At 41.7% G+C, this 72,089-nt stretch overlaps 1 protein-coding gene across 1 annotated transcript; it reads left to right on the forward strand.

Annotated features, from left to right (window-relative positions):
* Positions 1-15,250: 15,250 nt before the first annotated feature.
* KCNK1 (potassium two pore domain channel subfamily K member 1) lies at positions 15,251-46,489 on the forward strand. The gene is made up of 3 exons (XM_032184780.1): positions 15,251-15,605; positions 42,266-42,661; positions 45,133-46,489. The coding sequence occupies exons 1-3, from the start codon at positions 15,251-15,253 to the stop codon at positions 45,390-45,392; spliced, it is 1,011 nt and encodes a 336-aa protein (XP_032040671.1). The 3' UTR covers positions 45,393-46,489.
* Positions 46,490-72,089: the final 25,600 nt, after the last annotated feature.

The following is a 72,089-nucleotide window of genomic DNA, read 5'->3' on the forward strand; positions in this document are numbered from 1 at the left end:
GTGTATGACAGACAGCAGGACATCAGGCAGAGACAACGTGGCCAGGAGACACAAGAGCAAAAAACCTGTAAGGGATGACATTATTGTGCTGTTAAAGGTAATGAAAACAAGCAAAAACCAACCAAACAAAAAAAACACAACCAAACCCAACAGAAGGTCAATTAGCATCTTTTCTGCAAAAGCTCAGTTGTGCTTTTCTTAACTATCTTAAATATCTTTTGATTTCAACAACCTTTATCCTTTATTTATATAATAAGACTGCAGAACAAAAGAAAATAGGATAGCTGCTGAAATTGCACTACTGTTTAAGTGGAGTAAATATCATTTTATATAACCAAGCATCACTTGAAAAATATAAAATTTAGATATTTATAGTAAAATTCTCCGCTACCCTTAGCTACAGAAGAATTGTTATTCTCCCAAACTTTTAGCACTTAAAAATATATAGAGAAAAGCAAATGATAACAAATTATGCTACTGGAATGAGAGGAAACTAGTCAACAAACACATCAACTATTACATTGCCTTTTTTTTAGATAAATATGCAGACATACTCTCATGAAAGCATGCCATGGGGTTTTAATTTTAATAAGAGGAAGGCTATACTGTGAAACTATATATTTCATAAGGACAATCATCTGGGGAAATGCTAAAATGTTCTGAAAAGAATGACATTTTAATCTAATTATAAACAGATTTTCATACTCATCAGACAATGTAATTTCCTCTGTAGTTTGGTGATGCTATATTTAAAATAGTAGTTTTCTTGGGTATTCTAGTTTCATAGTCAAAACTATTTCAATATAAAATGATGAGGTGAAAATTCAGTTTTCTGCTTTAACATCACGCAGAAGAAATACGTCTTGGGGACTTCATTTGGGGGGAGATCTTTTTCTGCTGCAAAACATTGAATCATTTGTCAACAACTTAAGATAAAAAAAGGAGTATCTTGGGAGTGAAGTCAACAATATATTGCGCAATTGTATGTAAAATGCTATGATATATATTTTTCATAAGTATTTAATGCCTTAGGATAGTTACATTCAGCTTTTCTTTCAGTCTGATCTTCCCAGAAGACAGTCAGGATTTATACGATCCTGTGGTAATAGCACATATTGTTCTCCCAAAATAATGTCTCTCTATCAATCACACAATATGAATGGGAATGTCTAAGCAGACAGAAGCCTGTGGCTAAAAATTTCAGAGTACCTACCTTCTAGCTCCTGAATTTGTTTAGGAGACCAACCACAAGCCACCTGGCTTCCCTGAGGTGCTGTGCTCTTGCAAGTCCTTATGTGTAATGCTCCTCTGGGTCTGTTGTCCCCTTCACCTGTGGAACTAGTCACACAGGGCTAGTGCCATTGGCTATTCATTGCCATACAGGAGAAGGCAGCATGCCAGCAGCTCAGGTAGCCCAAGCACATTTCCTCCACAGCATGGGCACTGGGGTAAGTCACTAAGGCCAGATCTCCCACTGGCCTCAACAAAGTGCTAAATGATAAAGAGTGTGGCCTAGAAAAGGAGCAAGGTAAGAACCTACTGAGGGACAAAACCTGCTGGCAAATGCCAGCTTGGAAATTGAGCATCTTTTCCACAAGCTGTAGAAAATTCACTTTGCATGTGCTTTGCTTTTTGACTCATCTGCTGGCAGCAAACAGCTGATTCCATCATTGCTTTCTCCTCTAAGCAGGACTAGCATGACAGGGCCCTAAATACCAGCTGGGGATTAGAGGTTGAGGATGCAGTCAAGTGCTTCATGAGATTGCGAAAGAGTACTGCCATGAACTGTAAATGTCAACTTCCTAATGATTTCAGTAGGGCTTTGCTGGCATTCTTGACTATGCTATTAAATGCCTGTCCATATCCCTTGGTGGCTGGGGTTCAATGTAATTGTCTGTTTCTATTTTTCTGAAAACTCCATTTTCCAGATATAAAATGAGGAAAACAGAACTTCAGTCAAAGGCTGTTGGGAAATTAAAAACACTGAAACTTTCTCTCTTTTCAGTGTTCAAAATCATTAAACTGCTCAGTAATCATGGCATGATAATATCGAATAATAACTTAGATCAATTTGGTGGGTAAATAGACTTGGTAATAGTCTGAGCATATAATTATGCAATAACATACTGAGCAGAAAGTTCTTTGGAACCACAGACCTGATTGCTATGGTTTTATGTAGAAGAAATAAGCAACATCATTTTAATCATCAACATTATCATTTTACTTTTTAATTATTTTTATTGTCAATATTTTTATGACTGGAATACCTCTCTCATGAGGGAAGGCTGAGAGGGCTGGGCTTGCTCAGCCTGGAGAACAGCAGGCTCAGGGAGGTTGCGACAATGTGTATGAACACCCAAAGGGAGGCTGCAAGGATGACGGAGCCAGGCTCCTTTCAGTGCCACCCAGTGCCAGGACAAGAGGCAGTGGGCACAAACTGGAGCACGGGGAGGCCCTCTGAACACCAGGTCTCACTTCTGTGCTGTGGGGTAACAGAGCCCTGGCACAGGCTGCCCAGAGAGGCTGTGGGGTCTCCTCCTGGGAGATCTCCAAAAGCCTCCTGGATGTGGGGCTGGGCAGCCTGCCCTGGATGTCCCTGCTGGAGCAGGAGTTGGACCAGGTGGGCTCCAGAGGGCCCTGCCAACCTCAGCCACTTCATGATCCTGTGATTTCTATTATTATTTTTAACTGACATGAGTTACTTCTGAGTGCCTTAAAAAGTTAAGGCAACATCACAAGATTTTTTTTCACTGGTTTTGCCTGGTACAGACTTGTCTTCACTAGTATTGAGATGAGAGAAAATTCAACAACTAGCTGCTGGATGAATATTCATCTTGTCTTCTCAGCTTGTTTCCTGTGTATGACTGGATTGAGAAGTCTTTGAGGACTGAGGGGTCTGTTCATCACTATTTTTCAATTGTACAGTGGCATTACTAACATATCCCTGCTTTTTAGAGTCTTTGTGCTAAACTAAAATATACTTACTCTATTTTTAGCCATGCTAGATTCCATGGTCACATCTTAATACATGATAATTTGGTAATTCATGAATATTATATTCTTTAATGGGTCCTGTGACTCTATGAGCTTACATAAGAATTAGCATTTGTGATTTCCCTTGCTAATTTGAAAAGTACATTGTCCACTATCAACTTAAAATCTAATGCCAACTTAAAAACTGGTCTTAGGAAACAGTGCGTCCTGTGGGAACTATCCTTTACTTGTTACTCTTGCAGGATTACGCTGCAAAAGAAGAGGGCTATGTTGCTGTTTAATTACTCTTTGGTATTGACTGTTTTAAATTTGCCCAATTTTACTGCTTTTGTTCTCTGAAAGGACTGAAGCTCGTAGCAGCTAACCAATGGGGCAAAGCTGTTTAAACTTCCATGTCAGAAATTACACAAGAAGCCAGATGAAAATGCTCTGGAAGTTTCATTCACTTCTTATGCAAGTATCTCACCATGCCTCGTCTTAAGTGCATGGATTTTCTCACTGCCTCGTGTAGAACCAGATCCTGGTAACAGTGAGGCATGCATTCGTGGACAGATCACATAATTGTACAAACTATACAGAGCGGAACTACAGTGTCTTCTCAGCTGGTGACTGCTCACCCTACCATTAAGCTCTGTGGAAAATGAGATCTCAGGAGAAGGTCACCGAGAAACTTGAAAAAGGCAGAAACCAATCAGGAGAGAGAAGAGCAGCAAGATTATCGCATTATCAGTCTTTGCAACATTGATTTTGACTACTTTTTTTTTCAGAGAATTAGAAATTTAGTTAGATCTGGGGATTTTCCATCCACCAGGAAAAAAGTCAAGAACTCATCAGTGTTAATGCCAGCCTTACAGCATGAGGGTGCAGGTATCAGCAGTTGGATTTTGTGTCAGCTCCTATATTCCTGTCTCCAATACCAATCTCTTTTATTCCTTTCAAATGTCCTTGGGCATAACTCTTGTTGGTGCAAACCAGAATTGGTCCTCAGGAGGCAGAGATACCTAACAGCTGATTCCTGTTGATTATCTTCTTACCGTGATCACCTGACTGTCTCAGTTTCCATTGCAGTAACTCAGCAAGCAAATTTGGAGCCTTGTAGAACTGGTAGTGTAGAACTGTTCTACAATATGACAGCCTTGTTGTGGATTTGTTGTACACCATTTGGTGTACACCACCAGCTGATAGGAATCAACTGCTTCTTTTGAGATTGTTTCAGGGAAGAAGGATTTTACCAGCAAAAACAGCTAGAGGCATCCCTGTCTTCTCATTCTGGCATCTTGTTCATACCCACACATTAGAGCATGCCTTGGTGATATTAATATAACTGTTCCTGGGCTTGTATATGCTCAGATGTCCTGTTGACACCTCTGAGAGGTGATGGAGTAAAAAGGAGCAGGTTGGAAGCTTGAGGGTTGGAGGTCACTGAGGTCCTCGTCTGTGTTGTCCCCTGTAATGTGGAACCAGCGTCGCTGATGCACCTGCGGTGGCACTGAGCATGCTGCATGGTGAAAGCAAGGAAAGATCTTGCTTCTAGTGCAGACTTGTCAACATCTAATAGCTACAATAATCATCATCAATAAAGTGGAAAGTTTGAAAAATACGTAGTGTTAGGAGGTTCGTGATGTGAGACTCAAGGATGCAGACTGTAATCCCTTTAGTGTGCTATGATGGCAATACACATTAATAATTCAGAGGTTAGATATGCTTGGTGTTGATTAAAATAATTAATCCAGCTCGCTCAATGAGGGCAATGTGCTGGCTAGCAGGCAATGGTAAACAAAAACCCAGAGCAGTGTAATTACCTCTAAGGGTCAGTGCAGGTGACACATTCAGAATGGTACCAACCAGATGCCAGGCAGGCAGCCAACATTGCCTGTCTCCGGCCTGCTTGGACAGTTCAGGGGAGGAGGATCCACAACAACCCCTGGAAGGGCAAAGAAAATCAAAGGGCTGGGGATGCCTGGGTGGAGGAAGAGACATTTTAATAGCAAAAGAAAAGAAACATTTGAAAAGTGTGGAAAGTGTTGGTGAGAGAACCTTCAGCAGGTGGGAGGGAAGGAAGAGTTGAGATAAACGGAAAGCTACAGGGTTAAAATAAAGCAAGAGAAAAACAAACCATGAAGACCTACCACTGGGAGAAAGGTCATTTGATAGACCACAGTATAGAAAAGCTTAATATCAGTGAAGCCTAACCTTTAATATATTTCATCATATATCTTACTTACTAAAAAACTTACTGAGACTTTCTTGTACTCCATTTTGGCTCCTCAGAACATACTGTACCTTACATTTTATTTGTTCTAATCAAACACCGATTAATGAAGTATATTTAGTCCATGAGATATTGCTTCTACAAACAACGCACTCCCTTTCAATTCATTAATGGATTTTGGATGTACCAAGTTGCAACAGCAGATTAGCTTTTGCCCACCAACATTGACTTGCATTGTTGCAGGTAAATTGTATGCTACTGATAGAGCTTTTTCAAAAAGAAACCTTTCATGGGGTGTGATAGCTGTACAGCCTATGAAAGCCTTTGGATTTTATTGTCAAAGTAGGCTTGGAAAGAAAGTAACAGCAGTGAAATAAAAGACATCAGAACAATGTAAAAACAATCCCTTTATCCCTATTGACTGTTAATATTAAAAGCTGTTTTAATGCTCAGTAATACTACGGTTTTCTTCTTCCTCCTTCCTTCTCCATGCACTGCACAGAAAAATACTTCCCTTTGCAGAGTAAACACAAAAACAGTACTTGTCATTGTGGCAATATATCTGATTATTGTCAATTAAAACTTTAATATTATCATTATATGTTTTTATTTTATGTTGGTGAGAGATCTGATGTTGACTTGAGAAAACAGAAGTCCATCTAAAGCTTATAGCCTGTCAGAAACAACACAATGTTTTATACAAGCTGTTCTGGAATTAGTTTAACATCAAATCTGTTTCATTCAAGAAACCATGCTAATGGTCAGTTCTGCAGCCTGGTGTAAGGTTTTGTCATTAGTTATTTGTACTGAGGTGATGCATAGGACTTCAGTCATAGTTAAGATCTTTTTGTAGTAGGCATGTACAGAAAGTATAAGGAGTTTCATCAAAATGTCACATGAGAAAGAGACAGCACACAAATACAGGTCACAGGTTGAGCATAAGAGATATTCCTAAATGTGTGTGCACTGTCTGCTACTTCTTTGTTCAGTGCTGCACAGCACCCACAACACTCCTCTAAACCTGGGAGAGTTAATTAATGAAAGGACAGCTTGAAATATACACATAGCATTACATTGATTTAATTTCCCTCTTTATAAAAATGTAGTTATAAAATTGATTTGGTGGAGTGTGTAGGAGAAGAGGGCTTTAGCCAGGAGCAAGAATGGGCACTTGTATTATTAGTTTAAACAAAGAAGTGGGGGAGGTAGAGAAAATTATAAGGCAGCATAAAATCAGAATACATAGTTGGCAATGATCAAAAAGGATTGCAAATACTAGTCCCCAATCTCATCTTGAGAAAGTATTTTGTAGATCTGTCTTCAAATCGAGTGTGAGAGATCAAAAGAGGAAAGTTGGCTCTGTAAAAAATATATTTTTCCTCTGAAAACGGGGTTTTCCAGTCTTTTATTCTTGATTCCTGGCAAGGTTGAGAACTTGTTTGAAGGACAGCAGGCTGCATTCTGTGAAAGATTTCAGGAGGGAGGAGGGAATGATTATCTGCTAGCATATGTTGCAATTGTTTCCTATATATGTCTTATGAGCTAGACAGAATAGGATCAGGTCTGTGATGTTTGTTTTGACATAACAGGGAAAAAAAAATAAATCTTTATTTTCTTTCTTTTCCTCTCTCTCTCTCTCTCCCCTCTCTTTTTTAATTGCTTCATGCATTTCTGAAAATACAGGGGAAAACAGTAAGGTATTTAACAAAGGTTACTCTGTGTAAACTTAAACTTTAAACCATTTGTTTAACAACTGTACACCAGAGAGGTTTCATAATTCTTGCACACATGCCCTCATGAACATTTGGTAAATGTTACAAGAATGCACGGTTCTTTCTGACAGAAATGGATTAAGTGATGATAGTATTAGATTAAAAATCAGTCAGCCCAATAGCATAAAATCCCCTCATACTAAAGCTATCTTACTACACAAAACTTTTTCTTTTCTCCCATGATGTTCTTTCTATCCAAGTGTATCTTTTCAGAGGAAAGTGTAATATTTGGCTTTTGCCAAGTAGCGATTTTCTCAAATCTTAAAATGCCTCACATGATTCAAGATTTGTCCTTTTGTACTTCTGAAAGGTTTGCTGGGTTGATTGAGAGTCAGTGGGTGAAAATAGGACTCAAAATCAGTTTTGATTGATGAGTCAGATGACACAGTTGAGAAAAAGTAGGGCACTGCAGCTTGTGTTCCCTCCAAGTGGATAAAAATAAAGGACTAAATTTTCAAAAGATTCAGGTCACTGAAGTAGGGTTTGGTATTCATTATAGCAGGTGCATGTGGCAATAGTACCCATGGGCTGTTCCAGGCGTTGGTTCAGCGAGACAATGAATTGCAGTTCTTGAAATTTAACCCTGCTGAGGCAGAGTTGCCTGGGAAATTGATCTGTCTGAATATCATGGCTAGGTGGAAGTATCACAGATTAGACAGTATTGCTTCTGTTTGCTCATTGTAACTTCTAAGATCATAGTGTTGTATTTCCTCAGAGTAACCCCTGCTTACTTTGCTGTGATAATATGGGACTTGGGCGGTGAGGAATGAACACCAAGGCTCGGGAGTGGTGTTCTGTGATGCACTCCCAGCGCAGAGCTGTCAGGACTGACCAAAGGGAATGGTGCCTGCTTCACCACTACCTTCCAGTATGCTGGCTGTAAAGGCAAAAGGGTTGCCTGTGTTCTCCATCCAACTAGGATGGTTATACGAAAATGTTTTGTGTGTGCTAGCCTACAGACAGCCATTATAGTCCTTCAAGTTGTAGGATCCATCCAACACAGGGAAGATCTAAGATCAGACATAAGTGTTGTGTTGGTTTTCAGGGATAGCTGAGGACCCAGGCTAGAGAGTGTTTTATGTACTAGAGACTGCCAACCAGTTGTAAAATGGTTTAAATTTAAATTCTGTATGAGTTAAGTCAAGAGCCTGGCCCCAAGAGGCCAAGTGGCCATACTTCTTAGCTTTCAGCTATGGGAAAGCAAGTCTTTCTCAGAGCTGCATCCCTCCACCTTCCAGGGCCCCTTACTTCTTGGGCTGTGTGGAGGAAGCATCTGAACATCATCTTAAGAACCTGCATCATGGCCAGCGTGTGGTGCTCACACAGGCAGCCGCATGCACCACCAGACTCCCTGCTGCAGCAAAGTCACTTGGCCTGGAGATGACGTGTGGTTACCGCAAGGCCTCACGTTGGCCAGGATGGTCACAGACATCCAGAAGTTCACTGTTACAAATGACAGCAGTTTCAAGAGCTGCCCAGTTCAGAATTGAAGAGCAATCAGCATCTGAACTAGGCTTCGGCACGCTGTCTCTAGCACATGAGGAAGTCCAAATGCACACGCTGCTCAGTCTGAGCTAATTACCAAGGTCAGGGAGGCCTTGGAGAGCTGTGCTGTGCTGAGCACACAACCAGAGGCCAGGGAAACAAGTGGAGTCAAAGGCAGCTGAAGCTGACAGCTTTGGCAAGTTACCGCGACCTTTCCGTGAATGGGAGCAAGGGTGCGTTACTTGTCAGGGCAACGTCACCACACTGTGTGCAGGCTCACTGCTGCATGTCCCGCCACAGCACTCGTCCAGCTTAGCCGGCTACATAAACTTGTCTGTATGAGGACACACTCTGAGGCAATGCAGAATGAATTACAACAGGCAAAGGACCTACCAATACTCCCCAGTTATAGTAATAAACTGGGAGACTGGGATTGGGCCTCAACTAACCACACATGGAAAACAAGGAATAAGGTGTAACTGCTGAAGAAAAGTTATTACAGACAGACTGATCAGTGCATAACCCTTTCTGGGGCTTTGTGTTTTGAAAATTTCCCTGAGAAAGCTGGCAGGCTTTCTGTTAGCGTCATTTCCTGTGTGCACAAGGACCAGGGCAGCACCTTCGAGACAAAACCAAGTTCAGTCCAGCTGGTGATAAGATCTTAGCGTCTGACAGCTGTGAGTCCACCTCAGCTACTGCATTCTTCAGTTTTCTTCCATAACCATATTTAACGCCAGGCTGCCAAGACGGGGGAGGAAGTACTAAAAATTCTACAGTGTAGAAGGAAGAGAAATAAAGCATTTTATGACCCCTTGTTTTCACTACAACGTATTAAGTATTTTGACTGGTTTTCCTCTTTCCAGCATCTTGAACAAGAGGTTAAAAAGATTGATTCTGCTGGCTGACTGCCACAGGACTTAGGAGGACAAGGTCACTTTATTTAAAACACTGAATTTTATTTAATGTAGTACTCTAATAAGGTCATGTTGACATCCTGAATTCTCTGGGTCATTACATTCCTTCAGCATTAATACAATCCTACAAATCACGGATAATTACCTTTCTTCCAAGATGTGACACAACTTGGAACATAAATAACAATGAAACATTTGAGGAAGCACACTCTGAATGTATGTATTTATGTACAAGGCCCTCATCACCACTAGGCCCACACCTCTTAGAGTGACCAAGCTCCTTTTTGGATAATATCCTAGGATAAACCTGACTGCAAATCTATACATGAGATTATTTTTGCCATGACATTAAATGGTTATCTCATTAAAACTAGTAGCTATCAGCTGTATCACTCGGACACTGAGATCACCGGTTAAATATGAATCCTTTTTACAATTCTAAAGGAAATTACATTTACTGTGAACAAGGCATGACTCACTTGAGAAAGAATTTGTGCCTGACCATGCATATAAACTTTCTTGATTCTAAATACTGCTACTCCGTGACGTAAACCTTCCCCTAAGCATAGCCCCCCCAAAACACGTACATTCATTCTTTTGCTGTAACAGATCAGTGGTTTTATCCTTTGTGGACAGTGTTGCACCATTAAGTTAACAGCATAAAATGATTTTTGAGGAAGCCACTAAATCTCCAGCCTCCCTCTCAAGTAGAATGCAACCAGGCAGGATATTGGAAATGGTATGGACACAGACTTTGCTGACTCTTTTTTCTTCCATGGCAATATTTCTCCTGTCACTAGTATGCTTGGTGATAAATTGTAAAGACCTGAATGTGTCTGTACTCTCCTATCACATCTCCATCCTCCTGCCGCATTAAGATGGGAATGAATCCTCTCTTCTAAGACTACTCTTTTCTATAAAGTCAGGCTGAGTTGTTTCAATTTTTATAACACTCATATTGTTTGACCCAAATCTAAATGATTTCTTTTAGCCAGAATAGAAAGAACATCTTATCCATCTGATACACAACACATGGCAACCCATCTGACTGCTTCTCAACTACATTTGTGTTGGTGTCTGCGACGACATGATTCTTAAAAATCCTCATCCTGCTGCCCACGAGGGCATGACATTCAGTCAGGGCCACTAGATCACCTTGTTAACTTGCAAAAACCCACAAATTGAGTATTCAGAAACAATTGTTTGGATATATTTTCTTCTACAAGAAGAGGAAATACATTATGTTCCAACCTCCATTTAACAGACATGGCAGATTATGAAGGATTTTACTCCTCAGAACAATTAAATGTGGCAGAATCCTTAATGCAAGAGCATTCAGAGAATCTTACCTTTATGTCTTCCTTCCTTCATGTACGTGTAATTTAGGACCTACCAGAGATATTTTAGACTTGATATTAACTTTGAAAAACAACAACAACAAACACAACTGAAGGACAAATCAATTCTCTGTTGCTGTTCAGTATTCAGCTGTCAGGGTGACAGTTTTGATATTATTTCATGTTCTCTGCAAGTAACCATTTACTGGCTCCCACACTGTTCTGGTTCATCCCAATCTCCCCCCACTCTATTCAATGTACTTTGAGTTCATGCTATAGGCATGCCAGAGCAGAGCGTATTTGATTGATGATTATTGTCTAGTAGATTATTTGAGTTACCTGAAGTTCTTCAGCACAATTAATAAACTTTTTTTTTTTTTTTTTGAGAGAGAGGAAGGTTATTTTCTCATAAGACATGTCAAAAAGGAGGAGTTTGTGATTTTGCTTTGAGACTAGCTCTAAAAAATAAAAAAAAAATAAATAAAAAAATCACCTTTCATTCAACTTGAAAGTCTCTGTGCATTTGAATAACTTTTGATTACTTCTTTTAGGTAATGAAAATAACGTTGATGATGATAATGGTAACAAATGTGGTTGCTTCCCGTTCCCCACATTCTCCCTCCTCATGGTCTAGAGCTCAGCAAGCAGAGCTGAGGAGCTCCAGCTTCAAATCTCCTTTTTGCAAATTGCCATTCAGCACAGACCAGTCATTGGACACTGGAAGTTTATCAAGAGCTATTCTTGCTTTCAAGCAAAGCTAGCATTTGTCTCAGGTCATCTTACATTTACTGGGACGAAGACTAGCCTACAGCAGCCCCCTTCTCTGGTCACTTGCTGACTCCCACCAGGCAGTCATCTCCTTCCAGCCTACCACCACCTCCTTGTCTTTTGGTGTTTGGAGCACTTCAGATTTTCATTGGAAATGTGTCAGGATAAAATATTTCTTTAGTTAGCATAAAAGCTCAGAGAAATATAGGCTGTGATTAACACAGAACCTCTTTATTTCAGTTTCACATCTCCTAACAGAAAGCATCAGTGATTCATGCTGTTCTGAGAGTGCCTTACATTTCATATGTATGAGAGAGGATTTCCTCAGCAAAGGTTAGCAGCCTGTGGAATAGACTAGAGAGGTTCCTAGCCCAGTGATGTGGCAGGGGAGTCATTACATCTCCCTGAGTAGCAGAGTTAGAGCAGGCTACTTACTTTCTGTATAGTTTTTTAGCACCCAAGGGCACAAACACAATTTCTATCTCAGCTGTATGGGTGAATTAGAGCACATCTTCTCTTCTGCCCTCTCCATTGGGTTCCCTCATGGGACAGGCAGCCTGTACCTGCATTTGCTGTGCCTCAGAACTGAGTTTGTTGTGATAATGAGCACCAGTATCTACCAGTAGAAGTTTTTTCTCACTCTGCTAGCAGCTGGATTTCTCCAGCAGTAAGGAGCCCAGACATCACTAAGCTTAGCTAGTGTATGAGTGATATGATGTTATGGTTTGCTTTATTAACTGGATTAATGGTTTATGAAGAGGGATGATCGCAGTAGAATGAAACTTCTGCTGGAAAACAACAACAACAACAAATAAATAAAAACTGACCTGTAATAGCATGCTCAAAAAATTAATTCATTTCTTGCTGAGGCAAGTGGCAGCTTTCCGTTATACAGCACATAATACTGAAGTCAGTACACTGAATGCTTGGCTAGCTTGATCCTTAACTAGTAAAATGATTTGAAAATGGACTTAATTTACTCTGGAAAGAAAATGAAATTATATACTTGCATTTGTGTATAGTATTATTATGCTAAATTACTAGCAGTAAATATGATCACTTAAACTCCGAAAACTAAACATTATGACACTTTTCTTTCTGCAAATCTATCCCAAAGAAATCCGTAATGTAATCATCAGATATGTTAAGGGCTTGAATTTAAAGCACAAACTTAAACAACAGTGGCTAAAACTCTGATTGTCCAGACATTCCCTTTGGAAGTAAGAATGTGAATGCTTTGGTGACACAGCTGAGCTGCTCTGCTTTCGTGCCTCCTCTCCCCAGCCCATGCCTTTGAAAACCTTTTTTGGGGAAAAATGACTCAGTTACAAGGGCAGGGCAGGTTCTGCTTGGCAGAGAGTCCTTCATTTCTTCCTAGCCCAGCAAGCCTGCAAGTGTGAGAGGTTTCTAAAAATGGAGAATGACTGATTCATAAAAACGGAAAACTGAAGGAGGCCAGTGAAAAAAATTCTTCAACTACCCAGCCACAATTTCCTGTCACCGCTGAAGAGAGGTGTGTTCTTAGGCAAACATTTTCTAACCTTTAAACAAATATTTGGCTTGAAGGTTGGGAAAATACTGTTTTATATCAAAGACATGCCCATTCTCCATCACAACTGCAACTGTACCTACCAGATGTTGCCATAAATTTGATCATATTATGAAGCCTATTGTATCTGGTGAACTGAGTGCACGTGGTCCAAATGGAGCCCAGTATGTCAGACATATTGTTCTAAATGGCTTTTCTATTATAGATTGAGACACTCAGTCATCTGGACATCGAGGGGACAAGTGATTAAGTAATTGGGTAGAGTTGGCCAAGCATTCCAAATTGGTCCATGGGTTCCTTGACCTCTTGTTCTGCAGCAGTGCTTAAATGCATGTTGTCTTAGTGCAATGCAATAAAGCATTTGTTTGGAATACTCCCTCCAAAAGCTTGTCTGCATTACATTATTTCAGACAGTATTCATTTTTAATTGTCATTTATATTGATTTAGATAGCCTTTCACCTATATACCACCATTTTACAGGAAAATATATATGTATATATGTATGTATATTTTAAAGATACACTGATGACAGTGAAAGGTGCTGAAGTGACGATGCAGGGACATGACTTCTCTGCCTTTATCTGTGCTTCTGTCAATTAATTTCTGGACGTGTAGCACAGATTTTCATCAGTTGTTCACTTCAGACCCCTCACCCTAATTTAATTGCACCGCATCCCTATTTGGTGCTACAATTTACATCTATGAAGGAGGCAGCTTGAAACTGTTTCAACAGTTGGAGCCTTTTAACAGTTTAGGAGTTCAGCCATAGGGGAAAAGTGCATCTTTCTACCAAAACACCCAAGTGTCTGTAATGCCCCCTCCCCAGTTGTAAAATTGGATTCAGAAGGTGCAAGTGCAGGCACATCACACATACATTTGTAGGCTGAAGCATGCCTGGGCTCCTGGCACATGATCTAGTCTGCTTGTTTGGCCTGCCACATACATACCTCCTACAGCACCCAAAGGCACTACCTGGCCAGGCATTCGGCCTCTTTGCCTTCAGAATTATGTCCTGACTATGTGACAAGAGACAGGGGTACGAGCCCCTGGAACAACTCAGCTGTAGGTGGCAGTGGGGAACGGGCCAGAAACTGGATGAAATGTCCTGCCAGGCCAGAGTCTGCCCGTAGCCTCGTTCAGCTGTTGTATGAAAGGAAATGCGAGTGAATCATTCACAGTTTCTGGCATGCAAAACTGTTTTGTGACTTTCATTTTTGTATTCTCCTCCCATTTTAGTCCTTACAGCTTACAGACGTACCTCACAGATAAATATATGTTGCTGCACTTGATTTACTCTGTCCAAACTCCCCAGATTAACCTCATTAACTTCCAAATTTACAAACTGCTGCTTTCTTTCTATGGCAGTGGCTGAGATGTGGGGCAAAAGCAGCCGGCTCCTGCTGGGTGCGGTGCTGAGATCCCATCTTGTTTACCAGAAGCTGTGCTGGCGAAGCCACACTTCTCTCCTTCTCATTTCATGTGGCAGGGAACCTTCTTTGTGGGTTAACTGTGTGGTTGCTGGCCAGACCTCGAGATGGGCACAGGAGGAGTATTTCGAGTGAGGCTTGAGAAGATTGCTGTGTTGGGCCATCACAGAGGGCTGACTGGATGGTGCGTTACATGTAGCGTTATCACTGTGGGCACTGATATGAGAACCAGCCGGGCGTTTCTCATGATCAATTCTAAGTATTTTCAGGAGTGCAGCACTGCATACGAGGAACTGAGCTTGGATGGGGCTTCAGGAGGCCACCAGCTTCCAACCCCAGCCCCAAGCAGGCCCCGTTGTGAAGCCAAGGCTCGGAGGAAGCTCCCGCTGACGGGATCTCAGAGCCCACCGCCCCGGAGGCACAAACCCAGCCTCCCGCCACCGCTCCCCCCCCCCCCGCTGCCAGCGGGGCGCCCCCGAGGCGCTCAGCCGCGGTGCCCGGGCTCCCCTCACGCGTGAGGGGGGCGGAGGGGCGGGGACCTGCGGGCACCTCCGCGCACAAAGGGGCCGGAGCGGGCGCCCGAGCGGGCGGATCCACCGCCGTTACGGCCGTTGAGCGGCGGTTGGCGGCGGCGGGGCGGCCCCCGGCCGCGCTACCTGCGCCGCGCCGCCACGTGAGCGCCACATCAGCGCCGCTCCGCGCTCCCCAAGCCGGCAGCGGCAGCCGCAGCCACGGCAGGCGGCGGCTCCGGCCCCGGCCCCGGCCCCGGCCGCGCTCCCCGTCCCGGGAAGATGCTGCAGTCGCTGGCGGGCAGCTCCTGCGTGCGGCTGGTGGAGCAGCACCGCTCCGCCTGGTGCTTCGCCCTGCTGGTGCTGGGCTACCTGCTCTACCTGGTGTTCGGCGCCGTGGTCTTCTCCTCGGTGGAGCTGCCCTACGAGGACCTGCTGCGGCAGGAGCTGGGCAAGCTGAAGCAGCGCTTCCTGGAGGAGCACGCCTGCCTCTCGGAGCAGCAGCTGGAGCAGTTCCTGCTGCGGGTGCTGGAGGCCAGCAACTACGGCGTCTCGGTGCTCAGCAACGCCTCGGGCAACTGGAACTGGGACTTCACCTCCTCCCTCTTCTTCGCCAGCACCGTGCTCTCCACCACGGGTAAGGCCGCCGAGGCCCGGGCTGGGCCCCCCGGGGGTGCGGGGCCTGGCCCCGGGTGCGGAGCGGGGCTGAGGCGAGGCCCCGGCCCCAGGCGGCCGGTGAGCGGCTGGGAAGTTTGCCTCGGAGCCGGGAAGCCGCTCGTTCACCGGCTCGCGGGTTCACCTAGTTAGGGGGCATCCCGCGGTTGAGGGGAGAAGAGGCGCTTTACATAGCCAGCGTTGTGTCGCAGAGGCTCTGAGTAACCTTGTCTGCAGGCACCGAGCTCTCGTCCCACCTGCCCTTGGCTTCAGGAGGGCGGTGGGATATCTCGTGGTGGTGATAACAAGGAGGCATCCCAGAAATGAGCTGGGCAGAGTGGAAGCGGGAGGCATCCGAGCCGCTGGGTGACTTCCCAGGACTGTCACAGTTTGCTTGTGTAAGCTATCTTTTATGTAAGGTGCACAACCCAGGACAGCAGTGGTGCGACCTCCCACAAACACGTACATTGATGCCCTTGCTACATGTTAAATTATTAAAAGTGAAACTGTATTTTAAGTCCGCCCTACTTAGCACTAAGAGCAAAAATATTGACTTTAGTTAATTCTTAAAGAGGCAGTCACTGTGCTGATTGCCAAGCCCCCACCTCTCATCCCCCTGTCCTCTCCTGAACTTTTGGTGCCTTTGAAAACACAGCAAGGTGGGTGCCCATCTTCTGTGAACTCTGCAATGCTTTTAGAAATCTCTTCTTAGGGTCTCCATCTCCTTTGAATTTGGGGTGGGGGTGGGGAGACGACACCTTGCTGTCAAGCTGTTAAAAAAAAAAAATCTTCCAGATTTGGTTTAATATCTGTGGGTGAAAGTGCATGAGCGACTGAATTACTTACTGAAATAAATAGCTAAGGCTTCTTGAATAAGAGAAACTTTAAAAATTCACCCTAAAACTAGTCCAAACAAAGGGCCTTGCCTTGCCCTCTAACTGATCTGAGTCTTGGCAGTACATTGGTACTACTATAAATGATGATTTTTTTTTTTCTCTGCCCTGAAGTGATCATTTTTACTGTTAATGGAAATTTAATGAGCTGATATCAATAATGACATTTAATATTTTGCAGTATACTTACTTGATCATGTTTTGGCACTTCCTGAATGATTAGGACAAGCATTGACTTTTTTTTTTTTTTTTTTTTTAACAAACAAACAAAAAAACAGTCATTGAATCTATAGATCAGGTTGTCAGCTCATTATAAAGAGTTGGATTTTTTTAATTTCTTTTTATATTTTATTTTTTAAAATAGGGTTATGGATTCTACTCCACCCCTTTGGTCCTACTAACTAGACAAGGAGTTTATATGAAGAGAAAGTGATATGCTTGTGACATATGCAATTAAATGTTTCCACTGAATACATTTTTAAGCTTTAATCAATACACAGTAGCAATAGTAGTGAGACAAGCACGGAACTGTGATAGTACTTCAGTGCTTAACTCTTATTTTTCAACAGTAAGGACAAACATGGAAAAGGGAACCAGTGCTGGTGGTACCAACTGATGGTTGCTTCTGGGCTAGGAGAAGCAATGCGAAATTGCAGGAAGTGCTTGAATGTCCCATATGCTCAGCTGACTGAGTTTGCCATTCATCATGTAAATAAATGCACACCTACCTCTTGTTCAGAGGACAAAGCTTATCTCACAGCCTTCTAGTTTTCTATATAAAGCATATGGGGAAAGCATTTAATTTTAGCATGCTCAGCTCCACTTCTTTTTTTCCTCCCATCCTTATTATGTTCTTTGGCTTCTTACTAGCTAGAGAAAATCCTTGAAGGAAATGATAAAGCTACTTACGAAGTCTGAATTATTCTTCAATGGAGGACATTTGCAGATTAGATACAATAAGGCAAATTTTTACTTGGAAGAAATTCACAGAGCACATTCAGACTGTCACAGGACAGTCACAGGCTGCCTGAAGGGTGGGTGAACAGAGGGCAGCAAAATGGGCTGGGGGTGAGGCTTCAGCAGATGACAGCAGTGACTGGCAGCAGGTTTAACGACTTCTAACATATTTATTCCTCCCTGTACAGATTAAGCAGTCATACAGAATGACATATGAGCAGTCTGCAAGATGAAGCAATTTGGTCATTAAGCACTGACAACATAAACACTAAGAATGTACAGTTGTGTGCATTTAAATAGCATCTGTCCTGCAAACTCGTTACAATTATGTCCTTACGCACACGTATGGTCAGTGCTAGATGTCATGAATAATTTTGCTGAAGCAGTTGTTTCTGGTTGGCTTTGTTGTGGGGCCATTATTAGAGACAAAACACATTTGTATAATAAAAATGAAATAATGTTTTGCACTTGCTCTCCCAGGTAGTGGGCTTTCACTGTTAAGCTCTAAGATTTTACTGCATATCAGTGCAATATGGGAATGCTGCACCATGGGGAATACTGTAGGCAGAACGGAATAAAAAAGGAAGATGATATCACTTGTGCTGGAAGGTTTGAAGAGTAAAGTGGCTTTTATTTTTGAAGGAACACAGATAGGAGAGGAAGGGAGATGCCAATTTAGGAACGTAAGGCCTGCATTTTGACACACCTTTTTGGAAAGGGTCTTTTTAGCGTAGGGATATACCACAGCATTTCATGAGAAAGGAGGATAAGTCTTATTCTGGCTGTCTGGCTTTGAGTATTTTTCCTCCATCACAAATATGTCTAAGGGTTTTACTTAACATCTGTTCAGCAGAGGGGATGGTGAGAAAGAGCTTCTTCGGATCCTTCTGTTTTGTGGCAGAGTTAGCAAGATGCACTTTGCCCTGACCTCAGGAAAGGTGAGGAGAAGTTGTCTTCCATAACAGCAATGCACATTTCTCATTTTTGTTTAAGAACAGACTACATCCTTGTCTAAACCACAAGAGTTTAGATTAGTAAGAAGAGGGAGGAGAGAGCTGTTAGTATTCAGATGCTTCTGAAGCCCATAATGTGGCTGTCTGTGAGGTGGTTAGTGGGTATCAACATCTGCAGAAATTAGCCTGTACCAGTTTAAGTGTTGTCAATGGGGACTGGGTTATGTTATGCCACACCATGAGGAGTGATGCCCAAGGTCCATGATGCACTGGCTTCAGTTTTCTGCTTGCTGTATTCTGAGAAGAGTAAAGAGATCTGTGTAATAACTGTAGCTAGATGCTGACAGCATCTAGTACCTTGGAAGTGCTCAGCTGAGGAAGTAGTAAAGAAACAGTGTGTCTTTCAGGGAAAGTTTTAGTGTTCAAGTTACATAGTTTATATGAGCTCTACCAGCAAGCAGTATGAGGAATTAACGAATGTATCATTTGCTTCCTAAGGGCTTTCTCTGTTAGGTCTGATTTCTTGTAAGCAGTGTTACTGATGACTTGCAAGAGAAACTAAGCTCTGCCTTTCTTATGAAAGACAGCAGACTGGGAGGTGGTGCTGGAGTCAGTGGCTGTGCTGCAAAAGAAGGTAGGCTTGATATGAAGTGATTAGGGAGGGAAAACCCTGTCAGTCTGCATCATTTTCTCCATATTCTTCTGTCAAGAAACGGTCTCTTATATTTCCGCCTCCTGGGGGAACAGACCCCATATCCAATGCAGACTTAGCGTGCATTATGAATCTTGACAAATCCATGGACAATTAAGGAATGATGTGAAAGCATCATGATGTCTTTGCAATAAGCCACTGTAAGATTCATACATGCTTACAACAGAGCCCTCAGGTTGAAGAGACCACATGGGAATTTCATAACATATGGAAGAAGGTGAATTTAACTTCATTAGAAAAAAGATATTTTAGAGGCTTTAGGCAAAGAAGGCTTTTATTTGTTCTAAACTTTATTTTAGTGTAAAACTTTTTTTTTAATACAGATATTGTAGGCATCAGAATACGTGGTCTCTATCCCTGAGGATGACTGTATTGCCTCATTAACACACACTGAATAAGTGCATTGCATAAGTAATATCAAATACATGTCTAGAAACCTGGCATAGGATTTCCTGTAGCTTGTATGAATATAAACAAACTTGGTGATAGTTTAAACTTGGTTACCTCTGACTCCAGCAGAAAACTGAAGCTTCATTATACTGCTGCTCTGCCTGTACCACTCATGGATCGCTTAAATACCTTTGAATTGCAGCTACTGACCAGGTCTGGGATGCCAAACTTTGGGAAGGAGCTTTTAAAGAGTTGTTAGTTACTTAGAAAGCAACAGGAAAATGGAGCTTGCTGGAGATTATCTAGGAGATGAAACTAGCTGTGCTGTGCTGTGCTCTGCAATAGAAGGATGTTTGTGCAGGAGTACTGGTAAGGAAAGCAAAGGAAAAGAAGAGGCAAGTTGAGAAAGATGCCAGAGCAGGATTACATTCAACATGCCAACTGTTTAGATGTTGACTTAGAATGTGAGAAATCACATTCTTTTTCCCTCCTTGGATCTGAACACATACCCCAGGACAATGGTCTGATGTTACAGACTGCTCTGGCATCAGATAGTCATAGCTGCTCCCTCAGGCTGTTCCCTTCCAGACAGATCAGGAACGACTGTTTCCTGATCTATTGGGATGATAGATCAGGAACCAGATATCCCACTTCTTGCTTTGGTAGTATAAACACAAAGGGAAAGTCCTTCTGTCTGCCTGTGTGTCTGCTTTCCTCTTGGGGAAAATCCCAATTTTTAAAGACCACAGAACAGCTCCAGACTTGCTGCTGCCATATTTCAGTTTGGGCCTAGGGTTAAGGTGCTGTCTCCTGGGACACAGGAAACTTGAATTCTGCTGAATGCTGTTCTCAGAAGAAGGATTTGAACTATGGTTTTCTAGTCTTGAGGAAGAAAAAACAAACAAAAAACTACCATTCCGTATGTTAGGAAGCTATAGGAGAAAACAAGAGGAATACATATAGAATAAGACAGGGAAGGTAGACTAGATGCTTCTGGTTTCTCCATCTTAGAATGTAAAAACATGGAAACATCCGAGACAAGTAAAACAACCTCAAATTTAAAATTACCCAAGAAGGAACTTAAGTTTAAAAAAACAGCCCCACCAACAAACCCCTCAACTTTTCTGAGTTTGGATGGGGAAAAAATCAAATTGATACGAGTTTTATAAATTATTGGTATTAGTCAAAGTTAGTAAACTTTTGGGGAAGGCTATTAGGCTTCATGCTGCAGGATGCAAGCTGTTCTTTAGCTAGCAGAGATGACAGCTGCAGCCAGTAGCCTGGTCATATTACCTCTTGTGTGTCTGGGACAAAGTTCTTGTCTTCTCTACTAAAGCAGACAGCAGCAGAGAGGAAATCCGTGCGTGTCCTGTCTCATGTTCCGGGCCAGCTGGTGGTTCCTGGTTTCTCATGTGAGCACAGCCATCGGCTGTGCCAAACTCCTGCTCGTGCATGCCAAAATAAAGGGCAGCAACAGTAGCTCTAATCCAATGTTTATGCTTTCCAGGTCAAGGAGTAGTAAAGACTATCTCCTGGCAGAAACCAGAGAAGCCAAGGAGTAGTGTTACTGTGTTATTGCTCAGAGCAGTGCTGGCTGGTGCTGGATGAAGTGCCTCTCTTACCTGCTTTGTCCTTGCTTCTGCATCGCGCTGTGCCGCCTGCCTTGCTAAGTTCCCGGGGATGAGGAGCTAACCCAGCAGCTTTCCACACTGGAAGGACTAATACTACTGCCTTTCTTGTCCTTCCATTTCAGGTCTGAGGTCACTTTTCCTCTAATGAAGGAGAAAATAATAAAAAAGAAATTAATAAAACAGTCCATTGAACATAGAGTATAACTGACCTCAGGACTAGGTTGATGGTATTCTGCCCTGGGCTTATGAATCAATTCTTTTCATAAATGGTAACTTTGCTATTTCTCTATTTTTTCCTAATTCTGTTGTTTTAAAACTACATGTCATAGACAGATTGTATGGCCTCTAGTTACTCTGTTATTATTTCTAATTATTACTCTGCTTGCCTTTATTTTGTTCTGTGATATTTACGTCCTTATTGAAAGGAAGAGTAATATCTCCAAAAACTTGCCTTTTATTAAAAAGTTTGTAATCCTTTCGCAAAGTTGGAATTTTTACTACTGCTCTGCTGACATCTCTAGATTGATTCCTAAGCCAGAAGTTATGTACACCTTCAGAACAGGACTTCTAAAATGCATGCATTTAATAACCAAATTCTGCAGTTCCTAGCCATTGTTGAATAGGATTTTCACTTGTATGTGTATGCAACTTAAAATACCTTTTTTGAAATACCTGGTTTTTCTTGGTTTCATTTATCTATTGGCTGTTTTTTGTTCTTTGTTTCATTTTGACCTGTAGCACCATTGTTTTAACCTATGCTTTATTTTGATAGAAGAACGTGATGATCCAGGGAGAAATTTCTGGTTTAGCCACTGCTCCAAGTTAAATATGAATTAGGCCACAAGCTGCTAAGCCATATGAAGACCAAAATGTCCCTTGGCATGTGCAGAAGTAGAATTTTAGCAATCTGAGGAAAAATTGGGATACCTTTGTGAGTTTCAATGAATTCAGGATTAGAGAGTAGCAATAAAATGTTTTTTAAGAGTTAGCTACTTAAATTCCTACTGCGTCTCTGGATCTGACCTCAGCTGCTTGTAGGTTGATATTTGTACGAAATTTAACTGTAGCCCTAGAGTGGTTACTAATGATGACCCAGGAGACCCTATGAGAAGTGTCACTACGTTTTTCTCTAAAGAACCTAGCTAAAGTCTTTTATAAGATTGTCCTGACAAGAAATGCAAAGTGATCTGTTTAAGAAACAGGACAGAAAGAAATGAATAAAACAAAGCTTTTCAAGTGGCTGTGCTTCAGAAAAATGTCAGAGTGGCTTTTTCAAGAACAGGGATTTTCTCTCCCTTGGAAAGAAAAAGGTACGCGTTCATCTCTGAAAGCAGCGGATGAAAACTTGGAGGAAAACCTCATATGAATCAAAGCTGTCACCAGACCACAGACACAAAACCACTGAGTGTTACCACAGTCCGTGTTCTCAAACGATTTTTGTGCCAGTAATTTAAGCAGCTGCAGAAGGCATCACAGCGTCTTTGAGGCGTTGAGGCAATGCAGACACAGAAGCAGGGAGATGACCAGGGAATACAGCCTGATCTCACCTGGGAGACAGGTTTTGTCAGCAGAACAAGCCAACCCAGCAGTCTCGGTACCACTCTGCTTGGGTGTGAGAAAGCGGAGCTGCTCCGTCTGACCAAGCTGCATACTATTTACCAGTAGGAACTTCAATAACAGCTTTCCATCTTTCTCCTAAAAATCATGAGTCTAGGCTGATGTTAAGCTGACACGGAGTAGAGACTTTCTGCATTCTTTTTTGTCATCTACTACAAAACAAACTTCTGGAGTAGCCAGAACTTCTATGCAGAATGTTTTCAAGCAAAACTCAATAAACAGAAACTTAATCCTAATGATACGTGAATGTAAGTTCTAAATTTTGGCTTTTACAGATGTAAATTCACTTCAAGCAGCACTTAGATTGTGGGACTGGTTCTTTGTTGTACTGGCTCTACAGTTCTATTATGGTGGTTCTATTATGCTGAAATGAGTATAAGAGGAATACTTTTCCCAAATCAATATGAAAATATTTTATTTAGTCACTAAATATGATCCATCCAGTGTTTACAGTAATGGAACTGTATTTAGCTGATATTGATATGACTGTATGCTATTAAAATAACAACTAGGGTACATATTTGTTTCAGTTTAAATACTTGCTGCAGTGTTGGTAAAAGCTATGTGCCAGGCTTTTCGTACAGAGACATGCAGTGAGACTAAAAAGGATGAGCCCAAGGCTTGTCTCTCATGCTGTTGGGGAAGGAAACGTAGTCTGATCTACAGAAAAGGACACAACTACTAAGCCTGTGAGAATCCTGCCACAAGTGCATGTCTGCTTTTGCGTCTTCCTTTCAGCTGTGATGTGCTTAAGGGTAACACACGAGTATCCCGAAGCTAAGCAGAATACAGAATTGTGGGGCAAAGGTCTCCTGCATCAAGGAAAAGGAGGCAGCTGGCTTGACAATGATTATAAAATTTACTGCTGTTCCCCAGATTCTTCTCCCTTTGGGTTATATGCAAAGATTAGATACATACTCTAACTAGTTATTTTAAAATGCAAGAAGAATTCTTGGCAAGAAGATGCAAAAGTGATAGATGACCTCAAATTATGACAGCACTGGCTTGCATAGGGCTCATGCTTGCTCTTATCTTAAAGCCTGCACTGACCTTTCTCTTGTGTGATAGTTGGGCTTTTACTTTATTTGTTGTTTAAAGTGTACAAGGAAGATTCTGACCACATATTTTGCTAGGCTGAGCTTTTGAAATGTGATTGGCAGGCTCAGACATTGTAACGTGCAATAGTAGCACCAAAGTCTAGAGGCAAGCTAGAGTGGGTGCCCTCCTTTGTGTTTTATATAGTTTGAAAAGGGTTTTGCTCCTTCAGAGTAACCAAATGCAAAGGCAAGACACATTCTGGTTTTGTCTCTCCCCTAGTAGGCTGGAATCATAGTAGGATTCATGGTGTTAAAGAAAGCTGTAGTGGGAAACAGCAACAGTGTGCTCTGAAAGTAGCAATGTGTTCAGAGATAGGTTTGAAAAAAATAGCAGTAGCTCAAACGTTTAACTTTGGGACACTTCATTTTACAATCCTTTACATCTAACTTCATGAAAGGGGGAAAGAAGTCCTAAAAATATCTTCTTGTGTTCATGATTAACAGGAGAAGGCCATGAAATCTCTACTCTGTGTATTATTTAAGTAGCTATTTACCCAACTGCGTATTGTATGAGACAGACATAGGCCTACAGGAAATAAGAAAACCCTAAAGGAAACCATAGAACTTCCATTTCTTCTACAGCTTTGGAAGCTTTAGTGTATATGATTTACTAATGGGTAATTAAATTTTCATTTCACAGCATGTCTTGTTACTTACTTTCACAGTTACATATTAACTTGGAATACTGACGCAGTAGTACAGCTAAAAGGACTAAGACTCAGATGTGTCATTGTGTTACCATTTGGAAGTCCTAGCTACAGAAAACTGTAAGAGTGATGCACAGGAAGGAATGCAAAATGCTGTTAATCATCTGAATGGTTAGTATTGGGCAATGAAGCTCTTCTGTGTAAGAGCCTGTTTAATTCACCTGTGTGTGTAAGCTTGTCTGTTGAGAAATCAAGGTTCACAACCTGTCTGCTGGTCCTGTACTGCAGCTCCTGTTGGGCAAACAAACAGCTCTGAACATTGCCTGATGTTGCGTTCTGTGAATCAGCAGTGCACATTGATAAGACGAGAAAATCTAGGGATAGGGCAAGCTCCTGCCTTACTTCATTACTGGAGTTATTACACGTTTATGCCTATAAATAGTATGCCTATATGTTCTGCCTATATGTAGTGCAAAAATAAATCTTTATCTCTCAGATCTTTCCGTGCAGCCATTTGTACTACTTGAAGCCTGTTGAATGTTCAGGTCATGCTTTCTGGAGTAACTGCTATCTGACAACTTTGTGTGCTGCGTAGAGGAAAATGTCACTTATCCTAGAAGTTGTTGGTAATAACAAATCTCAGCCTCAACTAAAAGATAGGAATTCTTTCAACACCATAAACGGCTGTTCCAGATATTAGCCTTGCATTATACCATGTCCTTAGATGTCACAAGGGAGATGGTGATAATCTCTCAAATCTCTGAACCACCTTCTAGAAGTAGATGCTGAAGCACATGTATAACAGGAACTGCTTTACTGGCTAAAGCACTTTCTGTCCCACAAGTAAAAGAACAGAAGTGTTATTTCTGTATGCACTTTGCAAAAGGATAAACTGAGTCAAAGAGAAAAAAGCAGTTGTGAAAGTTCATGTAAGCCATTAGTATGGCTGAGAATAGGAGCCTGTGAATTTTGTCTTGCAGCTCTCTGTTCCTCCTGCTAGGTGCTAGGTCATGTTTCCCTACAGTAAGCTGACTTTTTCCATCCCATAGATGTGCTTTAGCACGCTTTCATTTTCTTGCATTGGATGGTTGGGTTGGTGGTGTTTGTTTGTGTTTTTTTTGTTGTTGTTGTTTTGTTTGTTTGTTTTTCATTTTGTTTTGGTTTTTGGTTTATTTTCATATTGTTTTAGTAAGAGTTTCTCTGCTCAGTAATAATAGTGAAAATTGCAGCTTCTTGAATAAGGACTTAGAGAAGCCATATTGAAATCTGTAATATGCATTTCTGTGTCTTCCATGGAGACTCCAGAAGCACTGCCACTCCCACCTAGGAAATAGTTCAGTTGTGTACTCTGTGCAGAAGACAAGATGGTTATCAGTTAATGCAGCCCACACAACTTATCAAAAGTGTGAATAGCCTCTGTGGGAAGAAGGCAGAGTTTGTTCTGCTTTAGCATGCTGGTTACCTCTCCTTATATCTAGTAGAAAGTTTGCCCAGGGTGAGGTAAAACAAAATGTGCTGAGCCTACCAAACAACCCTGCCACTGGAAGGAAAATATCTTGGACTGTTGACTCCCAATGTGTGGTGCAGCCTTCTTCCCTGTGCTAGCTCTGTTGCTTCCTGGACCACAGCAGTAAGCCAGCTCAGTTTATCGGCCTAGAAGAAAAGCAGGTGCTTTCTGCAGGATTAGTTTGCTCCAAGTTACTGCAGTCAGATAAGCTACAACCAATGCAAGAGGGGTAGAGCCACAAAGGGAAAAGGATCTTCTTTCTCAGCTGCAACTCTTACATCAGATACCTAACAAATTGGTGAAAGCATGGGAAGGATCAGAAATGCATGGCCAGATCAACAACAGGTGTAAAAGGAGCTGGCAACCTAAGAATGTGTTCCTGTAATGATGATGTATCTGGCAATTGCTCATTGCCCCTCGTGAAGGAGCAATATTTCAAGCAAGATTAAACTGACAGCTAGCAAAGCTGAAAGAAGCTCCTCTTTGTTGATAGATATGCTGCCTCTGACATATTTCTACACCTTGCTAGGACTCTATCCACTACCCCAGGTACACACATCTTAGGGGGGAGCTTTATTTTTACCCTGCTAGGTAACTAGCATTATTTGATAATTTGTCATTTTTGAATCTAATACAGAACTAATGCAGTCCTACCTTTGTGTTTAGTTACCGTAACTAGTTCATAAGTCCTGATCCTTGAAAATTATGAGAAACTTGATGTTTGCATAGGGCCAGGCTCTTGCAAAGAAATACCTCACTTGAAAAGATGTGCTAACTATCAATTTGCACATTGCTGACCCTGGCTCTTCACTGCCTGTCTTTATTTTGGAACCACCAGCCAGTTTATCACCTTCTTCCCCTGCCAGTACATTGGCATCTGAGAGCTGCCATCTACAGCATCCCACGTAGAGCCTTTTTCTTGATGGCCTTGGTTTGCACATGCAAGCACTGATAGGAAAGTGCTGAATGTGAACCCCCCACACAATTCAGTCTTTCAGGCTGGGCAGATGCTCAGCAGGTTGATGTATATGCTGCCTTAAGGTACTGGAGCCTGAGGAAACGGGACCCAGAATCATTGATCGGTGTTGATGGTCTTGGTCTGATGCAGTAGGTCCAGAATTATGATAGAGCACTGCATTTTTGATGAATTGCCCTATGGATTTAATGTTGCCTGCTTTCACTGTGTGCAGGGCTATCTTATTCTGTCCCCGAGAGGCTAGGATGATATATCTGCACTAGGTCAGTCATACTATAGTTGCAAGAATTTCTGAAGATATCATATACCCTACCAGGAGGCATTTTGCTAGCAAGCTGGAAAAACATTCACCATCTTAAAACAAATTGCCATTAATCTAAACAGACAATAATGGTGTTTGAAACCCCACAGCATTTAAATTGTTCTATCTTAATGTTGTTGGCTAAATGTCTTGTGTCTGTAGTTTGCCTCTCTAAGCACTACATTGTGATTTATTTCTAAAGAATTTCTAGTTAAAGCTGTCTACGGTTCCTCTTATGAACAGAAATAGTATGTGCAATTACAGTGCTGTTCTTTTCTTCCATTGTCCCTGTATTTGTTGGTAGGGCATACAGTCGTGATTATGCTGGCTATCCTGATTCCAGTGTGATTAATTTAGTTCATGGTTCCTGCAGTTGGTGTTTGCTGTATGGGCTGTCCTAAATGTGTGAATGATTCAATACTCAATATCTGTAAAATCTGTTTACAGTTCAGTAAGCCAGCTCGCAACAGTTAAAGTATTTCCCCATTGGGTCTTGTAAATTAATGTTCTGTTTTGAATGTGAAAGTGTGAGTCTGTTCAGCTAGGCTATATTTGGATGGCAGAGTACCATCAAACATCGTGTTATGGACTGTGATTTGGAATAAACTATCTAATCTGAAAGATATTTCACTTTGGCCATTGATTAAACTTTGTCTTTTAATTTCAGAAGTGATAAGGATTACTTTTTAAGTTAGGAATGAATATTCCAGGTGGAACATACCTTCCATAAAACTGGAGATTGATGCGCTCTAACTGTGTATTTTAGTTAGTTGGTTCACTGATTTCTGCTATTTGTGTTGATTTGCATCTGTTTTGCTCCACATACTGTTGAATCCTTCATATTTCTCAGGAACAGCTATTAAAACAAAAGGTAGGGATACGACTTATTTGTATGCAAACGCATTATTATGTCTGATGTAAGCATGAAATACTGAATTATCTTACAGAGATATGTAAGGACTATGTGTCTTCCTCTGTCAACAAGGGAGCTGATGCTAGTAATTTCCCCAAGTTCCACATGTTAAATCTACAAGATTAGAAGTATACGTTCCTATTCCCCTGCTGTATTTTGTAGATAATACTTTCTTCTACGTGAGGTTGTGTTTTAATGCAAAGATGCTGCTTACAGGTTTGATTTTAACTTTCCTGCATGAAATTGCTTAATTTTTAATGTTGTGTGATAATTCTTTACTGCCCATAATACCAGTTTCATTCACTGTTTTCATGTCCTGTTCTTCCTGATGGTCCAATAAAGCAATTTTTGTTTCAGAAGTGAAGGTGGGAAGCATACTAATTTGCAGCTGGTTGTTTCTTTTTATTCCCAGCTGGTTGGAAGAACAACTGTGGCTCGTTTCAGTGCAAGAAATGATAACATAGCAAGACCAGATAGGTATTCTTCACTAATTAGATGTGATGAAAGCACTGCAGTAAGTGCCACTGCAACACATTTAAAGCTTGTGACACCTCCCAAGATGGATTTGGAATGGCACCAGGTGCCTGTTACCAATTTTAGAAACCTCTTCCCACTACACAGTACCAGACTTGTTCTCTTCAAGCTGAGTACCATACTGCACAGGTGCTGGGCTCATCAGTGGCAGCTGGCACATCCCTGTAGTATGTGCATAAACAAGGTCTTTCAAGTGGTGGAGGCTGAAGTAATTGATAGAACTTTAAAACCTGTTACAGAACGATTAGCAGAGGTAGGGAAAGAGAAAATTACAGCATGAAATGAAATCATGGTTCCAGACCTTTCCCAAGAAAGAAAAAGCTCTATCTTCTGCCAGTCTCTTCAGAACGTGTTTATCTTCTCACATTCATTGAAATGAAATGCTAAATGCATTTCTAAGCTGCTAAAATGAATTTTTCTGTAGGGGATATTGTTGCAGACTGCCATATCTATAGACAAAATCTAGAAGTATTACTGTTGTGTTAAACATATCACCTTTATGCTGTAGACAAGGTGAAAGTCTCATCGAGCTTTTTATTAAATGAACACATGAAATGAAAAGATCACGTGCAAACTAATGACTAAATCTAGTCAAAAATGTCGCTTTCTTTCCTGGTCTCTCTGCCAAAACATTTTCCACGTTAAGGTTTTTCTTTCCAACATTGGATATTCAAGGATGCGAATCCTAGGAAGAACTGCAGAAGAGTTTGTACCTCTTCTCAATACCTTGAAATTGGTGTTGAAGATCTTAAGAAGGTTTTTAATGAATCCATTTCTTTACATATTGATCTTGGTGATCTGTGGCTTCAAAAATCCATTATTGTGGGAAGGTTGCTGCGCATGTGTTGCTAAACAGAATACAAAAACCCTTAACAAAAGAGAAGCGCAAAACCTTGCCTTGTTTTCTAACATTTCAGAGGACCGCAAGTAGACCTTCCCTAGTAAAGCCTGTTCACATTTCTTTTTTTTAATCAAATTTTAGTTTCCCAGGCAGAGTTTGTTCTGTCAGGAAATATTCATAATAAAGTAATCTGATGGGGGGCCCCACTTTGATACAGATTTTTGACCATCTGTTGCCTAGCGGGCAGGTAAACCAATAAAAGAATAATTGGAATTTTCCTTGCTGAAGTCTCAGAGGAGCCCTCAGGAAGTCTAACCTTGCTTTTGACCTGTTGGGGTTGGCTTTTATTCAGCAGACTTTTGTCATTTTCATCTTTTTTTTCCCCCCATTGAAAAATGAATCCTAGGTTTCATGGAAAATAGCTGTTGATACAAGAGACGTGTTTCATTACTTATGCTAACTGCTTGCTAGAGGCAGATCTAAAAATATGATGCTCTGGTTTTGGATAGGTATTTCTAGAAATATGCTGTTATTGAGAGGTTGGGGGAGGAAGGGGATGCAAAATCCCAACCCGAGATGGATCCTAGTTTGATTGCAGTTTAACCCTATAGGGTCTTAAATCCGGGATAACTCTTGAGAGGACCCGAATTCTAGTATACAGACTTCAGATTTAGGAAAAAAAAAAAAAAAAAAGTAAAATAAAATTGTTTTTAAGGTAAAACCAAGCAAACCTAGCAATGCACACATATCTTTTGACCACCATCTGTGACAGAACTGAAGCCTGAATGCTTCCTCAGAGGTTTAGCAGACTTCTGTCTGCTGAATGTGCTCGCATATTTAGTCTTTGTTCCTGCACTGAGCACTGTTTGAAGCCATGCACACAGAGCATGAAGTCTTTAATGACACTGCTCCAAAAAGCATTATTGAAGCTACCAGGACTCTGAGAGAACACAGGTCCAGCCCACACAAATCTCATACCAGGCTGAAGGTTTAGCTTGTCATAACAAAAAAGGTCCACAATGAACAGTTTTGTAGGTACTATGTAGCTTACTGTGGGGCAGTAGGGTTTAAAAAATCTGGCTTACTGTTCACAAAGGGTAAGTGGGAAAGCTCTGCCAGCCGAATGCCTGGGGAGCCCAAGCTTGTCCTACAGACTACGTGTCCTTTCTAAAGGTGTGTTTAATAGCCCAGGAAATGGGTTATATGCCTCACCTGGAGTCCTGCCACCTTTGTCTCACACACAGCAGGTCCCTTTCTGGTGGTAAGCAACGTGTGCTTTCACGTAGGCTGTGCCAGAAAGGTCTAACAGTTCCCTTGGGCTGATAATGTACGCTGCACTCCCATGTAATGTATCCAGGCGGGGTTAAGGAGATGCAGTGTCTGTCTGTGGCATGAAACAATGCTATTGTTTTTCACTTAATTATTACCTTTTGAGCTGTATTTCTCTCTGACTCTGCTTGAGAAGAGATGCTATTGTGAGGACCCCTCACTAATAACCATCTGATGTGTGGGAGGGACTGAGTTCTGTACTTACTCTTTGGGCTGAATTTGGTTCCCATGCAGTGGATCTGCTGTTTGTGTGGCTCTAGTACAGTGCAGCCTTTTGCCAAGTAGCATCAGTACCAATCAATTCCTTAGAGCTACTGGTGTGCGAATGGGTTCAGCATTATCATCGCTGCTGTGCAGTTGGAAGGTGTTTTTGCTACTTTAAATAGAAACTATAGGTAATAACTGACTAAAACAGCAGTCACTGTAAATTATCAAATGTTACCGCTTGCTAGCCTTTCAGTTTGCCCATCCAGCTCTAATCTTTGCATCAAGTTACATGCTGTGATGAATGAGGCATAGAGTGAACCTTGTGGTGGAAAGAAGTGTAGGATATTGTATTAGAATTAAAAAAGTATAAGCACTCCCTTGGGTTGGTGCTGAGTTTCGTCTAATTTCTCCCCAGTTTATGGAATGTCCTTGTATGTTCTTGAGAGCTGTGGTTCAGGTAGCCTCACAGTGTGAATGCTGTCATCACTCATCTTGCATCGCTGTGTTTGAGTCATGATGGCAATTCGGAAACGTTACTTTAGAGAAGTGAAGGGCTTTCATACAAAAACCTGGAGCCCATCAGAAGAGGAAATGCTTTCTGTCTAGGGAGCTATACTCTTAAGATGCTCTGTCAAGGCCCTGCAGAATATGAATGCAGGAGGTGATGCTAGAGGAGCATCAATTAAATTTAAACTCTGAAAGAAGCTGAGGTCTGCCTGATTTCTTGGTCCCAAGTCAGTGCATCTGCAGTAGTGTTTTGGTTCAGGTCAGGCATGCAGTGCCACAAGTCCCTGGATCGTTTCTGCTCGTGATTCACGCTGTGGGCCAGTCTTGGAGCATTCAAAGTGGACTCCTCTTCGATTGAACAAAGCTGAAGGAGGTAGTCTTGGAGAGCAGCAAAGTGCACCTCACCTGTTAATGTACATCCAGTCTTCATGAACAAAGTAGAGCAAACCTGAAGGTAAACCCTCACTTACAATGATGACCTTAGGTCCATGCAACTGATTGTTCCACTGTAGCACAGTAAGTGTGGGCATATAATGTAAACAAAGTGGCCCTAGAATTCTTGCCCCCTCCCCCATTTCTTTCTTCCATTGCTATACTTTATATTCCAATAGTGAAAATAATTGGTTCTGGACAGAAATTGGTAGATACTTGATCCCTTAAGTAATATGATCAAATGTAGCTTTTTTCATGAAATTGAGATGAAATTTTTAAATAAGACCTCAGCTCCCATTTCACTCAAATTATTTTCCTATTTTAAAGGGCTTGGTTTTCTGACAAATCAAACACAAAAACATTTTCTTCATCATGGCACCTTGTTTCTCTGACTACCTCTTTAGAGAGTAGAGAGTTAGCAAAATTATCACATTTTAATAGAAAATTACCATCTGTAAATAAAAATTTTAAATCTCCCTGCCTGCATTGGCTTCAGCTTTTCTCTCAGACATTGAAATGATAACAGGGTACTTGTACTGCTTTGTTTTGTCACTTGAATTTAATTGAAAAATGCCTTTAACACGCGTTCTTATGTCAGTGTTTGTGGATTATGAGAGTAGCTAACTCACAGGTGGTGCATGGTGACAGTATTTTCATCAGTTTCCAAGAATGTACATTTTTTTCCTAGTTTGAAAATATATTTATAAATTTCCAGCTCCAAGTGAGAAAAAAAGATTAATAATAATTCATATGAAAGTATGCCAGAATGCAGAGACAGAAAAATTAAAGGTTATTTGTGCTTTATTGTCAGTTGTTCTTAATGTTCAAAGTGGCAATAGTTCCTCTTGTACATAATTGATACAGGAGGAAAAAAAAAAAAAAAAGGAATTGCAAAGACATCCCCAGGACACAACGTTCACTTTTACCATCTTCTTCCTATATATAGAGGTGTACAGCAACCTTGATATCATACAGGGTACAGAAATTTCTCCTAGAACAGACTTAGCCTGCTTTGGCAGTTAGGGAGGAACCAAGACAACAACCATCTTAACACATTTCCTAGCTCAAAAGAAGAAGAATATTCCTTAGACATGCCTTGGACAAGAAATGGATTACTGATTAGCATGAATAATGTGAGGATTTCACTGACAGAATTTTGGAATTCCAAAATGTGCTTTGGAATTTGGGGGTTTCCAGGGCTGTGAGGCCGCAGAAGCTGAGAGCGTATCCCTCTAGAAACTTGTAAGTGGACTTATAATAGTGTGCACACATAAAAAGACACAAGTTATCATTATCAGCAGATGGCACTGCGTTTTTTCTAGAGTTAAAAATAAATAAGTAGATGCACAATGTATGTATCAATTTGCTGTCCGTTGGTATATTCAAGTGGAAAGCCCTAATGCACTCTCAACTTTCCTTGCATAATTAATGGCCACAGACGAGCCAGCAGGGTGCCCTCGGAGCAAAGAAGGCTGACGGTGCCTTGGGCCAAGGGAAGTGATCCTTCCCTTCTGCTCAGCACTGGGGAGTGCTGGCTCCACGTCTGGGCTCCCCAGTGCAAGAGGGACATGGGGCTGCAAAGATGATGGAGGAACAGGAGCACCCCTCCCACAAGGGAAGTCTGAGAGGGCTGGGACTGCTCAGCCTGGAGAAGAGCAGGCTCAGGGGGGTTGCATCAATGTGTGTGAACACCTAGAGGGAGGCTGCAAAGAAGATGGAGCCAGGCTCCTTTCAGTGGCACCCAGTGCCAGGACAAGAGGCAGTGGGCACAAACGAGCACAGGGAGGCCCTCTGAACACCAGGCCTCACTTCTGTGCTGTGGGGTAACAGAGCCCTGGCACAGGCTGCCCAGAGAGGCTGTGTGAGAGGCTCCTCCTGGGAGATCTCCAAAAGCCTCCTGGATGTGGGGCTGGGCAGCCTGCTCTGGGTGTCCCTGCTGGAGCAGGGGTTGGGCCAGGTGGGCTCCAGAGGGCCCTGCCAACCTCAGCCCTTCTCATTCCCAGTCACAAATTCAGCCTCACATTTTTTCATAAAAAAAAAAAGTCATTACTCCTTTTGCTCTTGGCATAAAAAACTTTTTTGTTGGTTTGTTTTTGGTTTTGTTTGTTTGTTTTTAGTCAACAATTGTCATTCTTTCTGATAGTAGATAGCTTAAGTCTGAATATGTAGCCATAACCTCATAACCTCTGTCACACTGGGTATTTAGGGTGATGCATGTCATGTTGGTCAGGATGGGAATTAAACCTGAGTGATTTGCTAGGTCTGATGCAAATTGGTTTAAACAATTCCAAATATAAAAAACCGTAAAGTGAACTGCTCCCCTTAAATAGTATGGGGAGTATCTCTTGCTCTCCTTCAAACATTTTCCATGGCTTTATTCATCAGCCTCCTCTTTTCCCAGCATCTGTGGATAGAATTTCTAGCCCCGTTTCTTTCTTTGGATGGGTAAAAATATTGTTTCCTGTGTAGGAACAGATGTGATAGACGACATGATTTGCAAGCTATAAATGTTCTGATGTACAGCTGTTCTGGTAGAAGTTGGTTTTGAAGCTACCTTTGAATATAGATGCCTGTATTTAGATGCTATCGGGTTGATATTTTGGGTTCAGATGTTCCTGACAGCTGTCCAAGTTACTCATACAATCAATCTAGTTATAAAACTGACAGTGTTCAAAGCCATTCTACCTTTCTTGGTGCAGCAGATGACATTAGTGAGGGTATTATATGAAGCAGTTCTTTGAGCTAACTCCAAACTCAGCTGGCAGGACACTGGTTGTGAGGAATTAGCGGTCGTGGGCACTGATGACTGATGGCAGCAAAAAAGTAGTCTCATAAGGAACTGAAATTGTGTACACACAGTAAGTACATGCAGATCACTATGTTGGAATCTCTCTTTGTTTTGGAAAAAGTCCCTTGACACGTCCCTGTAATAAATATCACACTGAAATCGTAACTAGAAATTGGCAAAACAGGATTTGGTCTTTTGAGAAGAGAGAAGGTGAGAAATCATTGTGAAGAAGAAATAACCCTTGAGGTTAATTTAGTTGTTTAAATACTCTTTTACCACTTTTATTCTAGCAAGGTTTGAGGGCTACATCATTGGAGGGAGCTGGAGCAGCACTGAATCAGATCACTTTGGCTGGAGGTTTAAATCGCCCCTCCTGGTGCTGTGTGAGGATGGATGTAATGACTGCTTTCCTTCATGGCAAAACTGGTTTAAGAGGTTTCTGCCACACCCTTCATCACCTCCCTAATTATGCCGATGCAGCTGTTTGAGGACAGCATTGTATGCTTTAATTAGTGAAATGAACTAGGTTTCAAACAAATTTCCTTCTCACTTTCCCTCATTTTTTCCATGCAGATTGTTTAATTAACAGTTTATAGCGCATCTTCCTCCTCCTCCTTCCAGTGCACACAAAACCAGTTCCATTAATGACTCACCTGAGGAGGCAGCAAAATGTGACATCCAGATGGATTTCCTCTGCTTAAAAATGCCCATCATAGACTTTTTTTCCCCTTCTCCTCTCAGCCATGTAGGGTAGTTTGTCTCAGCCTGGCTGGAAATCAGAATTCTCAGGTTTGTTCACTGAAATGGTGTTGGTGACCTCTTTAATTTTCACTCCTGCTGTTTCACATAAAACTCTCTTTTAAATGTTTTGTTTTAATGGCTTTGCCGTGTCTCAAACCTGACTAAAAGTCATTTCTAGCAGCACAGCGCTACTGATTTGCACTGTCTTTTTTAAGCTATGGACCAATTTTCACGTCTTTTACAAGTCTTTTAAATTCTTCTTCCCACCTGTGATACAAGGAAGAGAGGCTTACCTGCAGTGGTGCACTAAAATGCTAGTTAACTACCTACCTATCTGCCATCTCTAAAGTTGGTAACTTATGTCCTTCCCAATGCATGCCTGATAGAAGTAGAGAAGTCAAAATAACTTTCCTGAAAGACAACTCGATTCTCAGCAGATGCTTTGCCATGTACAGATATACTGCATAATGCAGCATGTCTTTGGAATTGCTTTCGTTCTGTATAGTAGGTGACTTTTGCCTGCTAATTTATGGCCCAGTCAACTGCTTGACTTTACATAAAATTCCTAATCAGCTACTTTAATTGTGTTGTTGATATGAATTCTGTAGGGCAAGTTTCTGATCACTGGTTACTGCTATGCTCCTCCTTGCAGTAGAAAAAGTACTTGAAACTTCTATGTGATCTCTCTGCCACATGGGTCTGCCATCAACTGACATTTCCCTTTTATTTCGGAGGGTTATAGGCCAGTTACGAAGAAGGATGTATTTCACCATTTAACACATGGAAAATGTCAAAGGTTTATAAGAACAATTGTGCAGAAATTACGTAAATGTAATCTCTGGCCTCCATCATCATCATATTCCAGTGAGTCATGTTATGCTTGGGATGAATGAAAAAGGCTTTTACATGACTTTAATATGTAGCACACAATTGCCTTCATCTGTTGGGGCGTTTGGAGATTGTGAGCGGACTTGAAAGGGATGATTTCTCTTCAGGGATACTGACTCAAAGCAGCAAAGGGATGAGTGTGTGTGTAGTGTTGTGCCACCACGTTTGGGTTGGGTGTTATGACTCTGCCACCTGGACATGCCAAGGATGGCCCGCTCCCTGCCCTGAAGAGCTCGGTGCTGTTGGCATTGCAATGGGTCACCTTAGGCAGGGGGACCTGAAGGAGCAGTGGCTTGGCAAAACACAGGGTGGGGAGAAGAACACCACCTGGCAGAAGCAGACAGACAACCCAAACTCATTAGCTGGCATTGACTGATTAAGTCATGAAGGGAGAGGCATGGGCTGGGATCTCTGGGCTGGCCCCGTTCTCATGAGAGCAATAATGGGCAGCCAGTGCCCATGGGTCTAACATGGGCAAGGGAAAGGGCCAGTCCTGCAGCCTGCTCACACACCTGGGCTTCATCACCACAGCCTGAGAGAGGCTGGCCAGGTGAAGCTCTTTGAGGGCTGCTGTTTCTCAACAAAAGGAAGTCCAATTACTTAATAAGCTCCAGGAAGGACTGAACTATGAAGAGATAAAGCAATTATTATGATACAGAACTGCTTAGCTTGGTCAAAGGCAGTAACTGAGAAAGATGAAAGTTAAAACACAGTGCCAACAAGCACCAAGCTAACACAGGGTAGAAGAGTTTTATGGAATGGTTGTACATGATGCTGGGTTTGACAGTCTGCTAGGAGTTGGATGGTCTTGTGAGCTACCTAGGGGCTCTGCAAAACAAGCAAAGTGTTGTGGTATATCAAGATGGAGGGAGAAAATATTTCTTACCTGGAATAGAATGATCTGAGCATCTCTTTGCGACAGAAACAATTAGATATAGAGAAGAATGAAGAGGAAAATTACTAATAGAAGAACTCACACATGAGGGATATAAACCAATGAAAAGTGTAGAAAAGTCATGACCAAGCCTTTTTAGAAAGATATAAGAACAAAAGACTAACTTGAAAGACAGCAAATGACAAAGTAAATAGTTTATTGAACGTATAATTGACCTGTATAATTCCCTGCACCAAGATCAATATAAAGAGATTTAAGAATTGTAAATAACTTTTAAAACTAAGCACCTTTGTGGATTGCGGGGACATTCAAAATTACATCAGAACAGATACAGATATTTTGTATATTTATGTAAACTTCTACCAGTTTAAGTCCTCTGAGTCATAAGAGGGTAAATGACTTTTAAGGAAAAAAAAAATCCTCTTACATTAGCAGAACCGAAGCCCGACTACGCATGTCCTGTAAGGTTTGGTCTTTGCATGATCAAACACCAGTCTGTGTCAAGATGCTGAACTGGATGAACTGTTGATCTTATTAAATGTGGTAAATCCTGCTGGTCTTGTATGAGCTTCTTTGTGAGCTTCTTGAAGGAATTGTACCTCTAATGTATGAATAGACAACAGAAGGGATTGTGCATGAATAATATGTTTTTATCCCTGGTGTCATTTTGCTTCCGCACTTGGGCAGCTTATCTGAAGGTTTGGTTTTTCAAAGGTTAGTGCTTTTAAACAGGTGCTTGTGGTCTGATGTTCAGATTATACACATGAAGATATGGCACACTGTAAATCTTGTCTCTCTTATAATCAGTAATTATGAAATGCTGTGGAGATGCTACGTGGGCAATTTAATTCTAGTCACCCATAGCAAGTCTATCCAACTCCTCTCTGATAGATTAAAGAGACGTATTCATTTTAATAAGCAGAATATAAATAGTGAGCATGCTTTCTGTGAGCATCCTGTTCTCATAACAAAAATGATGTCTCAGGATTGCAATTGTAATGCTTCTGAGCATGGTAGTTTCTGCTGAAAAAGGCACACTGCCATACATTGTGTTATCTATTGTTAATGCAGAACCAGCGTACGCTAGGCGCTTTATGGAGGGATCACAGAAAGCCATTTCCCTGAACAGGCTGCAAAGTGTAAATGGCTGAAGGCACACATAGAGTGTTGTCTCCTTCCGTGGATCTGTAATTTCTTGTGTTTTAATACATGGCTGTAGGCTTTTTGTTTGTTTTTTAATGACTTTTGTACAGCGATGGCTAAAGCATATAGGAATCGCTAGGAATAAGTCATGCAAGCAGTTTCATACTGGGAAAAAATATGGGCCATGTTCCTCCCTGCCTGCCACAGCCTTCTAAATTGTGACTGTTTTAGCTCAAGCTTTTCAGTGTAGTTATTCCCAACCTGTGACTCTGGATCCTGAGGAGCAAGCACGTGTTGATCCCTCCTCTGTTGCTGCTGGAAGATGTCATATTCTTACTGTGGCTGGCTGAGGGGAGTGTATAGTCTCTCCTTGGTCTGAAGCTGAAGCCTGCATTCAGCATTGCTATGCTTCCTGTTAACAGCTGAGAGATGCACAATCCCCTTTCTAACCTTTATGTGGTATGGCAGAACAGACCTTAGAAGGTAGCATCTGCTTTAGGCATCTCAGCTAATTCTGTGAATTCAGAAAATTTTGGTAGGGGTTAGCCAAGAGGCTGGTCTGAGCACCCAACTTAACCAAACCTTGTTGCAAACTTTCCTGTAGTGAAGTCTTTGATTTTACACTTTCCTCTGAATCTGGGTGTATCCTGTGTAGCACCTGGAGAGATGATTTGCCTGTCCTTCAGGAATTATGAGAGAAGTGATAGAGAGGTAACAGCACCAGAAGCAGTCCTCACTGAGAAATGAGCTGATCACTGCTTGGGTCAGCACAGAGGCTGGGATTAAATTGCCATCAACCTGTCCTGTGCCTAAAGAACTGACAAACGCATCAGGGGGTTATTTTTTTTTTATTTTTTTCTACACATGATACAGATATTTGGGTTCAAATTAGTAAAAACTTGGATGAATTGTACGGTTCAAGCATACATTAATTATAGGAATCTTGAGCTCATAAGGGCTTTTGTAGATCTGCAAGCTCCATTTCTGCTTGTCATGTATAGCTTCATGGTATAACACCATCTGTAAAGTTACCAAGCTTCATCATAATCTGGTTATGATGAATAACCAGGACTCCATCCTAAACATAGTTGTGTTCCTTCCCTGGTATTGCATGTGTGTGGCTGTTGCAAAACTCTTCTCTGAAGGTTAGAAACCTTATTTCTAATTCCTAGATTAAATTTAGTTACGGCTACATCAAAACTATTTGTTTGTGTGGTAACATGATTCTTCATCTGAAACATTTCTTTTCCTTTGGTAGCACTTGTCTGCTGCTGCTTTAACAGGGAGATAGTATATCAGTTTTCAGCCTCCATTCAGCTGTGTCAAGGAATTCAACCACTTCTATCTTTCACTCGTGGAAAAGTTTCTATTCCTCTGGTTGTTTTAGTAACCTTTCCCTGTTCTTCTGTCAGTGTGAATTCATTCTTAAGCATGGATGTAGAGAATGAGGTAGATTAGACCAAATGAGGTCTGCCCTATGTCTTAATCAAGTAACACATCTCTAGTGCTGTTTTACTGAAGCTCCCGTGATGTGATAAAGCATTGCAGTTGCTGTTTTCATGTTTGTATAACGTGAGTCAGTTTGATATGCTATGATCAACTCAAACACACCTTTCTTTTCCTTGAAACTTGGAGTTGGTTACTTTAATTAAAAAAAAAAAAAAAAAAAAAAAAAAAAGCTGTAAGAACCACAGGGCAGCTGGGCCATAAAATATCACTTGAAAATGAGTGGGATAAAATGTTAAGTGATGCACACAGCAGACACCATCATAGTTTCACATATGGAGCGATGGGATCTGCACAGATGAATACCTGGATACCTCTGAGGGGCAAGGCCCTGCTGTTCTGATAGACAGGGCCAAGAAGATGTCATCTCAGTTCTCACTCGTGGTCAGAAGCACCAGCCAGATATCCGGTATTACTAGGGGCAGAGTAAATCAGGAAGTGGGAAGTGTTGGAAGTGTTCTTGGCCAGTTTCTAAATCTGGTTCAGCTGCATCTGACATGCTCTGTGTGGTTCAGTTCTCTCATCTCAAAACACATACAGCAAACAGAAGGTGAACAAGAAAAAAGCCATTATGATCTTCTGGGGTTCAAAAGACTGAACTTAGATGAATTTTTGGTAGTCATTAGAATTCAAATACAACTGAAGACTTGTGTCATAGATTTCTTCTGGAATGATTTTGTGTGTTGGAATGATACAACATCTTCCCCATCTTTCATTGTCTGGAAGCATCTCTGTGTATTAAAAAAAATATATATTACTTTTTCTTACTCTGCTGGAAAACTTAAAAGAGCAATACTTCTACTATTACATTCACTAATCTAGAGGAGAAATACCAGGTGTTCATATAAGAGGGGTATTGCTCTCTATAGCTACCTGAAAGGAAGGTGTGAGGAGCTGGGGGTCAGCCTTTTCTCACAGATAACTAGTGATAGGAGTAGAAGGAATGGCCTCAAGTTGTGCCAGGGGAGGTTCATGTTGGAAATGAGGAGATATTTCTTCTCAGAAAGAGTAGTCAGGCACTGGGACAGGTTGCCCAGGGAGGTGGTGGAGTCACTGTCCCTGGGGGTTTTCAAGTAAAGATTGGACATGGTGCTTAGGGACATGGTTTAGTGGGTGATATTGGTAGAAGGGTGATGGTTGGATCAGATAATCTTGAAGGTCTTTTCCAACCTTAATGATTCCATGAACAGTTGGTTTAATGGGGCAGAAGGTAGGAGGCCCCCAATTACTAGGGGGGAATACTGCAGAATTACTAGGGCCTGTCTGCACTTGCTTGGAATATCAGGATAAAGAGCTGCAACTACAAACAAGATTTCAAGAGATTTCTCCTTCCTTGCTGCAATAAAAACAAATTTTTCTTGGCTGGCAAACAGAAGAAAGCATTCCTGGTTTATGCTGGCTTTACTGTTCTTTTCTGCACCCGTGATTCACACTTAAAACCAGGCTGTCTGGCAGGGTGTGCTTTGGCAGCATAGCTGCTTGAGCTGTATACGAGTGTAATTGCACACATTTGTGGAATTGAGGTTGCTGGCCGTGATCAGCTTGTAAAACAGTGGATGCATTCCTGCAGCTGAAACAGATCACTATTGATATTTCTGGTACGCAAATGACTAGGCAAAAATCCAACCACAATGGTTGGATCCTGGAGTTTGGCTGTGAAAATGTTGTTCTGCTTTTAGGTGTTTGATGGGTTATCATCTAAACACCTCTTGGGAATATGGAAGTGTGCCATGTGGAATGCTGATTTAAATGCTTTTAAGTGCAATTTAAATGCTTTTCACAGGAGGTCTCAGAGTATTTTACTACAAAGTAAATATAGGAATGCTTTCCTGAAGTATAGATTATACCACTTGATAAAGTGGGTAAAAGAAAAAGTTGCATCAATTTGTAAAACTTCAACAAAAAGGAAAACCCAGATTAAAACTCAGATTTCCTGCCACAGGTTCCCTGCTCCCAAGTAGGCATTACTTTCTTCTCCAAAATAAGCATTAATACAATTTTGTTCACAGTTTTGAAATCCAAAAATATTTTTGGATTTTTACTTCTTTATTGCCAGCACTTAGGCTCTATTTGCTTGCTTAAAGCAGACCTTCTTTGAATAGCATTTGTCAAGAACAGCAGAATTCAGACTTAGCACTAGCAAAGCAGTTCTTTACCTTGTGCATTATAGTCAATATCAAATAGGTACATGAGGGTCCCAGATTTGGCTCAGTCTGTCTTCCCTTTGCTTTATTTCAGGTTATGGACACACAGTGCCTTTGTCTGATGGAGGAAAGGCCTTCTGCATCATCTACTCAGTCATCGGGATCCCGTTTACGCTGCTTTTCCTGACAGCAGTGGTGCAGCGCATTATTGTTTATGTCACCAGGCGGCCTGTGCTCTATTTCCACATCCGCTGGGGCTTCTCCAAGCAGATCGTTGCAATCATCCATGCTGTAGTCCTTGGGTTCATCACTGTCTCCTGCTTTTTCTTTATTCCAGCAGCAATATTTTCTGTTCTGGAAGAAGACTGGAATTTTTTGGAATCTTTTTACTTTTGTTTCATTTCCCTGAGCACCATTGGCCTAGGAGACTATGTGCCAGGAGAAGGCTACAATCAAAAATTCCGAGAGCTGTATAAAATTGGAATTACATGTAAGTGTCAAACTAAACAATTAAATGAGTTGTTGTTTGGTTTTCTTTTGTTTAGTTGTTGTTTTTTTTTTCTTAATAATTTGAAAACAGGCTTTACCTATCCATTCCAGGGATGGTGATTGCTTTGAGGCATCAGCTAGCAAATTGGGCACTGTAGGTAATCATGTAAAGAGGAAAGTTTTAAATAAGGTCAGCTTCTTAGTAAAGAAAGGAAAAGCTGAAAACAGAATTCCATTGTGCTGATCCATAGCTACTTCTTTCCTACTAATAATAGCAAAAACTGCTCACATTACTGTTACAGAGATGGTCAGGAGCATATCAGGCTAAGGTTTCACAGCGCATCACAGAGTCAGGAGTTGGTTCATGTAACCTAAGGTCAACTCATAAGGTGAGATGACAGACAGAGGTGAATCAAGGAGCAGTGAAAAATGGGCAGAAGAGCAAAGTTTCTTACTCTGGTTGTAACAGAAGGTAGCTGAAGCTGGTGTTGGGACATACCAGCTGTCAAAGAGAGACAAATAGACTGAGGTGATAACAAAGCAAGACCGTGAATGTTAAATTTATGTAGTTTAATTATGTTTGACACAGAAGAGAGGCACAGTGGTTTGATCAAAGAGTACAGCTGAGAAAATTATCTGTGTGTTAACATTCTGAATGAATATATTTTCTGATACGGCATCAGTCTGCGCGGTCCTGGATCAGCAGAAGCACTCGTTAAAAGATCTAGACAGACAAAACAAACCTTTCATGTCAGGTATGTCTCTGTCTGTGCTCCTGTATGTGACCCAGCAATCATAATATAGGTAAAGGGTCCATTAACTTGTTTTTATGTTTTACCTAAAGAAAAACTGTGCCTTCAATTTGCATTCCTTGAAGCAAGGCGTTGAACTAGCCAAAAGAGCACTTTATTTTTTTCTCCTCAGTCCCCCCCAGACTCATGGTCATTGCAGGTTTCTTCCTCTCCCCGTTCTGTCTATCTTACCAGCAGATTTTAATGATTACCCTGCTGATCTGCAGAGTTGATTTGGGGATGCTAAATGATGAAGTGAGGAGTGGAAGTCATACATAATAAAGGCCTTGTAGACATTCTGAAAGCTTAAAACCATAAAAGAATATGTTGGATCAAATCCTCTCCTTCCCTCCCCATTCACCCCAACTGAAAAGTCAAATTTTCCTTTTCTGGACAGAGATAAATTTTCAAATTCAAGCTTCAGAATGCTTAAGAAATATATTGAAGGAAATTCTAAATGGAAGAAGTAGGCAAAGTTATGTATTTTAAAACTTTTGAAGTTAAATAATCTACAGTCATAACTTTTGAATTATTGTTCACATGAAAGAAGAAAGAATTTGTAGAACCAAACAGGTTGTATAAAATGTTTTCTCTTTCTGAACCTAAGTTTTTTCCAATAACAGTTCTGGAGTTCAGATCTGAAAATGCTGGATGATTGCTACAGGCTTTTCAAGGGAAACACAGGTCTCCCTAAATCAACCATTGATTAGCTGGACTGTGTTTCAGAGCTAATTAAAATTTATCGGTGCAAATTTATAGATGCTTTTAAATTGGCATAGCTTTGCAATTTTCTCCCTGCTTTAATGCATAGCTCCCATTTAATTTCATGAGATAAAGCTTAAAAACAATTCATAAATTTTTAGCTGTACTGTTGATTTAGATCAGTACCTGGCATCATGGTATTGATTTAACACTGCTCCTGGAAGAGAGAGAGGGAGGAGTGTTATTTTCACTGAATAACGTGCAACTGCATGTAAAATATATGCTTTTGTGGTAACAAAGCACTGTCCATGTGTAAATTATAATAATTAATCCGTGTTCATCTTTCAGTACATTTAATGTTTAGCCTTTGGATTAACCTGATGTATTAATAGTTATACACTTAGCTTCTACTTGATTTAGTCATTGAAATGATAAAATAATTAAGTAGTCATGTTCCTTGTTAGATTGTAATGATCATTATCTAATGAAAAACTGGGATTAAGAGATGCTCATTTTAACACCTTCCCTCAAATTCTGGATACATATGTTTGGAGTGGAAAACAAAAGATCTGCTAACCATACAAAACCTCATTTCCAAAAGTCTCACATTATGGGAGCTAACTAATACCTTTAAAAGTCAGAGTCATGCTACCAAAGTCATGAGTAACATTTAAATAACACTGTCAAGCTGGGATAGTTTCTATGTGTTAGTAAAATGCTGTAAATGATCTTCAAGGTTTCATCAGATACAGCAATTTTGTCAGGTTTTTAAAATATCAGCAGCAATTTTACAGTAAAATTTAATTTTGTTTTTATTGGTTTTGCACGCATTTCTAGTTGCTTTGTTTTTTAGAAAACTAACATAATCTTTGGAGATGGCAGGGATGGGAAAAGGTAAAAAGGTACAGAGTTAAAACTGTTCCAGCCCTACTTACTCCAATAATAATTAAAACTTTTTTTTTTTTTTTTTTGTACCCAGGTTATCTGTTGCTTGGCCTTATCGCAATGTTGGTGGTTCTTGAGACTTTCTGTGAACTCCATGAGCTCAAAAAGTTTAGGAAGCTGTTTTATGTGAAGAAGGACAAGGAAGAAGACCAAGTGAACATAATGGAACATGACCAGCTCTCCTTCTCTTCCATCTCAGACCAAGCAGCCTCCATGAAGGACGATCAGAAGGCAAACGAGCCTTTTGTGACTTCCCAGTCTCCAACTTCCAATGACAGCTCTCTAAATAATTAATACAGGGGCGTCCATAACATTGTTTTGGTGCACTTATGCTACTTACCATAAGATATAGAATGCCTCGCGTTTTTTTTCCTGAAAATATTAAAGCTGGAAGACTGTGCTGTTTTAACAAGGATTCATCACTTCTGACATAGAAAAGACTTCTGGGAAAAATGTGGGAGCCATCCTGGGAACAGGGAAAGAAACGTAGGATGTGGCTGGGAACATTAGACCATTTTGCTTAAGAGATGAGGAGTTAGGAGTATCACTTTCAAAGGTGCCAGAGAGAAAAGCTTGCACAAGCAACTTCATATATCTTTAGGAGAGTAGGCCTTCGCTGACTTCCAACTCATTTAGTTGCACGCCCTATCTTGCAAGTGGGTGAAACAGCAAATTTTGGGATGTGCACTTTTAATTCTCACAGAAAGGTAGTCATAGATTTAACCCAAATGCACCAAATATCTTACTCTGGAAACCATTTCCAGACCAATACCCGTAGACCTGCTGGAGGCGAATATCTAGATCATCCCCCTATTGTCCAGTAACATGCATGTGTAAACAATAACTCTAGGAATGAAAAAGCAAGGCGCCATTTCCTCCTCTGCCCAGGCCATTTACATTTAAATATCCTACTTCTGTAAAATGTCCCCTAATAACAAGAAAAACATCCTGAAGAGAGTGTGCCTTGAGTCTTCCATGCTGTTTTGCTTTGAAAAAATACTTTTGTCAATTCTGAGAGCTAGCAAGATGAGAGGGAGTGTTAGGGATGCTGGATGAGATAGTCTTAGGGATGGGAAACCAGCTGCATTTCAGTCCTCTCTCCTCTGAAATGGCTAGGAATGTTTTTTTTAGCTAAGTGGAACAAAATGAAAAAACTGAAATTCAGCATGTGCCATATTTGGCATAGTCATGTGCTTAAGGCATCCTTGTAGTAGAGAGCTGAAATCTTTTCAGCAAGGAAGGACTTGGCTCTGCTTCTTCCATAGCCCAAGCTGGGGGTACTGAGCTGTTAGGCATTGGGAAGAACAGAAGTAGCGTCAACTTTTAACACAGCCCCTTCTTCTTTCTAACTGGTACTCAGAACACTTTGAAGGAGAATGGAAAGTTTCAGGGCAAAACAAAAAAATTTTTCAGTTTTTCATACGGCAAGAAAAAAGGAAAAATGTCACATTTGGTTCAGATGGAACCGAAATTTTTTCCCCTTGGGAAAAGTCACTAAAAAGTCAAGATCCCACTCAACTTGTGAAGCTGGAACCTCTTTGGCTATTACAGGAGAGGCATTTTAGTCCAGCTACCAGTCACTGTGCTGAATGCAGGGACCTCGGAGTGAATTTCAGGGAGCAGGAGATGAGACTAAGTGGACACAGTACTCTCTCTTCTGGCCTTAAGTATCTATGAAATGGAATCGTGGTAATGCTTTGCAAAGAACAAAAGATCTGGAGCACAAATAGCCATATTAGGACAGCCTCCCACATAGGAATAGTGTTGAGGAGAGCCTTTTCCCTGCAGTGCAAGCATGCCAGATTGCCTGTAATTTGGCTTTTAGTGTTTAGAGCTGAACAATATTTTACTGCAAAAGAAAAAAAATATTGCAGCGTGTCTAGAATTAGCTCACATGGGAAAATACTTGAAAGTAAATAACCCGAAATATTCTGTGTTTGAGCTTAATTATAGCTAGCATCAAACAGATTTTGTATCTTTACTGAAAAAACTTACTTTATGGTTAAATCGCTAAAAGTCTTCAATTTATATTTGTAGAAAACCAGAGCTAAAAGATTTTGGTTGTTTTGGGTTTTGTAGATTAGGTGAGAGCATACTGTGTTTGCATGTTCCCAGGAAAGTGGCTATTTTTATACCGCCTAAGTTAACACGGTTCTATTTATAATGAATGTTAACCAATATATATGTACATATATACATAAATATATTTATATACAGTACATATATCATAAATCACCAGAGTTTAACCAACTTAGGCACAGTGTTTTAGATTTTCTTTCCTAGGTTACTCTTTATACAATGAATAATCAAAAACTGTGGCATTAAAATGACACCAACATAAAATTAAGCATACTGTCTTACAAGAAACATGTATACTGATTTTTTTTTTCAGTGAAATTTTATTGATTGTTTTCAGTACCTTAAAATTCAAGATTTCTTTTGATGTCAGCATAACATTAAGCTCTAGAGGGTGTGCACAGATGCCAAGTGATATACAAAGGTAATTTTGCAGTGTGTACACAATTGCAAAATGTAGACACATGAAATGAAAGCACAGAATTCACAGTGGAAGCGATAAACTAAGCAGTGTACTGTGATATAGGTGAGTATTTGTTATTTTAAACTTAAAGAGTATGGCTTTTGGCTGCCTGCACTATGAAGTGGGGAGTATTTTTTTGAGTAGTGTGTGTGCACGTGCACATACTGTGCAAAAAGCCTGTCTGCATTTGTCAAGATTGTGCATCCTTTAGTTAGTCTTCCTCACCATAAGGAGGGATGGTTAATGCCAGAGTGTGTTACCTAACCTTGATATTGATTGTAGCTTAGCATTGTATTGATTATTCCTATAGGAAAAAAAAAAAAAAAAAAAAAAAGCATTCCAAAGTGTGTTTGTTTTTGTTTCAGATGCTGATTATAGCAAATAAAAAATAGTGGCATAACATTTATCTTGTCTTTATAACCCAACTACTCCAATATTTGAGGGAATCAATAAAAAACTGTCATTGTTGGTTATCAGTAGCACTAATCAAAATAATGAGCTTCAATTCCTACTGGTTTTACACGTTGTGAAGCCAACACAGAATATCACGGTGCTTAAAGCAGGTATCCAGATGAGAATATGACAGACTTGTGCAAGTACCTTGGTAAGAAACATGCATCTTTCCTGGGAGCAAACTATGAAGTAGGCATATGTAAACCCAAATGGAGAGCATGGGTCATCAGTGCTGAAATAAAAGTTGCAAGAAGGAGTCAGAAAAGTGAGTGTGTAACTCCTACAGAAGAGAAAATTGTTTGGGTCCTGTCATCATGTAGCCACCCTCCTGTTACCAGTTGATCCAGTCACATATCCCATTACTAGCTTTATTCCCGTGCTATAACTGACACTTTCCATCTTTGTCTTCCAGTTTAAATACAAATTTGTTTTTTTACTATTTCAAGGGAAAGAACTAGCAGGCTATTCAGTTGCATGGGGGGGGGGGGAGGGGGGGAAGAAAATGGAAGAACCAGTTGAGTTTTGATGTTGGAGCAGAGTGATGGCCGTGTTTGTCCCTCTGAGAACATGTCCAGTCCCCTAAGAGTTTCTTCCGAAGGATTACCAATGGCATCTGCTGCAGGTGAACACAAGACTTGCTGAAAGTTGAAATAAGTTAATGGGTAATGAAATGAGTAATTTTTATTTATTTATTTATTTATTTATTTATTTTACGTAGGTAACTTCAGAGACTGGGGTGGTTTGCAGCTTTAATGCCAGTACTACAAAAGTTACCTAGCTTGGTGGTTATGTCAGAGTCCTGCATTACTCTAAGTGTTTGTGCAGGCCAGTATTTTTTTTGGCCGAGAGCTGATACATGTGGGCTCATGTAAGGAGGGGGCAAGCATGTAGCAACAGCTCCCCAGGATATTCTCCTGGCTCCCAGCAATGTGCAGCTCTGCATCCATGACAGTATCTGGGAGGTGCAGAGAGTCGACTCAGGCGTGCTGTGTAAGACTTGCTACACTGATGTGCGTGCTCTGTCTCAGCAAGAGATAGTCCCACACAGGATCAAATGAAGGTTTCCCATTCACAAAGCAGCTGCATGGGATGGTCTTTCAAAAAAGGCAGGGGAATGCCTTTTACCTGCTGTTACTTGGACATTGCTGTCCACTGGGTAGGTAGGAACAGAGCTTTGTAACTTCACATTACCGTTTGCTTTGTAGTCAGAAGTGAACTGAGATGAACTGTAACTTGCTTACACCATCACTGCCCCGATGGTATGCCATTATTATTCATTCTTCTAGATCTGCTTTCTGTGGAGACAAAATTAAGTTGCTATTCCTGCAAGCAGTGTCATTCCAGACGTGCAGAAGAACAGGGCTTCTCTTCAGAGCATTTCACTAGTAATGGTCATCATTTATCATTGTAGTCTGTATATCAAGAAGCTCGTAGCCAAAAAGTATGCATCTTCATGTTGCTTGCTTCAAAGAGTAATTTTTGAAGTCACTGTGACCAGCTCCATAAATTCATGTGCTCACTAATGCATATTTAGTACTCAATGTGCAGCACTGTTAGTGTCAATGGTGTAAATCTCATCACCTCCTAAGATACCATTCTGTTTGCTTTTTGCTGTGGATTTCTTATCCCAATTACGCTCAGAGGCCATTGCGTTGCCACTGATGATGTGTGCTGTGATGCAGTTATTTTGCTGGTCATGATGTGGATTTGTCAGAGCCATTGCCTTAGCTGACAAAGAGACTGCCACGTGTGTGGAATCTGTGCCAAATGACAGATTTAGGGAATGAGGAAGGAAAGTGTGGCTGGGGGCAGGTGTGCGGGCTGACAGCAGAGCGCATCGCCTGTCACAAGTGGAAGCAGAAATCTGAGCAGTTGTGAATGTCAGGGTGAAATCATCCCAGCAGGCTGTTAAGTGACCATGTAGTTTTCACCAAGCTTCGTTACCTGTCACTGGGAGTAAGAGGAAAATACACCTAGAGGAAGGAAGAATGATATGCCCAAAATTCATCTGAAGCTAAACTCAATGGAATTTTGCCTTTTTGCAATTTGTTTATAATCCACAGCTGTCACTTTGGTTGCACTGCATGTACCACAAATCAGCAGAGCAGTTTCCACAGTACGTATGTCTCTGTGCTCCCCGAATCATGTTGCACTTGTTCTAATAACAAATCTTCCTGTATTAAGTCCACTAAGTGATCAGCCCTAAAAGCAGGAGCGTAGGTCAGCATCGCTGCTGAGACCTCCCCGTCCCTGAGCACATGAGCACCCGGCAGCTTGGCTGCAGCCACCGCTGGTCCTGCCAGCTTGTTCCTAAAGCTGGTCCCAACGTCTGCCACGCAAGGACTGTGCAATTCACCCGGCTGCTCTCTCTGTACGCCAGCCAAAGTTCATGCTGCTTGTAACAAAGACTATAAAAACTAATAGCTCATCTGGAAGGATTACATTCTTTCCTTTTTCTCTCAAAGTTCCTTATTACTGTGCTTCTGGCTGTTATTTAGACTAATTTTATCCTAGCCTGCGATGCTGTGTTATCCTACAACTGTAAAGTGGCTGTCTCAGCCACGCATTGGCAAAGATTAATTAAGGTGCCTGCATAAACAGAAGGCACCAAACTGTAATGTTGGTTTAAGTGGAAATTACCAAATCCTGGTTCTGCTGTCCAGGGCTGGTGTCCTGACTATGGGCAAAGACCTGTTCAATTTGTTTTGTGATTGACAGGTGTGATTTGAGGTATTCTTTCTGAAGAGATGTGAAAAATACTGATACCCAGTAGTAAAGTACGGTGTCACCTGTGGGCTTAAGTCCCCAAAATGTTTAGGTAGCTGCTTTTGCAGATTACTCCCGTTTGCATGTGGTAATCCAGCATTGTTTGAAATTCGTTTTGCAAAAATTCAAATCCACACACCATTTAATGCAAATTCCTTTTGTACATTAAGAGAAAACAAAAATAGAAAGCAAGAAGACAACTATGGCAGCATTAGCTGCCATACCCCTACCAGTGCTTTCCATCACCTCGGGGACCCCCATGTAAGTAGCTGCCAAGAAGCTGATTGTTGTGATGGTACAAGTATTGCTAGCTCTTCTTTTCACAAGGGGAGCTAACAAGGTGTTGGTTTCCTTGCATGTTACACATTGAAACAAAAACTCATCTCAAAACATCAATAGTTTTTCCAATGGTTTTAGTCCCAAATGCCCTTAAATGCGAGTTTGGTGACTAAACAGAGTAAAGTATTGATCTGCATGCAAACAGGAGGCTGGGACTGAATGCTTGAACAAAAATATGTCCTCTGGCAAATAGTCACCCAGGACTTTCTTCCCCAGCTGCAAAATCCAAGCCTGCAGGAAACTCCCAGAAATGATCACAGCAGCAGAGAAGTGGGAATAAATGGAAAGCACAGAAACCTCTGTTCGGCAAGACCTCAGGAAGATAATTTGTCTGCATCCTGACATGAGGGATAGCTAACACTATCAGCTGCAAACATTTGCTTCTGTTCTTTTTCTACCTTTTTATCACAGTTACACTTTATGATCACCTGTGATCCAGGGGCTACCACCCTTCTTGAACGCAATCCAAACTAATTTTTAAATGATTTTTAGAGGCATTGCATCAGCAATGTGACAGTGTCCTAACACCATCACGTTGGCAGCTCTGTGAGGCATTCCCTGAGGCTGTGTGGGCGATTTGGTACTTTAATAACCCTTCGTATCTCATGCAGATTTTGTCCTCTTTTTATCTGTGCTGCTACTTCCCAGATGTGGAAATTATTGACACTGGTAGGTTACCCCAGAATAAAGGCATATATGAGAACCGGGGCTTTTCCTAGATCCCAAGAGCCCAAATTCAGCCTCTTAGTACCCAAGTGGTCTTCCTTGTCTCTGGAGGTGGCAGGGCTGTGAGAAAGTAAGAACAGGTGTTGAGCTGGGATGTGAATTTCTGTACCTCTTCTGCTTTGATTCAGTTCCTCTTCTATCCCCCACACTGCATCCATGGCACACAATCCCCTGGGAGCAAATCAATTTTAACATAAATTCAGACTATTTCATATTCAAACTTCAACACTGTGCACAAGCTGGAGCATTAACACTTCTATAAGGTACAGCTTAATCTGAACCCCGGCTAAATACATTACATGGGAATCCTTGTGAGAGGCTGGGAGGTGCTCGATGAATATTTAGCATGTAGAGGGACAGATTCAAAACAAACAGGCAGGCTTCACATTGGCTGTACATGTGTATTAAAGCTGAAGCAGTCGTATATGCTTCTAACAGGCTTAAGTCTTTACTTGGTTATAGTCCTCTGAGAGATGCTGCTGTCAAATGGTTTAGTCTAAAGACCCCCACCGTTTAATGGCTGGGCAATACCGACTCTGAAGGAGGTTTGGGGTAAGCAGTGCTCCCGCTGAGCAGAAAAGAGTTTCTACGTATTTACACAGCAGATTAGTGGCTGACAATTATTCTTGGGTAAAAAATAGGCACTTGAAATAACGGCTCCTTTGGTTGTGTTTACATGGGTTGTTACCTCTTGGAGTGTTTTTATGCATCATTTTCTATTTGTTGTCACTTACCAGGATTTAGTTCTCCTCTTCTAGTAAAAGAAGAAAGCCTGGCTGAGCATTCAGCTTGGGAGTGGTATGGGCTGAAAGCTTCACTTTTCAAATACTGGTCTATGAATTGGCTTCTGTAGGTAAAGTTCTCATAGATCAAGACACTTCTACTAGCCAGGTGTATTGACATGTGCAAACAAATGCAGGGCTGGTCTCAGTTTAAGTCAGAGGAAAAAGTCCACCAGTTGCAAGGAGCTCTTAATTGGCAATGTCTTTCTTCCCCATATTCTTTCCTTTAGTGTCATGCTCTGTCAGCTACCAAATGTGAGTTTCCTCCCAGGAAGAACAAGTTCAGTGCCCCATCATCTCAGCTGGCCTGGGTCAGCCTGGATCAGGGGACACCAACAGCTCAGGTGCCTGAAAGTGTCCTTGGTGTCACTGAGGCATCATACACCTGGACCAGCAGCCTGCTGCTGCCTACGACTGCTCCGGTGGCCTAGACAAGTGAAAACCAAAATCACCAAGCAAGAAAAAGAAAATCCTTCCTGAACCCTGGGAAAAGCTGTGAAACTCTCCTAACGTGGGATTCAGTGGCTGAATGTAGTATCAGAGATGCATGTGGCTACATCTCACTTCAACTGGAACACTGAATAGCACCAAAAGAACCAAAACTCCAAAGCCCCATGTCTTACACCATCATTTCCAAAACTGACAACCATTCCTGTATTCACACAATCTCCTCTGTAACCTGACCAGGCGTTGTCTTGTGACAGCTGGACACCTGCTCCCAGCCTCCTTGTTCAAAGGCTGCTCCGGCACTCTGATCCTTACAGTTAAATATCTTTTTCTTCTTCTTCTTCTTCTTTTTCTTCTTCTTCTTCTTCTTTCCAACCCAAATTCTTTCAGGGTCAGTATACAACTCATTGATCTTGTACAAGCTTTTATGTGAATGGAAATAGTTCCTCTCTCTTCCTCTATTTATTGTTCAAACGTAATCCAGCCTTCTCTCGGTCTTCTTTTAACACAGCTAAAAAAGACAGGCTATTTAATCTTTGAAATAGAGAGAGTCATCTCTTGTCTCTGTGTGATCCTTGTCGCCCTTTTCCCCACTCGTCTGTTTAAAATAATCCTTTGGAAAGGCAGATGATGAGAGGCTCACGGTGACATCTTGGTGAGGCTGTGGCTGTGCCTCAGACAGTGTCAGGCCCTTCCCTGCCACCCAGCACAAACACTGAATGATACCACTGCAAAAGTGCAGGTGCAGGCAGAGGGAAAAGATACAGCTTCATTTAAGAGTGGAAAAACCTGGAATGCCCAAGAGCACAAAGCAAAACCTGTGTGTTGGGCTTGGACTGCTGCGTCCTGGCCATGAAGGGTCAGTGCTCAGCCCTGCACAGCCCACCCAATGCTACGGGTGAGCACTGAGCGCTGGTCAACCTGCACTTGGCAGCACACAGAGTGCCATAGAGAAGCTTTCAGATGCCACCCCTCTGCCTGTGGACCACATCTCACCCCGCCTCGTCCCCACAAGGGGACATTGTCCCAGGCCATAGCTGCAGACGAGCTCTTCAGCTTCTCACTCGGCAGGGAGGATCATGGATGGTCTGAAATCAAACCTCCTTCCACACCAGCCCATCTCCCTGCAATGCTTGTTAATAAAATCATTTACGCCAGTTTTCTCAGAAAGGTCAAACATATGCTGGCAAACAGCTAACACTGATTAATTTTCCCCCAGTAATTCAGTGTTGCTATTTGCTGGCTTTTCAGGTCTGCCAGCTCTCCACAGCCTTCACTTCCCACAAAAGACGGCTGCATCTCTGTGCTGGTGCTCCTTTAATCATTTTCTCTTTGAGGTGGGGGTTTGTTGTTTGTTTGTTTGTTTAATCATCTCCTGCGCTGCTGTGCCAAGCTCTAGCCCCGTGCCTGCTGTTATTCTTGGCACCCAAATCGATGTTAACTGGTATATAATCAGCCCACATTTTACCGACCGGCATTTGTTCCACTGTCAGCTTTCATTTCAGTTTCTGCTCTGATGCCAGTAGCTGCCCTGCTCTCCAGTGTGCAGCTCAGCTTGCTTTGGTGTGTGCTGTACTCCATGGCATGGTCTTCTTCTCGTTACCCCCACATTTGCACCCATTCAGCTTGTTGCCCTGTGGCTTGTCCTCGCTTCCTGCTTATCTGTCTGCTTTGACCACTCCTACCAGATATCTGCATTACCTACTCGCTTTTACCCACAGGTTCATGGGTTATAATTCTTAGCTTTAAGCCTAACGTGATTAAGTATTAAACAAATGGCTCCTGACAAGCACACTCTTACATTACAAGGTGCTGGTTTGGCTGCTTTGGCACAGAACTATTTTACTACATTCTGCTTTTGGTACTCAAAATCCTAAAAACCTATTTCACTTGATTCCCACTTTCCAAATTTGTATGTTATTGATCACTAAAAGCATGCATTGTGCTGAACAAATAGAAATGTAACTACTGAGGCATTGATCTACATAATGTCTGTGCTAGTCTGTCCCATGATGGGGCTAGATTGTATCTAGACTACACAGATAGTGGGACTACATCAACTTTGATTTTTGTGGATAGGAGACCACAATTAAAATAAACTTTAGGAAAAGCTGGTTTCTAAGTCTCACGATTCCTTCTCTCCCACTGAGAACTCTCCCAGTCACATTTTCAGGCCAGCTACTTATTTCCTAAAGAAATATACACACGTGGAAGGCACCTTTGAAAACAGCCCTCAAGACCCACAAAAAGATGCACAAGGGGCAGAAGCTTTCTCCTTTCCAAGGCTGCAATTGCTACACATGAGTGGCTGCTGATGCTGGCAGCTGTAAGGCAGCAACCACAAGGTCCCCCCGTCACTTACGAGGAAAGTAGGTGAAAGCCCTGGGGACTTAAGGATGTTCAGATGCCAAGGGACCAGAAGAACTTCTATGGATCTCTCCCAAACATTTATTAAACATCTGAAACTGTATCTTCAGTCCTTTCGTGCAACTCGCAGCACAAGTTGTTAAAATTTTATCCTAAATTCCTCTCACTTTTTTGTTTGTCCTCATTCCTCAGACCACGTCCAAGCCCTGTGATAGTGGTGTGCTCTGATGGGCATACTCACTCCTTCTTGCAGAGCAGGATGCAAATGAGCAAATATAGCATTTTGGGGGGATAAAATACAACACGGAGACTGCAAACTCCATGCACCACTTGATTGTGCCTGGATAGACAACAAGTCTTAACAAAACTGCAGGTGTCAAGCAAGGACATCAGGCAGGGAGGGGCACGGTGGTGTTGTGACAGTAAACCTATAGCTAATGTGTCAGAACAAGCAGAGTGATGCAGATAGTCATACATCACGTGTTCCAGTCTCAAGGAGTCCTTCTGCCCCAATGTCAGGCAGTGTGCATGGTCCAGGTAAACTGTAGGATGTGGGGTTTCATCATCCAGCTTACAAGAAAAGTCTACAGGAAGGAGCTGGGCAGCCAGGAGTAGCACTTGGGACAGAGAAGCAGAACAGTAAAATTGAATATAGACTGTTTTTTAAAAAGTTTCCCAAATTTAAGAGGCAATGTGTTAAAACACTAAAAATCAAAGAAGAGTAATCACAATTCTTTCCTTTTAGTGCTGTGAATAAGGATGAGATAGAAGAGTTACTAAAGAATAAAATATTCTAAAAGAGATAAGATGAAGCAGTTCATTTAAAGATAATTAAAGAAGACAGCCTGGATCCCAAGATAAGGAAAATGAGGATGCAAATGGCATCATGAGCTCAGTAAGGATCTGGCAGCTCTTTTGTGAGGCCTGATGTGTTTTCAAAAGTAGATAATATTGTCTGTTGGGCAAATGCCGATGGAGGGTAAACATAGTCCTATTTTTTGCAACAGATAAAGTAGATATCATCTTAAAGCAGGAGTTGTTATTCCTCAATGGTCCAAACCCTGCCCCCATCCAAATCACACTCAATGCTATCTCTAAGATGTTGTCATTTTCTTTAAGCTCAACATGTTTGCTAACTTCACTGGGTTAAAAGTGAGTAAAGAGGCACAGAACAACCTCCCAGGCTCCTTAAGCGGGAAAATGCATCTCCTCTGGGGTTCGGACAGCTTTCCCTCTAACTGGGGCCAGGTGGCTGGGACAGGTGAGGCAATCAGTGGCCAGGCCGAAAGAGATCTGTGGTTTGCAGGTCAGAACTCGTTTTCAAAAGGGTCAGGCTAGATGGAAAGGGATATCACAAAAATTTATGCAAAAGGCAATGGCAAAACATCTGGCACAGCCAGCCCTGGCAGCCTTTGCTGTGGAATGAGGGCTTGCAGTAGAGAGTGATGGTGGGTGCAGGAGGTGGCAGCAGCCTCGCAGGCAGCCTATCTAGGTCAATGCATCTGTGTGCATGTGATGGCTTTGGCCTTGCTCCTAGAGGAAGGTAAGACCCAAGCGTGAGTCCCCTGCTCACTGTGTCTTTCCCCAGCCCAGGGCAGAGGCTGGGAAGCATCCCTTTCCACTCCAATGCAGGGTGCCTGCACCCCGTGGCGGGGTGGCTCTAAGGGCTGAGGGAGATGCTGTGAGCAAGATGCTGAGCCTAGAGAGAAACCAATGGGCTGTTCTGGGGGGAGGTTGTGAGCCAGGATGTTGGTTTTCTTTTTGGACTCTCACAAATGCTGCTTGGAGACCTAGACAAAAAGGCTACATTATGCTGAGACTAAAGGCTGAGTTTTCTTTCTGAGGGTAAATAGCAAGGCAAGGATAAAACCCTTGTTAGGAGAATAGGCTGAATATATTCCTTCAATCTATCTGAGTTTAAACCTCATCCATATGTTTATTAGCCTCATCTTATCTGAGCCATATGTCTTTTTGCAGCTGCATTTCCCTTAGCACACAGCAATAGAAAAGACTTCAAATGCCTAAAAAGCGTGCTCCTGCTTCACAAAATCCCAGCAGTCACCCATATCACTGTCATAAATCTCACTGCCCTAAGCCTCTTCACCTTACACCTGGTTGCCCACTTCTTTTCCCAGTCATCCCTGGCCACCTCCTGCTGCACCAGTTCCACCTCAGGACCCCTGGGCTCCCATTTCCTCCCTCCCTGCTTGGCTCACCAAGCACCTTTTAAACCCACTGGCATACAGAGCTGTCTGCGTGGTCAGTCCCTGACACCTTTAGAAACTTTAGAGGGAAGGAATCGCCCCACTGCAATGCCAAGTGAATGCCAAACAGCTGCCTGTTGCAGGGAATCAGAGGTTGGGACAAATGCTGATCAGTTTCCAAAAACTGAAGTAACCTTTACTAAAATGGGGGCTGTGAGTCTGGTAGATGCTACTATGCGAATTTGGAAGAGATTGTTGCATGGGAACAGCTCCTCAAGCCTGTGCGGAGGTGGGCTATATGTTGATGAACTAAAATGTATTTGTAATAAAATGACCTCCAATTGATTTCCCTGTAAGGCTGGTGCAGGTCAAGTGAGATCTCACATAGCAGATAGATTTCCTACATGCAGCAGGTCAAATGCATTTCCTCCTTCTGCCAGCCAGCAGAAGCAGGACACAGGAAACCATAGAGGGGATGTGGGACCTGAGCACCAGATAAGTGTGAGCTGTGGGCAGGACGACTGGGAAAAGGAGTGGGCAACCAACTGTAAGGTGAAGAGACTTAGGGCAGTGAGATTTTCTTGTCTCCTGAAAAACAAAACAAAACAAAACAAAACAAAAACAAACAAACAAACAAACAAACAAACAAAACATTTATTTCCCAGCCCAAGGTGCTTGGCCTGTCATAGCACCGTGGCTGAGGGTGACATCTAAGGGAAAGCACCAAGCCTAGCCTCTGGTGCTGCTCCTGGAGCCCAGACATGATAGACAACTCTGGCTGGAACAGGGGGTGAGCCTTCTTGGAGGCACCCTGGACAGGAGTAGGGGTTCAGGGACCTATGGCCATTGTTACAGGCCCCCAGAGGCCTGCAGCAGGTGCCTGGAGAAGTCATGGCTCTCCTCTCTGCCCACCAGGCCAGGAGGCCCTGGGAGCACCTCACACTAGGCAAACCCAGCCAAGAGCCTCAGCACTGTCTGTAAGTGCTGAGGGGCTGATTTTCTTCTTTTTTTTCCCCTCCACTGTCAAGCCTAATTTCACTGAGGAAATTGCCCAATGCATGTGGAATTGCAGCTTCTCTGTGTATGATTTGTCAAAGTATCCTTCCCATGGCTGGATTGGGAGATGATAGTGCTGAGGGCCTGCAGCAGTCTTGGAGCTTTTGCCTTGGAGTAGACCCTCACTGGCTGCCAGTTAATAACACACCCATGCTTTTTATTCCACACAGCAGATGCTATCTCTCACTTTCTGCATGGGCAAATTAAGTCACCCCCGCCAGGACTAAGGCTGGTAGTTGCCTGCACCTCCAGTGTCTCCATGGCCAAGGCCAGATGCTGCCCAGGGTCTGCTGCCCAGGGAAACTGGGGACAGGGGATGAGGTAGAGAGCAACACCAGGTCCATGCAGGGACCACAGAAGGAGCACAGGCTGACCTGCTCACCACTTCACTGTGGAAAACCGCTCTCTGGGAAGTGCCCAGTTTTGGCAACCTTCCCAATGTAGTACATCAGTGAAGAAAAACAGGTGGGACAGAGCACTGCCAGAATGCCACAGTGTTGCTGGAGCACTGGCATTGCCCTCAGCTGTGCTCAGGAAAGGGCTACTGCAAAGTACAGCATGATGGAAGAGTGCAAAGAGGATTAGGTCAAGGGTCTGCAATAACATGAACTACCTCTAAATGCTTCCTGCACAAAGTCTTTTCTCTTTTTCTCATTTTAATGAAGTCATGTGTATGCTAGGAAGATCGGGTAGGATCACTGACGTTAAAGTGGTGCTGAGTGCATCTTCCATTCCCTTCCAGCCCAGCACTTGAGGACTCTCTCAGGACTTTTCTGTCTAAGAAAGCAATCTGGATGTGTATGATATGATTAGAAAAACAGATTTGTTGTCCCACTCCAAGCTGTCTTGATCAGGTACATGGGTATTTGCTTCATGTACTAATTCCTTTTCATGTCTTTTTCTTTATCAAATAAATAACCTTCTTCTCTTTTATCTTTCCCCATTGGCCTCAGATTTGCTGATTTGACCTTAGATACAGTCAGTAAAACAGAATCTCCCAGTCTTTTGAGATTTGACCTAAAGGGAGTTCCCAATACTTCTCTTTCACTGTTTGAAATACCTGATAGTCTTTCCAGTTCCTGTTTTATTAATGCACTGGCTGGTTTCCACACTCTTTTCCTGTGAATTCAGCCTTCATTTGGGGCTGGCCATCTGTATATATACCTTAGCAGCTGATGCTTCCTCCTACAGCCTGGAGAGCACAAACCCCTTCTGGCTATGTTCAGGTTTGTTGCTTTCAAAAACACTGAAATGTTGAAAACTGCTGTTTGTTTCTTTTGATTTGTGTTCTACCAAAAAAATAAGGCTGAGTGAAGGGAAAACAGGCAAAGAAATACTGATCAGAATGTTCTGAATTTCATGTGCGTAAGGCCAGTGTCTCTCAAACTGTTCAGCCAGCATGAACAGTGCATTTCAAGTGGCTCCAAGGTTTCATATACTTGTAATTTTTTTTTTTGACTACATAATACTTGCCTTCAAACCTAGATCAGATGTTGTAATAAACACTTGGTTTTCATCGGAGGAAAAAAATTTCATTTTCATGTGCTATCAGCTCTAAGTTTTCAGCATATCAGTGTATGAGTTATTTGATTTTGTGTCCTGTGTGGCCTTACTTGGTCTCCATGGCCTATGTTTGCTGAGAGACCAATTGCGCCTAGCATCATCAGTGAGACTGCCTGGGTGCTTGCTGACTGTTCATGGCAGAATCAATTGTTTTGATTTTCAGTCCTGGCTACAAGAAAAACCACTCTCTCTTGACTTTCTGCCCAAGTCTGTGGCAACTCAAAATTCTGATTTACTTCATAGTGTGTTTAGGCTCAAGTACTGCACAAAATGCTGGCAGAGCCAGGGTGAGGTCCTATGGGAGCCTCCAGCAGGGCGATGCAGAAGCTGAGCATGTGGCCGTGGAAGCACGAGGGAAGAAGGATGGGGCAGTATAGGGCACCAAGAGGAGAAGGACTGCAGGCAGTGCCCATGGGGACCACAAAGGATAAGTCAGACACAAAGAGAAGGGGCATTGGTTTGACCGTTTGTAACTGATACAGAGAAAGACTGTCATTCCGTAGAATTTATGGCTGCTGGTGGCAGATTCTAGAATAAATTCCATAAGTAATGTTGCTTTCCCTAGTGGGAAGATGCAGTTTTGAGGGGGAAATCTTGCAAAACCCATGTTCTGAGTCTGCGTGAGGGAGCTCTGGCAGTGAAATGTTGGCATCAGGCAAACAGCTGCCTGAGAGCTTTTCCTCCCCATACTGTGCTCCTACCTGTATCATGCTTTGAGGCTGCATCTACTCTCAGGAGCTGTCAGAGTGGCCTTATGTTAGAATTAGCATGCACATCCACTTAGTAAATGTGGCATATTTGCTCTTGCAAGCCATCAACAGAACTATAAATAGAAAGGTTTGCCTACATGCATGTGTCACAACTAGTGAGCATACACACGTCCATGTTCACCTGAGTCCTTCCTGGGGTAGCACATTGCAAAACTTCCCCTGGGCCTCATTCACCAGTGGTATTAGCCATGCTACTTTGTCTAGGCAAAAGCTGACACCCCTCATTTTACTGTGCAGACAAATTGTTTAATTTATACCCCTGGATTCCTATTGTAAGACTTTCAAATGGACTGAACAGTCAAACATACAACCTGAATAGCTAGGAATTGAGCCTCAAACTTGGGGATGATGCCTAGGTGATGTACTCCTGGGCTATGATGGAGATGGAGCTCACTTGTACAGTGTAAATACTGCAAATCATAGTGCAAATAATGTAAATAAGGTGAAATTCTTTGTGACTCTCCCAGCACTACTAGTTAGCCTCAAATGCCTGAGTTAGTTCAAGCGTCACCATATGCCCAGAATATCTATTGTTGCAGAATTATGGAATTATCAAAGATTACAAGTTCGTGTAATGTAAGTGCTATCAAAGGAGATTACCTGCCTGTCTGAAGCTAGTCACATAGTAAATGGATGCTCTGATATTTCAATTCCTTTCTGTTGATCCTCCATCCGTAAAAAGGGAGAGAAAGTAAGAAGTGCACCAACACCAGATTGCAGGGACAGAAAGCATACATCTGTTTATTGTGTATTCAGACCTTATAGTGCATGTGCACGGAAAAATGCAGTAGAAGCAGCAATTCCTTCACTGTGAAAGGAGAGAAATGTTATGTGGTTAGACAAGGCAATGAAGGTGAGGTAAAACATTGAAGAGCTATACTAAGCAAGCTCCTGCTTCATTCAGTGTACGAATGGGTCTTGTAGAGAAAAGCAAAACAAAAAACAAAAAGGATCCTGTAATTCAATACATTGTTTGAACAAATGACCTCAGTTGTGGTGTCTCCTAGCATCCGAATTGTTCAATCAACATTACAAGACCATTAACGTCATAAGGTGTGTTTTATTATGCTCATAATCCAAGAAAAGGGAAGGAGAAAACAGATTTGTCACAAGCGTGTTTGGCAGAAATTCTGTGCAAAGGTACATGGCTGACATGCCAGGAGATGGCCCGTCTGAAATTTATGGCATTTACCCTAGGATTGTGAGGCCAAACTGCATCTGCACTGCAAATGCTCTGAAATAGGCTATTTATTTGGCATGATGGTTAAAAGGAAGGCTGTTTATAATAGTGATACAGCTGAAACAACAGCCTAACGGGATTTTGGAAACTGCTTTCAGTGTGGGAAAGCATAGCATTGGAATGACAGGACACGGTCAACAGAAGGTGTTAGAGAAGGGGCAAAGAAGAGCTGGATGTAGGTCTGGTCTGTTTATACTGCCTCCTATTTACCACTTGCCTCCTCCGTATGGTCAGCTTTACACAAAGTAGACTGTCATAAAATGGGTCATCATCTTCTGCCTGCCACCTGTGCTGCAGTAACCATGAATTGGAGTCCTGAACTGATGACTGATCAACAACAACCAAACAGCACTTGGAGGTGAAATGAAGTGGTGAGGTTTCTGGGTTCCTCACAGGACTGTTTGGTATCAAACATAACACCACCATGAGGGCAAGTTTATAATCATTTTTTTTCCACATACATTGTTATCATAGAGTTGGACAGATTTGAAATTAACCAAATCTTTTAAAGAAATAATCACAGGGTGTTGTTTTGTATATTAAATGTATTTTTTAAAAGTAACCATTTCTGAAACAATATTGTGTTCTTAATCCCATTTATGTTTTTGTTGTTTGTTCAAAACCAGCCACCTAATCTGACCCAAATTCAAAAATGAAGTTCTCCTGGTGCTGCTCTGAATAATGCAGGGGTGATATGGCAGATAGAAAATAGCAGTTGCAGCCTCCGTTCCTACCATATTCTGACTCAAAAATTAGTGTGATATTTTTTACTTATTTATAAACAAAATAGTTGTGCTGTACTCACCACACTGGTGTATGCCCACATTTACTTAGTCCACATGTTGCACACACTTACATAAACGTGGTTTTGTCCTCATGTGATTGACAGGCTGAGGCTTTCAGATGCTCTTACCTGTTGCTTTTCACCAGTCGAGACTGATCCCTTTAAGTTTTAACATCAAGAGGATGATTCTTATCATAGTGATGGTTGTATGTTCACTTGGTGCCCTAAAAATCCCAGGACAATTATCTGCAGGCTGGTCCTATCATGGTTTCACCATCACAGGCTTCCTGCCCTTCTGCATTTCAGGTCATGTATCCCAGTGCCTTATTTTAATATTCACAGGCCAGTTTCATTGACTTAAGAGACATAGAGTTCCCCTACCAGAATGAAATGGAGGTGAAAACATGCAGCTGATGTAAAAAGCTGGAAATAAATAGGCAGAAACTGTGCTCTTGTGTATATAGTGTATAGAAGTGGCATGTGGAAATAGAATTTATAAATCCCATTAGCTTTTGAAAGGAAGATCATCTGGGACTGCAGAGTTTCCATTGCAAACTTCATTATATATGTCACATAAATAAGGATTCAAGTGCCTCAAGTGAGAAAGTAGCCCGAGGTTCAAAAGCTTCAGACCACTTGTGGTTTTCACAAGTCTGAATGAGCTGTTGAGCCTCTAATGAAGATTTTGAATAGCAAATGCCGATAAACAAGTTGTTCTGAATAATAATATGTGGAAATTCTTGCATAAGTCTCCTTCCCACTGATACAGAAAAAAGAAATCCAGAAAAATTGCATGCAAATAATTGTCATCAAGTCTTAGCATGCTGCGCCTTCTGTCATCTTCAGTTGGACCTAAATCTGAATCTGTTGAGGTGTTGGGATTTCTTTTTTCTAATATACACTCACCAAGCTAAAAAGGGAAGGAAGGTGCCTCCAGTGCATCACTGGCTGGGGGAAGGCAGAAAGGGCAGGCACTTGGCTCAGGGTGTGCTGCTACCTGCTGTAATTACTGACAAATTGGAGGGGGAGACATGGGGCATCCTGGGCTCAGTGGTGTGACCTGCTGCCACGGAGCCTGCCACCGTGCCCAGACCATCAGAGGGACCTTAACGAGAGCTCTTCTTGTGCAGAAGGGAACCTGCAGTACTATGGGCAACTTCAAGTCTGAAGACACCTGCTGTAGGGCAAAATATCTGTCAAGTCTCCAAATATCATAGTTTTCCAAACAAGGTATTGCCACTGGCTCAGGATTTGTCTGTGTCTGCAAGATAGAATTATCTGTGAAAATGTTTCTAGTTTAATTATTAGATCCTGAAGCTACCTATGAGCACAGCATGATCGCAGCACACCTCCGTGGAGGAACAGAATGTGGTGCTGGCATAAATTAGAGAAGTTCAGTGCTAGTGTTCAAAAGGCAAACATGCTTAAGGGAAACCGAATGGGGGAGAAACATGGCAAAAACAGCTCTGTTGACAAAGATTTTTAAATAATTATTTTTCTACCTAAAAGAGAGGATTTATTTCAGATTAATATGCATACAAGTACATATCTAGCATATATAAACACAACTATTAACACACACACACATATATATGTATATAAAATATGTCATTATTTATAAAGATAATTACATTATGGAAATATAGAGAGCGGGAGTATTTAGTCCAGATATTAAACTGACAGGTACAGATAAGGTCCTGTCTCTTCTTCTGTAAACAGTATTTAATTTTAAAACAATAGTCTGTTGTCGATATTAAGGACAAAAAGAGGGACTGAGGAGTGGTTAGTTAAGAGGTTTGTGTTTTGTGAGTGAAAGGCAATCACCCTGTATGTTGCTCTGATGCCCGCTGGGGCACCATTCAAGCATCTCTTTGTGACAATAAGGAATCTTCCTGGCATTGTGTCAAAGGATCTATAAGCAGGGGAATATCACACGAGCAGAAACAGCATGTTGCTTCTGTACAGGACAATGATACCACCCCTGCAGGACTCTAATGACCTGCTCAAGGGCTAATACTTTCTCTCTGTGTGCTTTATGCAAAAGGATGCAAGAAATATTTTAAAACTGGGGGGAAATGATATCAAATTTAATATACTTGCTTACTGCAGTTGAAGGTTAGGAGGTTGCTTGATCATGGTTCACATGCATGTGGATAAGGGGGAGGGGGGGGTAAGCATTTAGAGGGAAAGACATTAGAAAGAAATCCTCAGTGCTTTCCTAATAACCTAGCACATCTCTGCATTCCCTGGTCAGTCTGAATTCAGAGAACCTCTGTACTTAGCCTGAGATGTAATCATACAGATGGAAAGCAATTTTGAAACCCTCTTTCTTATCTCATGATTGTTCCAGGAAATATTAACTTGTTGAATTGGAGACATTATGAATTAGGTAAACAGAAGCATCCACTGTAAAAATGATTTAATCCTCCAGTTCAGAGCAGGGTCTCCTAAATACTGCAATTTAATTTACAGGCTTGTTCAAACATCACAAGTCAGGTTCAGTTCTGGACAAAGCTGAGCTGTCATCCCCATGGCTGGGGTGTTTCCCTGTCCTCCTAAAAGCAGAGCCTGGGGGAGAGCTCTGTTTCAGGGATTTATAAGGCATATCTGAGGCAGGGGAAAATGCTGGTATAGAAAAGTGGTGAGTGAACTTGTAAGCTCCATGAACTGTAAAGATTTTTCATAGAAACCTCTTGGGTCACCAAGAGCTCTTGTTTAAAGTCTGCTTTGGAGTTCTGTAGGAAACAGAACAACATAAAGATGAAAATCTGCATTTTTTGTTGTCCCCTTCTGTGATGAACTATTGAGCCTTGGTCCCTGTAGAATTAATGTTTGCAGTGTGGAACAAAAGGGAACAAACATAAAAATGAGAGTAAAGTAAGAAAAGTGTAATAAAAAGAAACATTCACTTTAAACACTCCGGTAGTATTTTCTGCCTAATTCCCTAAATAAGCTCTTGCAGGAACAAGGAGGGAAGAAGCAGAGCTCAGTGCTACATTCTGCTGTTCCACGGGAGCAAGCAGACTGGTAAATGCAGGACAATTTCCCGTGATAGGCTGGAAGATGAGGGATTATTTCCCTTGATGGTAGGGAAAAACAAGCAGATCGGTTTGTGAGCAAACTGGATGACAAACAATAGATGCTGCTGTACCTTGCTGGCCTGGTTGTGCAGCAGGAGCTTCAACTACACAGGGAAAGCAAGGAAAGGGGGAAATTGTAGGAAATACTCCTCTGTCAGATACTGGAACTGTGACACAGCAAGACAAAAAAAAAGTCTTTAATTGAAGAGGGAACAGTTATTAAAGTTCAGTCTGTGCGGCCAGGTCTGCAGAGTAAGGGCTGAAAAGTCACCTACAGAGATATGCTGGTAAATTCTATAACACCTGGATTGAAGAATTAATGCAAACAGTTCCCTGTCTGCTGTCTCTTTCATCTGAAAACAGGATTATATATACATTTTTAGTCTCCCTGACACCACCAGCTTCCCTATACAGCGTTCAAACTTCATGTTCTTTTCTGTGATCTTGGTGCAAAAATGTAAGTAACTTTAAAACCCATAGCAGTTTCTACAGCTCTGAGAAGTTGTTCCAAAAATGTACCAGTACAGATCCTACACATGACACTTACTTCATCCTACTCATATGCAAGGAGAATAAATCCAAGCAAATCAAAAGATAGCTGTAGGTTATTTTCATTGAACGTGGACTGTTCATGTCTGATGGGTCTGGCAGAAAGTTCTGTTTTATTTCATGTACAAACTATGGTCTCATTACATATACATTTTTAGGATCATGTTGAGGTGTTTTAGTCTCAAGTTTATTCTTTTAGCGGGTTTACAGCAGTCAGCATGACTACTTGTGGCAGGGATCATTTCTCTCTGTACATAAATGTTTTCTGAAAGAATAGAGCAGATTATCAGCCTTGTCTCACGTGAAGGTGCCAGCTATTCATTACACATTTTCAGGCTGATACATATGATCCCATGCTAATTAAGCCCCTGCTATCTCTGCTTCTGTGAAAAGTGACTCCCTGATGTTTCTTGCTGTCTTTCATTTGCAATTATGGGAACTCAAAAGGAATCAGCTTTTTCTCTTTCTTTTATGTCACACAATTTATATTCTTAACTTGCACAATGATTATCTGCAGAATTGACATGATTGCTCTGAAAATTGCACCTAGCTCATGAAAGCTGCAATTGCTTTAAAAATGGTGACTATTCTTACTTCTTGCGATCTCAGGGCAGTCTTGAAAACACTAAACTTTGTCTAAATTTGCTGGGCAGCTCTGTAAAAGCACATATTTTACTAGAAGCGATGGTTTTCATTTGCAGATTTTAATGGGTCTCTGACCTCCCATGGTATCAGCTTGGATTGCTCAGTGATACTAATAGGAGTTGCTTTGAGAGGGTAATGGCTTCATAAAAGTATCTGTGTGCAAATATTTCTATGCAGCTTTTGAGGATGTCTTTTACATTGTATTAACATCCATAAAGCACTAATAAATACAGTTCAGCTGAAGCAATTCTGTTCAAATTGGCTCAGACCTCCTTTTCCTTTCATCCAAAGGCAGTCATGGTGGCCTACCTTGTTTCACCTCCTCAGCCTCCCTTGTGCTGCTCTCCCCTCTCGCTTAACAGTTCTAAAAACTGAGAGAAAAATGTTATCTCAGATATACCTGGATATAATAGTCTTGAATGATATGCAGAAGAGCCCAGGCCATGTGTAAAGTAACTCCAGATGTCTCTGTGATGTCTTGTAGAAAAACCTTAACAACTGAGTGAAGTCCACCTGCTGGTAAGCCCTGTGAAATGTTATCACACTAGATGTTACACCCAAACTGGGGGCCAGCAAGTAGCTAAAAGCCTAGCAGCTGGACTCTTAGTGATCATGTCTGCTGGCACATCTGATCAAAGCTTCCTGGCAAGCCCAGTGCTGCTGTATTTTCCCCCGTTGATGCATGGCAAAGTGATGTGCCTGTACCTCAGCATTGCCTCAGGCTTAGTGCATCTCTGTTAAGTGTGATGCTGCAGTTGTTGCCTGGGCTGTCAATACAATGGTCTTGTAAAACAGCCAAGGTATTTCTCTCTTGACGAGCTGCAACTTTGATGTAACATTGGAACATTCAGTGTTAGTGTTTGGTAGACCAAATTCCAGGAGTGCAGGTAATGTAGTGGGTGCATTCAGAAAAAGCTATCCCCTTGAGTCAGAACTAGTGATGCACTGCACAGTCTTGTACATAAATTTGCCACGTTAGGGTTCCTACATTGTGTTGAAGGTCCCATATGATAAGAGGTATGTCCTCCCTTCCAGCCCACAATGTAGGTAACAGGGAAGGTCACCCCAGAGAAAAGTGGGATGCTCCAGGTAGGCAGGCAGTGCCAGGACATCCACATTGCAGCTCTTTTCTCTCAGGATTATCAAACACTCACTGGATGAACAGCCATGGCACTGAATAAGCTTGAAGAGGTAACAACTTTTATTCCATGTGAATTAGTAGGAGCATGAGTGGTTTGCAACATGATTCACAGAAGTGGTTGCCTGGTGAATTTGTACTTTCCAAAACAAAAGCTTATTGAAAGTTGGCCAAATGTCTGTAAAGATTTCTATTAGTATCATACATATAACACTCTGCAAGAAATGACCGGTAATGTCATCTTGGACTCTTCAATATTTTTGTTACTTGCATTTAGCAGTTATTTTTTTTTAATATAAATTCTGAATTAAAGAATGACAGTGTTCACATTAAGTACTTGGGTCCAAAGAAACAAATATAAGTAAGGAACTGTGAGCTCCAATCTGTCTCTTTAACCAGGTTCTTAGTCAGCTTTCACGTCTCCCTTTGTTGTTTTGTCCTTAAAATAAGAACATTACCTCCCGCTGGTTAAAAAGACTCAGGGGTCTTGGAAATAGGAAGGATTGCATTCGGGAAAGCTAGACAAAGCGCAATCTCAAAAAAGCTTATGAGAAAGCAACACTAGGAAAAGCTATATATGAAGTCATAATCTTTTCTCTCTGATTCAGGTGAATGCTAACCAAAAACTTGGAGTGTAATTGGTCTCTATCTAGACAGCTGTTTGACTCATAGTTTATGCAAACCCACCTCTCTCCCCCTCTGCACTGTTAATATGTCTTAAAGCCCACCGCAGCCAGTGGAGCTTGGAGCAGAGTTTGTGGGCATCAGATGATTTTAGAAGAAAAAATAGTACCTGGCTAGAGTTTGCCAGGTGAGTGCTACAGATCTTGTAGCTTGAAAACCTGGGAGCAATTTGCTATTGCACAACCCCCGTACCTTCCCCCAAAGTATCATTTAAATTCAGACTTCATTAAGGCATCTGTAGGTGACATGTCCATATTACAGTGTCACAGCCTGTCACAATGCAAATTTTTCCTGTATTTCTGTGTTTGACGTGCAACAGTAATGCTATCTGGATGTGTTTTCCTAATTGCAGAGGCTACTGGTGCTGGAAAACAGCTGAAGCAAATGAACTGAGGGCTACCCCTAAGGCTAGCTTTCATTCTGTTGCAGGTCCCAGGCTAGATTAAAAAGACACTATGTTGTTTGGGGAAAAAAAAAAAGTTGGCAGCTATAGCAGCTCCTCCATACTGCCCACATCAGTGCCATCAAACTTGAAATTCATGGTTTTGTGGTATTGGAGAGCTCTAACCTATAGGCTCAATGGTCTTTGGGTTTGTAACATTAGCCTGACAAACATGGTTAAGGGCAATCCTGAGTACAGAGGGACCTCTGCACGTTATTGCACACAACCCCAAAATGGGGTCCGGATCCAAGGAGTGTGGGGTTGGCACAACGAGCCTGCCTGATTGTGAGTGCTCAGCGCTGTGGGTGCCTTGTTGGCACCACCTGCAGCTAAGCACCAGGGCCAGCCAGCCCCTAGACCTCATCAAACACAGCCCGTCAGTGCTCTCACAGTTACATGGGGTGTCTCATGGCATGTCACAGAGCTGTCTGTGGCAGAGGCAGTGACAGGGAAATTGTATCCCGGGCAGCATTAATCTGCCCTAATCATGAGCTCATCCTGTTTGACTCATCCTCTGTGTGCTTTCCAGATCCCACGGCAAGCACAGGAGGTGTTTCTAGTCCTTTTGCTCACACAGCCTCAGTTGACTCCTTGAGCAGCTCCATCTGATTGGAATGAGGAAGGTCCCATGCGGGGCCCTAGCTGTGAACACATGCCACAGCCCACTAGAAACCATGTGTGTAAGCAAATTGCAGTAAGGCTGCATGGACAATATTATTTCTCCTACTTCTTGATTTCTTAGTTCTTTCCCTTTGCAACCCTCTATTCTTCTACACTCTCTGGTATATAATCATTTTAGGTGCAATTTCTCACCTTATACTGAACAGTTACTGCCACATAAGTAGTGTGAAAAATGAGGTAAATTGTGTTTAATCAAAAAATGAAATCTGCGCTGTTTGGGATATGCAAGTCAACTGCTTCATCTATTCTGTTTCTTATTTGGAGGATTTACTGTGACTCCAAACTCCTGCCACTGCAATAAAAGGCATTTGGGTGTAATATCCTGTGCTATAGGCAGATGGTTACAATTATACTTTTAAATATCTTTCTGTCATTATACATTACACTCAAAATTAAGTATTATTTTTATATGATGAAAATCAATGAAAACGTGATGCAAGTATAGGCTTATACAGGCACACAATAACTGAATGAGTCACACAAGGCTCCTTTTGATAATATGATATACTTTTTTTCTGACTTCAGTCTGTCACAGCTCTTTAACTTCATCCTCCCTCAGATAATGCTATTTGAATAAAGGGTTGTTTTCATAAAAAGTCTTGTGACAAGGAAGAGTTATATTAAAATGACACAGCTAACTGAAAGACAGCATAGTCCTTTATTTTGCATGTGATGTTGGCAGTGAGAACCCCCCGAGCTGTTCATATACTTTGGAACTGGATTTCTTTATAGCTTAAAAATCTCACCATTTTAATTTCTTATGCCTTAAAATAGCCAGGATAGCTTAGCTTGCTGTTCCCTCAGAGACAGGTGAGAATTCAGACAGATTGAACCAGACTCAAACCCAGATCCCCACAGATTTCAGAATAAGGTGGGTTGGGATGTTCCCTCTTCAGAAAGCAGCTGGGATACCTTTCAAGAGCATTTGCTTGACCCAGCAGTCAGCTCAAATGGTCTTGAGACAAAAAAAAAAAAAAAAAAAAAAAAAAAAAAAAAAAAAAAAGGTAAACTTTCACAAAGCAAGTTGCAAATGGACCTGTAGAAGAAAAGCACTGAAAAGCCGGAGTCTCGTTTCTGAAGAAGCCAGCATTGGGTCTAACAGAAGTAAGACCACTGCATAAAAAAACATTTTTACTGTTCACAGTGATTCTGCGAACAGTATTCACAGTGATTACTGTTCAGTGTTTCTCATCTCATGGGAATGTGTACAGATATTTTAACAGGTATAATGAGCACCCAGTTACAAGTGATACATTTGGAGAGCATAGGTTCTGTTTTAGGCAATAAGGAGAATTTGACAGATAAGATAGAGAACGTGTATTGAATAGGGAATGCTTAAATGCTCTTAGGAACACAAATAAAAGCAAATAACAGTCTTAATAAAAACGGACTGTTTTCTCAGGAAGAAATTTGATCTCTGCCTATTTCCCAAATACTTCAGCTTTCCACCCATACCAATAGGAATGCCTTATTATGCACAGTCACTGTGAAGTTGTCCTTCAACTTCTCCAATTAACTTTTATTCTCCAAAGTAAAATATAGCTATAGTGATGTTTCCCACATATGTAAAACTAGCACACAAGTTCTATAGTGCCTCTCTTCCAGGATATTTCATGTGTTCTGGTTCAGTAAAAATGCTGAGAATAAATGTAATTCTTCAGACTGTTTTATAGATTCTGACATAAAAGATGCTGAAGCTGTAAAATCCAAACCCTTGGGACATGGTGTTAAAACTC

The sequence above is a fragment of the Aythya fuligula genome, chromosome 3 (assembly GCF_009819795.1).
Source record: "Aythya fuligula isolate bAytFul2 chromosome 3, bAytFul2.pri, whole genome shotgun sequence".
Classification (NCBI taxonomy): Eukaryota; Metazoa; Chordata; class Aves; order Anseriformes; family Anatidae; genus Aythya; species Aythya fuligula.

Bases quoted from the DNA above. Each gene is read 5' to 3' on its own strand.
- KCNK1 (XM_032184780.1), top strand. From the start codon at position 15,251: ATGCTGCAGTCGCTGGCGGGCAGCTCCTGCGTGCGGCTGGTGGAGCAG. The intron at 15,606-42,265 runs GTAAGGCCGCCG...GCTTTATTTCAG, and splicing joins CACCGTGCTCTCCACCACGG to GTTATGGACACACAGTGCCT. The intron at 42,662-45,132 runs GTAAGTGTCAAA...TTTTGTACCCAG, and splicing joins GTATAAAATTGGAATTACAT to GTTATCTGTTGCTTGGCCTT.